Below are 72,089 nucleotides of genomic sequence, written 5' to 3'. Positions count from 1 at the left end.
AGCGTAGGGCCCCCCAGTCAGGTGCTGCTCGTGTTTAAAAGGCAGGGACGCTCTGCACTCTGGTACGGCCAGGTGGACGGGGGAAGCTGGGGGGGGGGGGGGGATTAAAACCAGCAAATGACAAAATGGCCGCTTCCTGCCTCCTTTCTCTTTGCCCGAGAAACACGAGACGCATCGCTAAGACTGGTGATGCTTGGATCTGGGAGAGAGGAGTGCGAAGGGACTGGGAGACGGCCTGAAGCTAAAATGCAGACATGCTGTGTTTGCGTCTCCCCCCCCACCACCCCCCCACTTGTTGGGCCTTTTAAACGAGCTGGAAGAGGATCCCACCTCCGGAATACCGGATCCATTATCTGACCTCTATTCCTGCGGCTCAGGCTTAATGCTGCATGTTAGCGGAGAGATAATGGATGTAATTGCAAATAGCAGCGTAATAATTTGCCAAATAGTCTCTCTGCTGTTAAGTCCTGAGCTGATCTGAAGCACTTTAATTGGGATTTAAGGAAACCATGTTAAATCAGATTGCATTCAGTATCGACATTTGGTTAGTTTATTCTGTAAAGCAGGGTACCCCAGTCCTGATCATGGATACTGTGTCACCGACTGGCCCTCCAGGACCGAATGGTCCTTTTGGAAAGCTGTCACACTGTCCCCTACTGGGCAGTGTCGCCATGGGCTGTACCCAGTGGCATCATGGGAAATGTGACCAGTAGTGCTAAGGGGTATTAATGCAGCGTTAGACCGGCGTCAGTCTGCTTGAGAGAAACGAGCTCACTCTTCATCTGAAGTTCAGCTAAGGATTTCTCACCCTCTGATTTTCTGCAGCCGGGAACATTCAGCGTTCAAGAACAAGGCCCTGAGCGAAGGAACCGGCACAACTCCCGAGTCCAGCTGGTCTGAGCTTTTTATTAAGCATATACATTTTTTCCGTAATGCCAGTACCTGCTGTTTATCGCCTCTGTCAGTCACAGGACCGGATCCGGGCAAACAAGAGAGCCGCTCGGGGCCTAGATAAGATCAAAGTCATGAAGAAAAAATATGTATATTAATATCTATATATATATATGGCAGCTATAGGCAGAATAGGCTGTTGCCTTGGGCCCCCAAATTACCCAAGGAAGTGAAGTGATAATCAGTGTTTTTGGTGGGAGGGCATCCGAGGGAAGCTCGTGTGTGAGTGTGACAGCACTTCGTTGTGCTCATCTTTCTGTCTCACTTCTTCCTCACTTCCTGCTCTCGTTTTCCATGCTAACGTAAGTACGTCAGCAGTCCCACAATACATACTCGTAATAGTGCTATATTATTCATGGTTTCTAGACTGGATGTCTGCTTAGTAAAGCCAGGAGCTGAGTGTGAGCAGAATTCCTACTGTCTGATTCCTTGCATGTGATTCGCTCGTGGGAGTTTTACCCTCACAAAAATGTTCTGAGGGCAGAAGGAAAAATGATTGGTTCAGAGAGATAACCAATTAGATTGTAGAGGAGGTGGGTCTAAGGAACTAGAGGAGGCAGGAACAAGACATCTGATTGGTTGACCCCCCCCCCTCCTCTAGTTGCCTGTATCCACCACTTCTACAGTCTGATTGGTTATCTCTCTGAACCAATGAACCTTGTGCCCTCAGAACATTTTTGCGCAAGTAAAACTCCCATAAACATGTGGCTTATATCATGTTTAGAGACGGTTTTGTTTCTTCCTTCTTTACAGAACAGAACGCGGACTACTACAAAAGAGAGGTAAGCCTGAAAGAATTTAGAGTGAACCTATTTCAGCTGATGGGATGGTTGCCAAGAACAACCAAAGAGGGTGATTAAGTGGGCTCTTAAGAATGCTGTCATAAGAAAATTGCTTCGGAAGGATCTACATCTGTGTTGTCGTTTTCTTTTGTTGGCTCTCAGATATTGACAAATTCTGTTTAAAGGTACAACAGCATGGCTCTTATCAGGGATTGGATGTGTTTTTTCTGACTCTTATATTCCCCGTGTGATTTTTCATGGCTCCCGACACCAGATTGAACACATCAGGAAATCCCTGGGCCGCTCGAGGGTCAAGTCCTCCATCTGCCTGGAAAGGTTGGATAACAGCCTCCCCCACCTACCCCCCCCCAACACCTGTGATTCAGCCTCAGTCCCAGCATAGCTGGGGGACCACTGGTTCGACACCAGTCCACATTAGTCCCTAACTGGGGGATATCTCTGGGTATTCTGTATACTGTGCCTCTGATTGGTGGGGGGGGGGATCTATTTCATGTTAATTCTGACAAAAATGCTGGGGACTGCTCTTTGTGAAAATCTAACCTCGTTATTTCGTTCTTTCGTCCATCTGCCCATCCATCTTTCACCATAAATCTCAGAGTCACACATATCCTGGATTAATGATGCCTAACTAATATTGAAACCGGTTGACTATTAAACTGAATTGAACTGTATTTAACTGCAAATAATTACTTAATATTGATCAGAAGGTCGCCGGTTCAAGCCTGGCTTCAGCACACTTGTGGGTCCTTGAACAAGGCCCTTAACCCCCAGGTTCCTGGGAGCCTCTACGGGCAGCTGCCCTTTGCTACCAAGCTTTCTCTCACCTATGGAGAGCAAGATGGAGGAGATGAAAAGAGAATTTCCTTATAGGGTTCAATGACGTATAATCATTTCGTCACCATTTCGAGCTCCAGTTTGCTGGAATATGCCAGCATTGAACCTGAATATTTGATGACTTGCAAGGATTATAGAAAGTAGGACTAAAACTGGGAATGGCTGGTCTTCTGTGTTCAGCTTCCTTAAGTTCAGCGAGCAGTACCTGAACCATGACCCCATGATGCAAGGCTGCCCCCCCAGCAACCCCTGGATAACAGATGACACGGCACTCTGGACGCTGAATGCCGACATGTGAGTGTGCGTTACCGCGCCCCATCCTGCCTCTTCAGGGCCACACCCCCAGAGGTGACTGTCGTCTCTTCACTTCCACGCCTCCTGGTGCAGGGTGGAGACACCCACCAAGCTGCGGGTGGAACGATGGGGGTTCGGCTTCACGGAGCTCCTTAGGGACCCTCTGGGACGGTGCAAGTTCAGGGAGTACCTGGAGAAGGAGTTCAGTGGTGAGCAGCATGTAGACCCCCCCGCCCAAGTAGATCAGCTTCATGGAGGCATCGTCAGCAAGTAAGAATCATATTCATTATTTGATCACTGCGGGCCTATTTGGGCAGTGTGTGACTCAGCAGATTGGGATTCATTGCAGGAGGTCATCAGCTCAAATCCCAGAGTCAGCTGAGTGACCTCACTATTGGGCCGTCGATCAGTTACTCCAGGGACTGACTGACCCTGCCCTCTCAAAAAAAAAAAAAAATAGGATCTAGCATCTGCTAAATTAATAATCATGATCCCTCTATGAAAGGCAATTCTCCTCCATATTGGCATCGTGATGAGCGCCTCCTGCAGGTAGCTGATGCATGCGCTGTTTCATTCACAGTGGAGAACCTCTGTTTCTGGGAGGCCTGTGAGGACATCCGGCACGGCGAGAGCGCTACGATCCCGCAGAAGGTGGAAGAGGTCTACAAGTGAGTGCGACCTTGTGGCCCAGTGGGACAGTTTGCATCCCAGTTGAATTTAGAGCAGGCCCTGATGTGGCACTTGCTTACTCCCAGTGGGACTGCAAAGCTCAGGCTCATCACTTCCTTCCCCCCAGGCAGTTCCTGGCCCCGGGAGCCAGCAAGTGGGTAAACGTGGACAGCAAGACCATGGAGAAGACCCTGCAGGGCATGAAAAGCCCACATCGTTTTGTCCTGGATGACGCCCAGATGCACATCTATTTCCTGATGAAGAAGGTAGGAGCATTAACTGTGCACAGCCATGAAAGTGGATGACAGCTTCATTAAAACGGGCTCTCGGCCTCTCCTCTCACCCTCAGGACTCCTACGCCCGCTATTTAAAGTCCGATCTCTACAAAAACATGCTGGCTAGAGCCATAGAACCACAAGAGACCAAAAAAAGGTAAAACTATTATCTTCTATAAAAGGGGTCTTTCTGTAATATATTCCATGTATTTTATATAAGGGGATAAGACTCATATTGGTGTGGGATACACACAGGTTCTGTTTCTGGGGTTGTTAACGATTAATTCCAGGGATTTTTGGGCTTAGTGTGAACTGCTGGCTTCAGCTTAGCTTCGTCACTAAGACTACACAGAGTTCTGTAATGTTAATTGCTTTTGCGTCCCCTGTGATGCTCTCCAGTTTCTGTTTGTAATTCCACGGTAGTCAAGGATTTTCCAACATGGCTGACTTAGAAAAGGCAGTGCCACAAGTGTTAGCGGAACGCTAACATGTTCTCCTTCCCATCATGCCCCAGTGTCTTTCCCTTTGTGAGACGCCAGCGGCACTCCAGCCGTAACCCTGCCCTTTTCGCCCAGGCCTTAGAGGACAACGGCAAGACCAAGTCCCTGGGGTCACCAGCAAGTCCCACAGCAGCCTGCTCTTCCTAACACTGCCTCCTGGGGGGGGGGATGCACTCTGAGCTCACTGCTGCCCCACAGAGGCTGTTTGGGGGCGGTGCTCTGCTGCTCTATTTGACGCAGTCTTCCAGGATTTTTAACTTCGGATGTATTTTTATTATAGTGTCATGTTAAATAAGAACAGACTAAATTATGGTTTAGATCAGAAGTGAGAAAAGTCCTGTGTCTCTATATATAGGAAAAGTTTATTTCATTAGTAACAGACAAACCATAGTTGAGCCAAATATTGCCTTATTACTAAGTAATAAACATCTGCATACAACTTTCACTGAAACAATGGTTGTAATAGATAAATAGCCATTTAAAACTTGGCATTTAGCTCAGTGCTTATAATGTGGATTGTGTCCCATATTCCAGATCAAAACTGTGCAGTTTCGAACCTGCATCATGTCTGCTTCAGATTCCAGCAGCTTCTCTCATCCTTTGTTCATTTACTTCTTCAGCATTTCTCAATAAATTAAGCAAGTTTTTAATTCACCTTTAGTGGAATTCTGTCACTTAAATACCAAAATAGAATAACACAGGTGTCGTACTTTTCAACCATTTTTCTTTTGGCTTATAAACGGCATGTGCTACTCTGAGATCACTGACCTGCTGGAGATGTGGTTCGGAACCGCAGGTGACCTCGAGTTCTTTTTTTTTTCCTCCGTGGAGGGAATCAAACAACAAAAGAGATTAGCCAGAGATCCACCCTGCACGGACTTGCTGGTATGATGGGAACGGGACCTAGATTTACTGGAAGCACAAAGAGAGCAAACTAAATTCTGCCCAACAGACAGGCGGAACAAATCGCTACAAAAGGTTTCAGTCACCTGTCTCCCCTGCCAGGACAGCACCTCCCTCCCACAGCGCACCAACAATACATTATACTATTATACCGTGTCTTGGAAAAGTATTGGAATCCTACTTAGTGTTTTAAAAAGCAGCACATTTCTAAATTATCTATATCCCAGTCCCTGAAAGCTATAACTAAAGATTACTGAGGGTAAGATGAATCTCTGCTGCATCTCATAAGTTCATTAAAAATCGAAACTTCCTTTCTTTCAGAACTGAATTTTCTGCCATGTTGGTCTTTAAAATTGTCCATTCGGCTCCAACAAGCTTTCGAACTCCAGTTTGAATGAAATATTGGGCTGCGAATGTGAAGTAGACAGGGTCATGGTGAGGAATGCGTCAGGAATATGGGGCGTGTCTGGAAGTCTGTGTCCATCACCAAAGCCTGTGATATTCATTATTGGCGGTTTGTTTATTGGCTGCTAAGGCTCACAATGGAAGCTCAATACTAAGTGTTTTGAATTACTGAAGTTTGCATGTTGACGGAGCCGGGATGGATGGATGGATGGATAGATAAATGTTTAATAATACATGCAGTACAAGTGTCAAACTAACTTTACCAGACAAGCCCATTAAAACGAGGCTCTCAGTTTCTCTTGAAATTCTTATGTAAAAAAAAAAAATAATAATAATAATAAACTACTTTGCATGTTACTTTTTAATAGATTTCCTTTTTAAAAAATTAAATCTGACTACGCAAATCCTTCAACTCCTACACTACCCATCAAGGCAATCCTCAGGATTCCAGCAGCACAGAGTTAACTGATGTTCTGCGCGGTTCTTAAAAATGCATGAAACTCGCGAGATAAAAATAAAACAACCGCAACAGAGAATACTGAAATTCCGTCTTCATATTACTGAAACATACAGGATTAAGAGACAACATGAAGTTGGGAAAGGGATTGGTGGGGGGTGGGGGGTGGGATTAAAGGCACTGTCAGCATAACATCATAAAGACGGCACCGATGTCCATTTGCCATGGATTATGTTGTATTCTGCGACTAAAAAGGACCCATAATCTGATTAAGTTCACATCAGACTAATGAGTGAATCTTCTCTGACAGCATTACTGACGCATAGCCCGCCATCCAGAGCTGCATTAGTGCGTTATGGGTTTCTAAGGCCCACCTTAACACAGCAGGGAAACACGTGCTGCTTAGTACGCTATTTCTCGGATCTGTAACATCGTAAGGTCACAGTACAACGTCGTGTCTTTCTGCAACTTTATAGCAGGGCTGAACAGCCAGGTGGCATTTTGGGCATTTTCAAGGTGAGCCGATGGGTAGGCGAGCCGGCAAAAATCTTGGGGAACCCCCCCCCCCTTTCCCAGTCAGCAAAATTTATTGCACAGCAAAAGTTATGGAGACCCCAGCTCTGTAAAATTTACTGTGGGAGTCCAAGGAAACTTTAAAAACACAATATCTCAATCTCCGGAGTCCTTTAAACCTAAAAAATATACAAAGAAATCTATGCTGTGATTCTGCTAGAGAATTTGGGCCCCATGAATGCATATCATATTGGGCCACAAACCCACACCAATGCAGTTATGTTCCAAGTTTTTTACTGTCCTAATCTCCCCCCCTTAACTGCGCCCCAGACTTGATGTTCCACGTTACAATTTCAACCAAATGTTGTGTGTTAAAAAAAAAATTAAATTGTGCACCAAAATTTTTTAACATGAAAGCAAGCATTAATAAAACTTAATCAAATGTTGATTTTTTTTTTTTTATATATAGAATTTCTCATTGTTTTGCTGATATCTGGGAAAACTGGGTTCATGGATCGGGATGGAAAGGCATGTTCAACGCACATTTTTTTTTAAATATTGATTTCCAGCAACTAATAAGCAAATCGAGGGAAATCTGCAAGGTACAAATCTGCAAGGTACAACAGAACCGTTCATCTCATTTCTACCCCGTCAAATCGCGTCCCAGGCTTTCTGGACCTCCCACTGAAATGCATTCAGCGACATCCACCTAAACAATTGCATTACCCCGGCAACGGGACTGCAGTAATCTCATTTAGTCTGAGAATTTGTGTGTCAGAAGGTAGAAAATTAGGATACGGACACGTTGCTCAAAGAGTGCCACGGAGTCACCAGCAGTATCATCAAACACGCCATTTAATACAATAATTTTTTTATCATTGTTTGTATAAATACAAATGATTCTTATTAAACAGCATGACTGACTCGTGCAATACAAATAGGCATATGCATCAAAACCTTTATTAGATTTCAGAAATCACAGAAGAAAATCAAGCTTGGCAAAATAAAAATTATGCAAAATTATCCAGTATATTTCAGCCGTTTCTATAAATGTACGCTAAGGTGGTACTTGCCAACGCCGAAACAATTCTCTCATCCAGTCACAGTGCTCTTTAAAATGGAGATACTTTAATTTATTTAAGGTTGAGTTAAAACACGACATTTAATATTCAGAATAAAATCAAAATCTGATAAGGGATTCACATCGTTTACCGTTTAACTGGTATGTCCATTTTCGATAGGCTTGTTGGGTGGGTAAAAACCCTATTTAACTGATCAGGGTCACTTAGGCAAGTTCACCTTAATTAAAAACAAAATAACTAAACAGCACATAACTAGTCAAAGTGTAAACTCTGCTGTTGGCAAAAACTGTACGGCTGGACCCCCAAGGGCACCAGCGACTGTAGGGCCTTGCTTGGCCAGTAGGGGGCCCCCTTGCACGTGACATTGCAAGGATTTGTAAGTTGTAGGGCGCAGATGGGAAACGAGGTGGGGTAAGAAGCATTTAAAGTGCGGAGCCACATACAGCCATGGGGGTGGGTTTGGGTTTCTAGCACAGCCTGCAAAGACCAGAATAAGTTCCTTTCCTCAACACACTAGCGCCCCCTTGGCCAAACACGACCCATGGTCACCTTGCAAATCATTAAGCTGCCCTGAACCCCACTCTGCTTTCAGTAAGTGCCATTTAAAAACAATGATATACACACATTTTCAGGAGAGCACCTGTGAAGTCACCCCCCCACACACACACACACACACTACTGGCATTGTTTGGCACCCGACCCATGTAAACCTGACCCCGATTTGCATAATTTATTCAGGTATATATCAGAAACCAGGGTTTCTGCCACCTAGAGGCTGTACGGCGCAACAAGAGACAAATCGCCATCAAAAACACAGGACCTGGAGAATCACCCGGGGTGGGGGGGATACATACTGTCACATACTGGCGTGGGTGGGGGAGGACGCAGGCAGTGTGGCAGTCAGCCAATGGGCGAATTCACGAGAAAAAACACTGTATGTTAAAAACCGCTAGCATCCAGCATGAGAGAAAAAGGTCAAAGCGAGTCAGGGTTTTTCCGGGGGGGGGGGGGGGGGGGGGCAGGGTTGGTCTTACCTACACTGGCATGGGAGGGGTGGGAGGCATTGGTTAATGGTACAATGTGCAAGACAATTATCTGGGAGAGGAAAATTAACTTCCCCTAAAGTAAAACTAAAGTCACAAGAAAACTGTGGTACCCTCTGTCAATAGACCACACTCAAAAAACTCTGAGTAAAAGAGGAACGTTATTGGCCTGGCTAATCTCTCTCTCTCTCTCTCTCTCTCTCTCTCTCTCTCTCACACACACAGCTTGAAATGCTTTTTACACATTTACACTAATGTATATCACAATGCTACCAAAGCTTTGCAAATGACCACAGAGCGGGACTGACACCCAAGTGTGTGTAGAACCACACACACACACACACACACACACACACACACACACACACACACACACACACACACACACACACACACACACACACACACACACACACACTCACTCTCTCTCTGAAGTGCTTTAAAAACATAACGGATAAATTATTTTATGTGCAAACTGGGAGGGGGCAACAAAAAGTCGCAAAACACACATGGAATCGATCCCCTCCCCCATCACAACCAACCCTCGGTGAACGAAACCAGAAAGTCAGTCATTGGCATCCCGGGTTCCGGACTTTGCTGAAATGCACGACCGGTGCGGGTTCTGGCGGGGGCTGACTGGGGGCAGGGGGGGTTGGCCTGGTGAGCAGCGCGGCAGTCGCCTTCCACGCATCACGTCTGTGCCAGCTGCAGCTCCTCCAGGCCGTCTTTGCCCAGGTGGTAACGGGCCAGGTCCTTCCGCGTCACCAGTCCCACCACCTGGGCACCGGGAAAATGATTGGTACGTAGAACAGGGCATAGATAGCTGGTTATGTTATGAGGGAGGGGTGGGAGTAGCACAGGAAACCAGGGTGATAACCTTGATCTAGATGGATGCCCAACGGCCACTGGCTGAAAACCGATGCAGTAATTTTCGAATTTTACAATGAGAATGGAGATATGTGCTGGAGATGACGAAGGCCTGAGGACCTCGCAAGGCAGACGCACCTGGTTGTCACTGTCCACCACAATGAGGTGCCGCAGACCAAGGGCCCTGAACAGCTTGAAGACACGAGGAAGCGACGTCTCCTGAAAAAGAGGCAGAAGAACACAGTCGCAGAACATGACTGTTTAGTCAAATGTGTCTCTGGTTCTCAAGGACCAAGACCAAGGCTGAGACTGAGACTAGTACCTGCGTGACAGTGTAGGGGGTGGGATTCATGAACTCCGTCAGGTCCATCATGCACTCCCTCTCGTCTTGGGACACATGGATGGACTGGATCGGAGGGAAGCGAGGGTAGGCATCCCGGAAGTCCTTCAGCTGCAGTTTGCGCAGATTGAGACGAGAACGAGCCCGTTCCACAAACACCTGGTTGAAAAGAGTACACCGGTCACAACGTGGATGAGCACACTTCTCATTGGCTTGCTGCACTGACATTCGCAACCGTGTACGCAGTAAACAGACCCCTCATTGGTCAATCGCACTGCCAGTCACATCCAGGTATTCAATAATCAAACCCCTCATTGGTCAGCTGCACTGTCATTCACAGGCATGCATATACACCAAGCACCCTGATAGGTGTTAGTGTGGACAGACATGCTCCTTATTCAGCTGACCTCTGCAGGAACCTTAGGTCACACTCACCTTGTGTTTCAGGAGCACGATAAGCTGGGAACGCAGGATTAAGCCACAGATTTTCCCTGGCTAAGAGCACAAAATTCAGATTAGCAAAGCCCCAAAGTACATCATGTGACAAATCTCCAGGAAAACAAAATCACCCCTAGTGGGAGGGACATACCTCACAGCCATCACTCAACCCGGAGACTACAGGGAACCCGTTGTGATTGGTCGAGGTGTTGCTGAGCACATCCACAATAGTGCCCACTTTCTCCACCAGGTTGAAGCAGGTTACTGGAGAGCTCATAACCTCCCTGAATGGACAGACACACCAAACCTGAATATACAGTGAGAATGAAGCACCAATGTCTTGCTAAAGGCGTGTACTGGGCTCATTGAAGCATTAGCAGGGAAAATCCTGTAGGGGGCAATATACCTGGCAGTCAGGGAGTGGGAGGTGGCTGGGGCATCCCAGTGCAGGAAGGGCACACTCTGCAGCTTGATGTGGATGTCGTATAGCCCCTGTGGGAAAATTCGAGTCACTCAGAAGAGCTTAGGATCACATCTGCACAACATTCACAAGCTGCCACCCCTTGAAGTTTTACTTCCTCTAAGCAGATTTGCTGGCACATTGAGGAACAGAGAAGCGAAACGAGCTGTCACAGCATGATGTGCCACCTTAAGTTAGACAGCTGTGCAAAAACAACGGAAGGGTTCTCAAAATCAGTCACTGGAAGGACAGATGAAAAAAAGATGGCGTCAGACTGGTGGCTAGCTGCACCACCCACACCAAAAGCAAACATGAGACCGGAGCAGTTAACGAAACACGACTGGCCCGATTCCAAGTTCTGCACGGTCTGAAAGGCGATGAGCTCATCACTCACTGACAGGCTCACACATAATGCCAAATGGACCAACCCGCTCCAACCCGAAACGTCAACACTGACCTCCACGAAATAATCGCCCACGATCTTCGCCGTCATCAGAACCAGCATTATGGGTAGGCCGTAGGTGACATTTCCGGTGGCTTCCACCATGATGACAGTCAGGCTGAGGGTCATCCTCACGATCCCACCTGGCAAAGACCTTCGTAAACAGACGCAAACCCGAAGCCTCATGTGCCTCCATGCACCTCTAGACGAGCTCTGAAAAGCAGGCTGACCGCGGACGGACACTCACCAAGCTGGGCGGCGGCTCCAATCAGAGCGTACTTCCCAGGGTCGGCCAAGGTCTGTCAAACGAAACGCCACAAATCATAAAACATGCTCATTCAAAAACTTCGAGGGGGCTTTACTTCCAACAAACATTATGTTAAACTACATCTATGCCGACATGACGCTGGGCGGCCCAGGAAATCGATACAGCACTAACCAATAGGGCACCTTCAAAGAGTCACGTGACTGCTTAAAGAGTAAATCTGATTGGACAACAAAGAGGAAATCAATCTAAAGCGGGTGTTGAAGGAGGCCCTCTGACTTCTAAAGACCCCGTTCAATTTCCTTAATATATCAAAACCTGCAGCGTTTCCATTAAAGTTCTGCACAAACAAGCAAATTTGTTGACAAAGTGAAATTGCATAAAGGGTGTTTCCATTAAGTAACATCATGGAAACAACACCTGCAATTTATGATTCCGTGCCTCAACATGGATTGAGCTTTTCATGAGATACGAGCTCTAGAACCAAGTCATCGTGTCCTACACAGCAACAAGTTCGCAAAATCGGCTTCCATTTCAGTTTTGCGAATCGCCACAAAAACCACTTCAATCAAACTGAAAGCGTTTGAGGGCTTGTCCTCCTGAAATATAATCGTACCCATTAACGGATTTTCAGTTTTGCTTCTTCAAAATGTGCAAAAAAATCAAGGTCAGTGGAAAACGTCGCCACTGTGAGGTTTCTCTCTGCTGAGGGAAGAGTTCTGCTATCGTGACGGCCCCTCCTCCGCCAGCGGACCACGCCGCCTCACCGGCTATACGGCGCTTCCCCAGGAACGGCGACCCGTCCTGATGTACCTGTATGGAATTGTGCGGCGTAATGGAGGCCAGCAAAATGCCAAAGAGCCGCCCCCAGGCGGCGCCGATGAGCAGCGAGGGGATGAAGACCCCGGCGGACACAGTCAGGCCGTATGTCCAGCAGGCCAGGAAGAAGTAGGTGATGGTGAAGATTCCCAGGGTCACGGGATTGTAGGAACCTGCCGGGGGGGGGGGGGGGGGTGGTGGTGGTGGAATTCATCACCTAAGTCAGTGTTTCCCACGTTTTTGCTAAAATGTTGATCATGTAGTTGATCCCCAAGAACGCTAATCTAGCGAAACCAGCTAGTTTTACTTGATTCACCCTTGTAATGAGGATACAGGTGTACAGAAATTATTTCATGATGAATGGCATTTTTCATATGATCATTTCCATTTTTCTACCTGGTGTAAAGTGCAATTTGGAGCCGATCAAGACCAAGCCATGTTACTTTGGTATGTCTTTCATCCACTAGAGGGCATGGATGAACACAGTTTAGTGCCGTTCGAACTTGCCTACGGTGGCATTCGTCAGGGCACTTGAGAAGCGCTCCTGTTCTCCCCAGGCAGGGTGACAGTCCCCCCATCCCAAATGAGGGAAGCCTTGAATAATTGAGGAGGATTGTGTGTATGGGTTTAGCTGTCTGTCTGGGAAAACAATCAGCCAGAAGCGGCCCGTAAACAAACCTACGACACGACAGAGGTGGCAGACGAGTCTGACTGTTCAAACAGCTGCCCCGGACCTAGCCAGCCTGTCACCAATATCAAACACAGGTGTTCATTCTAAAGATGGACAACGGACTGTAATTATAATCTCTTCCAGAAGAAGGGCACAACAGGGGCGACCAATCCGGCTTCAGGTCACGACCCATCCTGCCCTGAAACACGTGCTGGAAACTCCACGGACCTGCGGGGCTGTGGAACAGGCTGCGGACACTCCTCTCCGGGGTGTTGAAGACGATCGTGGCCATGGAATTGTACTCGCCATCAGCACAGAACAGCTGTGAGAGGGATAAGTGGAGGTTCAGGCCTGAGGACAGGATACACACCCTCTCAGCTGTTCAGCCAATGAAATCACAGAGAGCCCACCTCCAGCTGCCTTACCTGCAAGGGGTATTCCTCCAGCTGATCCTCCCCCAGGGGCTGGCAGTCGTTGGAGAAGTAGATCATAGTGAAGAACACAGTGGCCGTCACGGCAGCAACCAGTATGGCCTCGATCACCTGCAGGCAGGGCCGGTGGATATACCTGGGGATGGGGGGGGGGGGCATGGTGGCTCAGCTAATGATTTTGTTGTGGGACAACTTTCATTTGCATCAAACCAGTGTGGGGCAGTTTCAAGGTCAGCCCCACAGTCTCGGGATATATTTATTTAATTATTTAATTTCAAGTGTTAAGATGCCTAAGTTTCAGACAGGCGTGACACAGTAAAAACCAAACAGGCCTCACTTACGTGCACACACACAGGCAGAGGTACGCACACACACACACACACACAGGCACACATGCGCACAGAAGTACGCACACACACACACACACACAGGCACACACACGCACACAGGCACACGCACACAGGCACACCTGATCCTGAGGATGGTGAGCCAGTAGTTCAGGACGTTGAACAGTGCTCCCAGCAATCCACCTGCGGGGGGGAAAGAGACATGGGCCCGGCATGAGAAAACCAGAAACAGAACCAGTCCGTTAAGATGTAAAAGAGCAAGGTTTGGGTTTCCACAATAAGACGCTCCCTCTCTCTCTCTCTCTCTCACCGAAGGCTCCCATGACGATAAACAGAGGAATCTCATACAGGTAGTACTCCGTGCTCTGAAGGGGGGGGGTAAAAAAAAAGAAAAAAAAATCAATACCCAGAATCCTCCAGTCAAACATGCAAATGACAACATCACACCCTACAGGACTACACACATGGGGGCACCTCTTGTTTGCCTCTTTTTTTTTTATTTAATTTTATTTTATATATATATATATATATATATATATATATATATATATATATATATATATATATATATTATATATATATATATATATATATATAGAGTAATTTCTTCTATTTTCTAAAAAGTTACTGATATCTAGTTGGATGGCTAGATGAACACCGCTTCAGTTCCCAAACTTCTCCTCAGGGGCACCTCAGCCGTTCCATGATTTTGTTAAATTTCACCAACAGCTGAATTAAAAAAAGTTAAATATACTGGCTTAAAAAGTCAGTGAGAGACTGACTAGCTGTATGAGGTGTGCTGGTGGCCAAGTCAAAAAAAACACATGGCTGCATTGGACGGTCGCTGCAAATACTAGGATGATTTTAGCAGAGGTTCTGAAATGGCGAAGTTGACACACTTTCACAGGCATAATATCATAGTTTTACACCAACACGAGGATAATCTAAATATCATTTTCTTTGCCTGCCTAAGACTTTTGCACAGTAGTGTATAATTTTTAAAAAAATGGTGAACGTGTTGTGATCCTACAGGAAGCATACAGTGGGCATCCGGGGCAAACGTTTCAAAAACTTCAGGCACCGAAGGCGGGAAAAATTCTGCTGCGTTTAAAAAAAATAAAATAAACAACCGTATCTGCATACCATGTAAACTGCTACAGGTGCCTCTCTTGTAACGAGAAACATCCACAACCATGGCTAACATGCCTACCTAAACCAGGAGGCCCAACTAAAACAGCGCGGTACTCATGTCCACCGAGGTGATGACTATATTTCCAGCCCAGGGGGCCTCCCAGGAAAGTCATGCGCTGCGGGGTGGGGGCTGTGTCCAAGTCCCCCAACAAACGTTTCATGGTTTCCTTTCCAACCCATGTGACCAGAAGGCAGAAAAATACATCACTGCTCATGTGACAGGGTACCGAGTCGAGCCCTTTCTGGAAATAACAGCTCATCCTTTTCTCTCTCACCCTTGTTTCCCCATAAAGTTCACAGATCAGCCCCTTCTTGAACGGCACGGACAGGAAAGACCAAAACATGTTCGGGAACAGTGTGAACTTGGTCTCATTCTGGATTTTGGTCAAAATTATACCGTCTTCTTTCGCCTTTCCCAAACGAGGTAATGATTATAAAATGCTCTCCACTCTAAGTTGTCCAGACATCCATAAACATCACATTTTCCCCACTGACTAACGGGAGGCAGGAAACCAATGTCAGAGGGTAACGGCCGACATCTCCCAAGAGCTACTTGACTTGCGGACAGCATACCATTGGCCAAGACAACCAGATCAATTACCGATGCCCAATATTTTGATTTTCAAGATTCCATCTACAGACTTTTAAAAAGGACAATCTACATCACAACACCGACAGAAATGGGAAACTTACATCGTTGTCAAAGCGTCCAAAGTTGATGAGACCTGGGTTACTAAAATCTCCCGGCTTGTTGTGGTAGATACTCATGAAGAAGTTCAAGGTGAAGGTCGAGATCATGGAAGCGAAGAACTGAAAGATACGGGTCACTGAATAGTTACATTTCACCAGAGCCCCGTGGCGGGGCAAGGAGATCAGGTATGCTAATCGGAAACGTCACTCACGATTCTCCAGGTCAACATCTGGTTCCAGAAGGAGGCTCCCTCCTCCAAGCTGAAAAGGACACCACCTGCAAAACCGGAAACCATCAGAAACTGCTGCATAACTGCATTACTCACAGATCAGCTCCACTAAACTGGAAATATTCAGCAAAGGTCATACAGGGGTCTTTATTGCAAGGATAAGACTCCACTGGTGTGACTCCATGCCTTTGTGGCATTTTTTTCCTGGATTATTCATCAACACAGAGCCACCTTGTACTTTCCATCCTGAAACCGAAAAATCAATGGCGGAGGCCGAAGAAGCCCAACGCTGACAGGACACTCTAATAACCTTTTTTTTACTCATCATAGCTTCCCTTCTTCCTTGAGGGTAACATTAGATTCTGGAGGCATGGAACTGATCTGAGATCAGAGCTTCGGGTGTGTATATGGGTGTGTCGAGACTAGATGGTCAGTATGGATAACTAAGGTGCACTAAAATTGGGTGAGCAGGCAAGGCATGTCACCCAGGTTGTGTGACAATTATTTTATATATATGTATATATATATTCCATCCACCATCCCTCCTTTACGGAGAACTGCGTTATTTTTATTGTCCATTACGAAGAAAAAAAAAACTATATATATATATATATATATATATATATATATATATATGGGTGTATCGAGACTAGATGGTCATTATGGATAACTAAGGTGCACTAAAATTGGGTGAGCAGGCAAGGCATGTCACCCAGGTTGTGTGACAATTATTTTATATATATGTATATATATATTCCATCCACCATCCCTCTTTTATGGAGAACTGCGTTATTTTTATTGTCTATTGCAAAAAAAAAAAAAAAAAAACAATACATATATACATATATATTTATGGGTGTATCGAGACTAGATGGTCATTATGAATAACTAAGGTGCACTAAAATTGGGTGAGCAGGCAAGGCATGTCACCCCGGTTGTGTGACAATTATTTTATATGTATGTATATATATATTCCATCCACCATCCCTCCTTTACGGAGAACTGCGTTATTTTTATTGTCCATTGCGAAAAAAAAAAACTATATATATATACATATATATTTATGGGTGTATCGAGACTAGATGGTCATTATGGATAACTAAGGTGCATTCAAATTGGGTGAGCAGGCAAGGCATGTCACCCAGGTTGTGTGACATTAATTATTTTATATATATGTATATATATATTCCATCCACCATCCCTCCTTTATGGAGAACTGCGTTATTTTTATTGTCTATTGCAAAAAAATAACACAAAAAAACTATATATATATATACACACATATATATTTATGGGTGTATCGAGACTAGTTGGTCATTATGGATAACTAAGTTGCACTAAAATTGGGTGAGCAGGCAAGGCATGTCACCCAGGTTGTGTGACAATTATTTTATATAAATGTATATATATATTCCCTCCACCACCCCTCCTTTACGGAGGACTGCTTTATTATTAATATCCATTGCGAAAAAAAAACACAAGAAAAAGAAAAAATATCTATATATATACATATATATATATATATATATATATATATATATATATATATATGGGTGTGTCGAGACTAGATGGTCAGTATGGATAACTAAGGTGCACTAAAATTGGGTGAGCAGGCAAGGCATGTCACCCAGGTTGTGTGACAATTATTTTATATATATGTATATATATATTCCATCCACCATCCCTCCTTTATGGAGAACTGCGTTATTTTTATTGTCTATTGCAAAAAAAAAAAAAAACTATATATATATATATATATATATATACATATATATTTATGGGTGTATCGAGACTAGATGGTCATTATGGATAACTAAGGTGCACTAAAATTGGGTGAGCAGGCAAGGCATGTCACCCCAGTTGTGTGACAATTATTTTATATAAATGTATATATATATTCCCTCCACCACCCCTCCTTTACGGAGGACTGCTTTATTATTAATATCCATTGCGAAAAAAAAAACACAAGAAAAAGAAAAAATATCTATATATATATACATATATATATATATATATATATGGGTGTGTCGAGACTAGATGGTCAGTATGGATAACTAAGGTGCACTAAAATTGGGTGAGCAGGCAAGGCATGTCACCCAGGTTGTGTGACAATTATTTTATATATATATATGTATATATATATTCCATCCACCATCCCTCCTTTACGGAGAACTGCGTTATTTTTATTGTCTATTGCAAAAAAAAAACAGAAAAACTATATATATATATATATATATATATATATATACATATATATTCATGGGTGTATCGAGACTAGATGGTCATTATGAATAACTAAGGTGCACTAAAACTGGGTGAGCAGGCAAGGCATGTCACCCAGGTTGTGTGACAATTATTTTATATATATGTATATATATATTCCATCCACCATCCCTCCTTTATGGAGAACTGCTTTATTTTTATTTCCATTGCAAAAATAAAACATTTTAAAACACAAAAAAAAAAAAAAACGAAAATAATAATAATAAAAATTATTTCGAATGTGTATTCAAATAAGTTTGAATGTGTGTGAACTATATATAAATATATATATACACATGCATATACAGAAATATATACACACACACACACATATATATATATATAAACACACACACAGACACACACTCACATAAACACATACACACACTGTGTACAGTCTTATGCAAAGGTTTGGCACCCCTTGACAAATAACATCTTTTCAATTACAAAAGCAACAATATCAGTTAATACAGTCTCTTTAGGAACTGGGGGGAAAATACACAATATTTTCAGCAAACATTGATGAATAGTTACTTTTTATGCCATAAATTGAACAAAATTACAAAATAAAAACATTATTATGGCACTCTGCAAAAGTTTGGGCACCCTACGTAATCAGTACTTAGTAACACCTCCTCTGCCAGATATCACAGCTTACAAGCGCTTCTTATAGCCAGCTGAAAGGCTTTCAGTTCTTGTACTTGGGATTTTCTCACATTCTTCCTTGCAAAAGGCTTCTAGTTCTGTAATATTCTAATATATCAAGGGCTGTATTGTCAAATAGGAGATCGGCAGCATTCTCCCACCTGAGAAAACTGTACTACAATGCCCTTGATAGTGTGTAGAAACACACTCGTCAGCTCTAGTCCTCCTGTAACAACGCAAAAGGACTGGCAACCCTCAGGTATTTATGCGTGCGATTGTATGATAAATTCACCCTGACAGTCTCACACTTCTCTTGGTACCAACAGGTCTCATGGAATATATAAAAGGCAACTGCAACAATTATACTCGGCACTAAACATCGAGGCACGGAAATGCAGCAGAGCTTGTGTATTTCTCAGGATGCATTCTAGTAAAATGCCCGGAAAATGAGCTAAAGACATATTTCAAGGGGCACTATATAAAACCGATGGAAATTTTACTGATTAAATAAAAGGAAAAGCATCGTTTGAAAAATCACAAATGTTTCTAAGATTCAATGCATCGCTTTTTGACCACATCATAGCGATGAACACATCATTGTTCCTGACAATGTCCTAATACAGAAATAAAACTTTATGTTGGTAAACTCAAAAAGCCTTCAGCTGTCACACTGGCTAACGATCTCAAACGATTATAAAGCAGCATTTTGAAAAGCGCTGTTTTAAAATAACAGGTACAACACTTACCTTGTCTTCTGGCCAAATGCTTTTCACGGCTTGGCACTCCAACGGTGCTGAAACGAAATTTGTATTTCCTCCTACCTCGTTGGCCCTTCAGTTCTTCTTTTCTCCCTTTGGATGTTTTTTTCCTTCTTCTTTGGATATTGTTTTTTATTTTTGTTTGTTTTTTTTTACTTTGCATGTTTTTCCTTCTTCGGATATTATTTTTTTGGCTTATTTTTTTAGACGATGTTTTTTTCGTCTTCTTTAAAAATTGATTTTTTTCGTCTTCTTTAAATATTGTTTTTTTTTTCATCCTTTTGATGTTGTTTTACGGAACAAGAGCCGTACAGTGCTACTCTATCAGGAGGTAGCGCCAACTGAACGCCTTGAAGCAGTACCCAGCTCTTTTATAGGGAGCGTCAACCCGAAGTCAAGTTCTAGAACGTTGCACTCACTTTTCATTGGTTTCCCAGCTATGCTGTCAGAATAATGTTTGCTGATTGGTCGAAAATTTTAAAACGTACCCGAGTACTGTAAAAAAACTCAAGATCTTGCTACCCTACGGAGCACCCATAAGGTGATTTTTTTAATACGTTATATGCAGCTATTTGTAGCAGGCCGTAATTAGACTAATCCACCCTTTGTCAATAAAGCCAACAAGAGAACAGGTTGCCCAAAGTTTGCTCAGGTACACGCCACAGCACAACCTTAAAAACACATCCAGCACAAATCACACTAGTGAATGACACAGCAAATCACAGCAATAAAAAAGACCCCTATGGGCAATCCAGCACCCAGACTACAGGTGCCAAAAGGCCCAGCCTGCCTAATAATGAACCCAAAATATACATACAACAAAGAAAAAGACACAAACAAAAAAGAAAATAAAACTAGCCAGCTGCTCCCACTAAACCCCGCTCCCGAGGCCACTAAGCCGGCTGGCTTGATAATACACGATACAACCTCAGATAAAACATATTAAAGCAACACCAGGGAGGTTTACAACCTGATCCTTAAAATTATCGACCCGTAATTCCACCTTGAAAACCCCTAAAGAACAGTAGTTTACCCCATGACTCACTGCCCCATTCAAACAAAAAAAAAACAGGTTTTTGGGGTAACCTTTAGGTCAGCTCTTCAAAACCAGGTATGAGGACTCTTCAGCTAATCAGTCCTCTAATTAGAAATCTAATTAGGGAGTTGCAGCGAAAACCTGCATACACACCGGCCCTTTGCGGATAAGATTGTTCACCCCTGAAACAAGCAAACAGAAAGGCTGCTACACTGCAAATTCAATATGCCCGCCGATGCTCCACCAAATCTATCAGGACCCTGCCTGTCTTTCCCGTGCCTGCTCCTTTGCCAATATGCCCTACCATCGGAACATGCACAGCCATCTCGCCCCGGCTATGCCTCCAGTCCGAACTGCAGTTCCTATACCTGCCTATAATTGCCTGGCTACAATCCATCCCCCAAAATGAAATTGATGACCCAACGATCACAGCTAAGAATTCTATCCCCAAACCACTGGTCTTCCTCCCCAACCGAACGATCATTCACTGACCGTGGTAACTTATAAGGGTTGGTATGATGACCAGTGGTGGACCTCACCGAACGTTTAACTGGTCTCTACACCTCGGGGGGGACATAACCTCCTCCATTATACGAGGCCTACTTGTGGATGCTCTATTGCGACCCCTCCCACCAGCCCTGTCCCCGTAAAATCACAGAGTCCTCATCCGATTCCATTTCTGTTGCCCCTGTGGGCAACCCAGACTCAGGAGACATTACCAGAACATCTTCCCCTGACATAACAACCCCCTGTGGTACTGGACGCAACTCTGTTCGGTGAACTTGACGGACAACCCCGTCCCCCTCCATTGGAGTTGCAGAGTAAACTGCACCCTGATCTTGGGGACACTTGTAACATGCACCCATGATTTGGAACAGCAGCATACCTGTCAAGGTTTGGATTTGAAAATAAAGGAAATTTTCCGGCACCCGCCGTGAGCCATCCCACCACCGCAACCAGGCTCCAGTATCCCTTACATTTTAAGACAGGAAATATAAAATAATATAAATTATATAAAATATAATATAAATATAAATATATAAAATATATAAAATATAAAATAACCATTTGTCATTTATTTTCTATTAATTTTTCATGTTCACTCATGCGGCTCTGTCATTCACTAATGACTTGGATTTTTCATGCCGACTGACATCGTTCCTTCCCCGTGGGAGACAAATCTTACAGAACGCGTGACCCATCCTGCTCCTCTTCAGGAAAGTAAATTCGTCATCTTCGTCATCACCCCTTAAAACAATTACTGAAGCGAGACGGCGCACGCGTTACGGCGACAGATTTAAATTGTGAGTGCACTATATCTCGTCGCAAATGGTGCTTAACCACGGCGGGTCTCAAGCACAGGAGACTCCCAATTTCTAAATGACACACACTTGGCTCACAGCGCAAAGTTGTGTTAAACTTGCTTTGTCTAAAGCAGGCACACACATACGAGTATGATCCTGATAGGTAACTAAGCTATCGGTCTTATGTCCAAGCGCAACATAATTTAGGTTAGAACCTCATAACAAGTATTCCCGTTCGCTAATAGAGAGATCTCTCCCAGGATATATAGAAACGGAGACACTCGTCCGAATTGAACCTGGAAACAAAGCGCTACATCTGAGAATCTCGTCAGACATAGGGTTAAAGTTTACTGCAGTTTAATACGAAAGAACTACAATGAAATCACCGAAAATAAAACAAAATAATATAACTACTAATAATAGAAATAAAAATAACTATAATAAGCCCATATGATCCCGCTTAAATGCCTTCAGATTGCCATGAGTGCGACTTTTGCAACCAGTTGACAGTAGCGCTTCTTCACTGCACGTTCGGTCATAAAAAGTTTAAATTGTGTGCTCAGAATAAGTTTAAACCTTGTGCCTTGTGATTATTAACCAATTTTTATGCTGAATGGTCGGCTCAAACTCAATTGCGAAACACCGTGAGTCTGTTAATGTGTGACTTAAATGGAACTCATTAATAACCAGTATCACGTAATAACCTGGGTTAGAATAGAAGGCTTGTCCAACGAGCTGCGTCACCAGGTAATGTAAACGATCGGTAGCGAAGCTCCCCTCACGGCCAATGAGAGAGAGTCTCGCGATATTTCAGGCGAATTTGAGGTTTCAGAGCGTAGATCGCACAGGCAGGGATTCTTGTGAGCACTCAATGAACGGAGGCTGAAGTTGTGTAAAAGACATGCATTTATTCCTATAACTAACATAAGACAGACATTACACCTAACAAACAATAAACACGAAATAACGGAGTGGACACAAACAATGTAATCATGAAAATGCAATGACCAGATTTAAAATGAGTAACCTTAAAAGGGAAAATACTGTTCTGCAAAGCAAGCAATTTGTGGAAATACTGTCCTAAAGTAATATAGCAGGTGAATAGGAGTTTAGGTTGTTATAAATGAAAGGAAGTTTGTTTACTTGGTTGCAGAGTGGGGGGGGGGGGGGTCTTGGCAGTTGGTTGCGGAGGCTGATGAGCTGATGGGTGATGGCACTCAGGGAGGCGCGGTGTTTGCAGCGGTTGTTGGAGTGGAGCCCCTCTGATTCCCTCTCCTGGTGAAGCTTGGGCTTGGTTGCAGTTCTCTGTCCAGCTGGGTCTTCACTGATAGGCTTCAGGAGGGCTTCTTGTGGGCTTCTCTTCTCTTGGGCTGATGTTCTCTGCCTCTCTTCGTGCTGATGGTCTTTTGTTTTCTCCTCCCTTCTGTTTCTCCTCTCCTGGCTTTGTTCTGAGGTGCCAGGTTTTATAGTGTAAAGTTCGTGAATAGGAGTGACCAGGAATTCGACTCCTGGACCAATGGCTGACCATCCATTTGGCGGGCTTTCGGAAGGGGGTCTGTATCAGTCCTTTTGAGATTTATGACCAGAGTGATTTCCCTTGTATTGATGATTTTCGTTAGGCTGGTGTAACTTTTGATATATTCACTTTCGTGGTAACCACTGACCAGATTTGGAAACTGGAGTGATTTTCCATCGGTTTGATACCAAACATGCCATAGCAGCCTAGCGGTTCACACCTCATACCATCTGTAATGATTAATTAATGATTACTTATATTATGTCGTTATGTTATATTACTCACACCTTATTTTATGCCTCACAATCTATATAATTGTAAATATACTGTGTAGCTGCTGGCGCGTTCCAAACTAAATCTCATTGTACTTACAATGTCAATAAAAACATCCATCCATCCATCTAGGCAGGCCAGTGTCGCCTCCATCCTTCCTGAAGTCAGTGATTCCTTTGTCTTTGTGCTGTTTAGTGCCAAATTGTTTGCTGAACTCCAACCTATCAGTTTCTGGACCTCATCTCTGTAAGCTGACTCATAAGAACCAAAGAGATTTACAAATGAGAGGAGGCCATTCGGCCCATCAAGCTCCTTTGAGGAGAACTTAGCTAATAGCTCAAAAATCTTATCTAGCTCTGATTTAAAAGAACCCAGGGTTTTAGCTTGTGTTACAATAACAGGAAGACTATTCCATACTCTAACTACACGCTGTGTACAGAAATGCTTCATCAAATTCGTTTTAAAATGTTCTCCAGCTAATTTCCACTTATGGCCACGAGTTCTGGTATTTAAACTAACATTGAAATAGCCATTTGGCTGAACAGCATCCAGACCTGTTAGAATCTTAAACACCTGGATTATGTCCCCCCTTAGTCTCCTTTGCTCGAGGCTAAACAGATTCAGCTCAGCTAACCTCTCCTCATTAGACATTCCTCTAAGACCAGGAATCATTCTCGTTGCCCTACGTTGCACCTTTTCCAAGGCAGCAATGTCCTTCTTAAGGTATGGTAACCAAACCCGCACACAATATTCTAGGTGGGGTCTTACCAAGGAATTATATTATCGTAGCATCACTTGCCTTGTCTTAAACTCCACACACCTAGAGATGCAATGTGCCTTCTCTCGCGTGGTGTTCCTGCAGAGGGAGTCTGTGAGTGCTGGAGATTGGGGGAGGGGGCAGTGTGGCTATGTCTGCTCTGTGTTCCTCCAGACGAGCAAAGAAGCTGTTTAGCTCCTTTGCTAAAAGGGCGTTGCTGTTAACAGTGACGGTGTTGTTGCCTTTGAAGTTTGTAATGTGTTGTATTCCCTGCCACACCCACTGTGGGTTGTTGTATGTGAAGTAGACCTCTATTTTCTGTTTCTCTGCCTGCCTGGCAACCTTGATGCCCCTATTCAGGTTAGCTCTGGCTGCACTCTGTGTTCTTGACTGCGCTGTCTTGTCCTGTAGTATTGTATTGTTGCTCTTGTGTTTATCTTGCACTTTCTCCCTCTGTTTGTGCTCCTTTCACTCTGTATAGTTCTATCTTGCCCGCACTTGTGTCATCTTGTGTTGTTTCTGTTTTTCTTCTTTGTGTTGCACCGTGGTCCAGGAGGAACAATGTTTCCTTTCACTGTGTACTGTGTATATTGCTGAAATAACAATAAACCCACTTGACCACCTGCCTCAATTCATCCTGAAGAGTTTTCCAATGTTGTTCAAAGGTCTGTTTGTTTCGAGTGAAGGACACGCCCCTGGACGTGCTGGATAAGGGGACCACAGATCAGTGTCCTCAGTCCTGCTTCTCCCTTCAAAGCTGAGAGGAAGATGACCCGCCTGCTGCTTCTGGTTTTGGCTTATGGAGCTCTGCTTATCTCCACAGAGGCCCAGCAAGATTACCACAGTCTCCCTGCACTCACAAGACGGCCATTAAACTCGCAGTCGAAAATGCTCATCAAGGAACCCGTCAGCACATGAATTTCTATAACATCCAGGGCCGTCCGAAGGTAACTGCTGAGAAAGTGTTTACAAAAGTGTGAAACTTTCATCATCTGCAAGCTGAACTAATGAGTATCACATTGATTTTGATGTTTTAATTTCAATGCATATGATGCTTAATGTCTCTTCACAATGAAAGTGATGGTTGTATATCTCAGCCCTGGTCAATTTTACCTTCTCACAGTTTCTCTCTGAATCTGCTGCAGTCAAGTCTGTGACAGTTTGCCATTTTTTGGGTGATTATTGTTTGTTATATTGCCTTTAAAACAGTTGTAGGCAATTTTGTATATAACGTGTTTATGTGATTTAGATCAGCAGTGAATACATTGACATTGAGATTCTCTTGAGAGCAACAAAATGTCCAAAGTCAACTGCAACAGACCATCGGGCTGACTGTATTTTCATGGACAAGAGGGTAAGTAAAGAGTCACTGTGACTGTGAGCATTGGACATATCAGTTAGCAAATTAATTTAGGTTCATGTTAACTTTTTTGATGCCCTGCGGGGGAAAGTTAGCCAACAATAAAGTAACAAATACATAGGTGGCCTCAAAGAGCCAGTTCCTTCACCTTATTCTCAAATTTTAGTAGGTTTACAGGCTTAAAGGCTGGATTACCAGGCAGAAGCAAATGCTAATCATCTGAGGGGTGACCTGTAGATTATGCTTCGAGCTATGAACCCTAGCTGGCCTTATTTAAAGACCTGTGGGCTGTACTACAAAGCGGGTTTTACATACCCAGAGTTAACTCAATCGAGCCAGGTTAACTAAAACTCATTGTTGAAATCAGCCTTAAATGGCAGTGTGGTGTTTTGTGGTGAAAGGGCAGGACTTAACTCTTGTTTTAATTAGAAAGCCAGTAATTAAACCTGGTCAGAGCAGGGTAGATGTGCAGTGTGAATTACCCTTTAAATTTACCTCTTTAAATAGTGAACTACAGGACCACTTAGCTTGATCGGAGGACAGTATTTTAATACAGAGCAGTGTTCAGTTAAACGGGATTTGTTGTTCATACTTTTAGATGAACTTGCTTTGTATAATATAGCCTTATGGTGACCCTGCTTTGGAAGCTCTTTCCTCTAAAATTGTTCTGTGTCATTAAACCCTGCACTCCAGCAGCTCTGCCTTAAATCATTAGATATATCTTTACTACACCTTCTCTCACTGTATTTATTGCCCACCACTCTTTAAATACTGTTTTTGTGTGTCTGTGTGTTTTTGCAGCCATTCATTAACTGTAGAGTTTGCAGCAGACGGTCTGGTAATGATCTTACACATCCATCAAATGACTGTGTACCAAACAAGAAAGTGGATGAAGTAAGTGTAGAGAGTCTTAGCATTATGGAAATGTAACAGGTGTGTGAATTGTGTCTAAACATGTGGTTAAACTTTGATTGTGTTTGTACATGCAAAAATTTGATCAGAGTACTGTTTATTAATGACAATGTTACTTTTAATCTGAACAACAGTGGCAGCACCAAGGAAAAGCTTGGGGGGGGGGGCTCTAGCTCCTCCTCCAATGACCATAGTACCCCCACAGCACCCCCAAAATATTGGTTTCATTTTTTCTTTAACTATCTGTAAAATCTGTATATTGTGTAAGACATTTTTGCGGTTTTTACAGCATACTTGTAGTGTATTTTTTCTTCAAAGTACACATAGAGGCTCTGTGAGCTAGACGTTAGAATTTTATATTTTATCCTATTTTATCCATGCTGTAGCTTATCGTGCTGTGTGCTTCTATACACCATCTACATAAGCTGAAAAGCTAAAGCACCCGGTCTAAATAATCTCACTCCCCTATAGCACCTGTAGCATTAAGTCACTGGCGCTGCCACTGCTGAATAAACGACTCCAATCTGACTAAACCGCTTAACTTTTCCTCCCCATGTTACATTTCAGGACAAACGACGTAATATGTGTCCTTCTGATAAACCTCTTCTCAGACCTAAAACTGCCTTGGCTTCCAAGGACACTAAAGAAGCTGAAGGAGACCGTCTGGCTGTTTCTGATGGCTGATGGTCCTGCAATGTGGACCAGAGGAGGAAACTGGGAGGGAAAATGCTTTGCTTTATATCATGCCCACCCAAAGCCCCCAGTGAGTAAGCCATAGGCGCCGATAGCATGGAAAAACTCCCAAGAAGGAAGAAACCTTGGGAGGGACCAAACTCAAAGGGGGAGCCCATCCTCCTGGGGCCGGCAAAGTGTAGGTGCAGGATCACAAAAAAACTTGACGAGAGAAACGAGAGAATTCGACTGTCCCTCACAAAAACTGTAAAGTTTTAGTGGCTAAATTGCTTTTTCTATGCCTTTTCAAACAGGAGGAGATTTGTTTGGCTATACGTAGAAATTTTCTATACAATTTAGACAGCACAGAATCATTAACCTACTTTAATGCATTTATTAATACAACCACATATTTCACACATTTTGACATCAGTCATGCAGTGAAGATACAGTCTCTTTATTTCTTGACGCCAACCCTCCCCATTAATCCGGGCTTGGGACCGACACCTAGTTGAGCTGGCTTTCTCCCTTAAGTGGCTGGGTTAGGCTAAACTATGTACATATTTATGAAGACTACTATAAATTTATAAAGACCTCCCTAAATATGTAGTCTAACAAAACGCAGTTTAAAGAAGGTAGCCTACCTGGTAAACAAAGAAATTAAAAGGCCCACAGCATATAATCGGGCTATATCCAAGCAGTTTTTAAGAACGTAACCTACATGGCGAAATTGAATTACTTTCTGGACCAACAAACGCAACCAGACATGAACATTATGCACCTTCCTAGTCTTGATGTATGTCGTCATACAGATGAGGACGTTAAGGCAGCCTTTAGGTCCGACCCATCATGCACTGCAGTTTTTTGCAAATTCCTCAGATGGAAAACCATTAAATACCTCTTCTATTACCTTATATTACCTTATATTCATGTAATAAATATACAAATATCAATTAGTTGGAAATCAGCCAGACAGACGTAATTACTACAAATGGTTTCCACTGTATTTGTGACTCTGAGTGCCGCAGGCTTGGATGCAGTGCCGCACCATTTTGTAAGGCATGCACTGGCCAATCATGTAGCACTTCTCTCATAAATATTAATGAGACATCACCTACCACCCTGCAAAAAAGAAATTTGCCGCTCGTCCCCCTGCACATGAACCAACATGGCTGTGTCAACCAGCGGAGCTCCGGAGCCTCTGGAGAAACACGCGGCAAAAAAGGCTCGCATACGGTCTTCCAGAGTTTGGGAATACTTCAGTCATGACACCTTTTCTGCGCCTCTACTGTAGCTGGCGTTAATGACGCTGTTTCAGCCATTTTATATTTTCTGTTTACTTATTCTGTCATGTAAGACTGAGACAAATTATCGTTTACGACTATTCTTACACACTGTAGCCTGACTTGCTGACTTAAGTAAGCTTAACTATAAGCTACCTTTGCTAGTGTTTGTGAATAACATGTTTCTCTAGTTATGAAATTATTCCATGTTTTAGCATCTGTTTCAACATTAAAGTCAAATTGGTATATTGAAATATGTAAAAACTATTGAACTATTAGCTTAAGTCTAACATAGAAAATCCTACTGAATCTCTTAAGATTTTCCTTTTTTGTTAATGCACTAATGTTTAAGAAGTGTCTTAAATTGAATTTCAGATTTGTGTGTGGGTGGGAGTGGGTGAATTGTATTAAATTCATACATTCATTCTTTTGGCTCAGACATTACTGACCTAAAACAAATTGAGGCATTGGGTAAGTGCTTAAATTAGCTACTAAATGGCAAAAAATATTCTAAATATCACATTTTCCATTCTTCGGTATAATTTTAATGAATCACCTATGCTGCCAAACATTAACGCATAGATTGTCACAACACTCTATGTTTTAGTTCTTCTTTATGTGTATAGGACGGTGTGATGGTTCTGGTGGTGGGTGTGGCCGACGCTGCTCGCGATGTTTGGCTATGCTGCAGTCCCAGGGACCAAGTTGGAACACATTTCCACCTTCAAGCTTAGGTGGAAAAACGGCACCGAGACCCAGCAGCAGGACAACTTCTTGTCCAGACAACCAGCCCTGCTTCATCATTGAAGTAAGCCCTGTGAACAGGAGCGAGATGTACTTCTGCAGTGGATGTTATAGCGGAAAGAACATCCCCATCCTCACGTCTGCCGGAGTGCCCCCTCAAGTGGGTGTGTGACTTAACTCGATGGATGAATTGGACAGAATGTACTGTTACTAGAGGTCGACCGATATGGGTTTTTCAAGTCAAGGGTCAGGCGATGGCCGATATATGCTGCTGATTTTTTTTGGCCGATAATTGGACGTTTTCCCCTCTATTTGCATGGTAAAATATCACACTAATAATAACAAACGATACACAAAATTTCTCAATTTAGCATTTATTGAATACTCAACTTGGAAACAATAACACATTTATAAACAATAAAAATAGCAGCATCAGAATCTCTGTTAGTGCACAATATAGCAGCAAACTCCTCATGTTTGACGGAAGGAAATTTGTAAACAATACAAAAAGGAATAAGCATGTTATCTTTAGTTGTAATCCCACTTCCAGTCCCTGAGTCTTACTCACCACACTCATACTTCACAGCAAACAGACAGCAGTTAATTAACCAGAAGAGAAAAATGCAAAAACACAACAGAACTTGTAAATAATAACAAACTAATAGACAATAAAAATAGCAGCATCAGAATCTCTATTAGTGCCAAATATAGCAGCAAACTCCTCATGTCTGACGGAAGGAAAATTTGTAAATACACAAAGGAATGAGCACATCTTCAGTTTTAATCCCATTTCCAGTCCCTGAGTCTTCCTCATCCCACAAGCAGGCAAGGCATGTCACCCCGGTTGTGTGACACTTATTTTATATAATAAAATAAGTGCCCCCTGCGGCCCCAGAGCCCGAGCAGCCGTCTCCGCTGCCTGCAGCTACCGCGCCCACGTCCGAGGCGCTTTCCCTGCCTGCAGCTCCCGGGCAGGCGCCCCCTCTGCAGCCTGCAGCTCCAGTCCCTGGCCCCACTCCAGTCCCTTCTCCCCCTGTGACTCTGGTACCCTCACCCCGACGAGCCCGACCCCGGCCGCAGGTCCTTATGTCTGTGTCCCATAAGGGGAGAGGACACAGACGCACGGCTGGGGTCCCACCCGCCCAGCCCCCTGGCTCGCCCTCCCTCGCCGGCGCTAGGGCTTGGTCGGCACCTGCGGGTCCTGGCCCTCCGGGTCGGCTGTCGTCTGCGGGTCCCCCTCAGCGGCCTCGTCGCCCTGCCTCGGTCCCTCCTCCGGCGTCTTATCGGTTGCCTGCGGGCCCCCCGACGGCGGCTCCTCATTCGCCTGCTGGTCCTCCCGCTCTGGCGTGTCGGAGGACGTCGCCGTCTGCTGCGGCTCCCCCTCTCTCCTTGCCCTCGCCAGGGTCCCTTCCAGCTCCTTCGTCCCCTTCCCTGGTCTCCCCTCCGACTCCCTCCTTCGTCCCTGCGTCTGTCCCTCACCCCGTCTCCTCGGCCCCTCCGGCTCCGGCCTCCCGGCCGCCTGCAGCCCTTCCGGCTGCCTCCCGTCGCCCGCTGGGTCTCCCTCGGGCTCCTCTTGGTTCCCCCTCCTTCTCTCCCTGGCCTCCCGTCTTTGTCCCTCCTGCCTCTGCTCCCCCTCGCTTTGTTCCTCCTGTCTCTGTCCCTCCTCTCTTTGTCCCTCGTCCCTCTGGCTTCTGCTCCTCTTTCCCCGATGTTCCCTTCGTTCACTCCCGGTCCTTTTGTCCTGCCTGTTCCCTCCGTGTCCCCCTTTCTGATCTGTTTCTCTGCCTTTCCTGTCTTATGTCAAGTCTTGTCCTGGCTCCTTCCCCTGTGCCAGTTCTGTCTGTCCGTTCTGTTCCCTGTCCCTCATTAATGAGGTTTTATATAGATATACATATATGCCCGGCTTGTCCGCTCCTCGTGTGTGCCACGCCCCCTGATTACCCACGTGTGCTTCCCTGATCGTCTCCTGCTTTGCCCGATTACTTTGATTAGTCATGACCTATTTTAAGTCCTGGTCTTACCTGTTTGCCCTGTCCGTCATTGTAGTTTGTCAATGCCTGCGTTCCGTCCTGCTCTACCCGCTCCGTTTCCCCGATTAAAGACCCGTTTTCACAAACACAAAAAAAACTATATGTATACATATACATACACTGAACAATAATATAAACGCAACACTTTTGTTTTTGCTCCCATTTTTCATGAGATGGACTTAAAGATCTACAATTCATTCCAGATACACAATATTACCATTTCTCTCAAACATTTCTCACAAATCAGTCTAAATGTGTGATAGTGAGCACTTCTGCTTTGCTGAGATAATCCATCCCACCTCACAGGTGTGCCACATCAAGATGCTGATCTGACATCATGGGTAGTGCACAGGTGTACCTTATACTGCCCACAATAAAAGGCCACCCTGGAATGTGCAGTTTTGTCTCACAGCAAAATGCCACAGATGCCACAAGCATTGAGGGAGCGTGCAATTGGCATGCTGACAGCAGGAATGTCAACCAGATCTGTTGCTCGTGCATTGAATGTTCATTTCTCAACCATAAGCCGTCTCCAAAGGCGTTTCAGAGAATATGGCAGTACATCCAACCGGCCTCACAACCGCAGACCACGTGTAACCACACCAGCCCAGGACCTCCACATCCAGCAGGTTCACCTCCAAGATCGTCTGAGACCAGCCACTCAGACAGATGATGCACGGCCCCATGTTGCAAGGATCTGTACACAGTTCTTGGAAGCTGAAAATGTCCCAGTTCTTGCATGGCCAGCATACTCACCGGACATGTCACCCGTTGAGCATGTTTGGGATGTGCTTGACCGGCGTATACGACAGCGTGTACCAGTTCCCACTAATATCCAACAACTTCGCACAGCCATTGAAGAGGAGTGGACCAACATTCCACAGGCCACAATTGACAATCTGATAAACTCTATGCGAAGAAGATGTGTTGCATTGTATGAGGCAAATGGTGGTCACACCAGATACTGACCGGTTCTGAGTCCCCAGACCCCCAATAAAGCAAAAAACTGCACATTCCAGGGTGGCCTTTTATTGTGGGCAGTATAAGGTACACCTGTGCACTACCCATGATGTCAGATCAGCATCTTGATGTGGCACACCTGTGAGGTGGGATGGATTATCTCAGCAAAGCAGAAGTGCTCACTATCACACATTTAGACTGATTTGTGAGAAATGTTTGAGAGAAATGGTAATATTGTGTATCTGGAATGAATTGTAGGTCTTTAAGTCCATCTCATGAAAAATGGGAGCAGAAACAAGAGTGTTGCGTTTATATTTTTGTTCAGTATATATATTTATGGGTGTATCGAGACTAGATGGTCAGTATGGATAACTAAGGTGCACTAAAACTGGGTGAGCAGGCAAGGCATGTCACCCAGGTTGTGTGACAATTATTTTATATAAATGTATATATGTATATATATATTCCATCCACCATCCCTCCTTTACGGAGAACTGCGTTATTTTTATTGTCCATTACGAAAAAAATAAAAAAACTATATATATATATATATATATATACATATATATTTATGGGTGTATCGAGACTAGATGGTCATTATGGATAACTAAGGTGCACTAAAACTGGGTGAGCAGGCAAGGCATGTCACCCAGGTTGTGTGACAATTATTTTATATAAATGTATATATATATATATATATTCCATCCACCATCCCTCCTTTACGGAGAACTGCGTTATTTTTCTTTTCTATTGCTAATAAAAAAACTATATATATGTACATATATATATATATATATAAATATATATATATATATATATATATATATATATATGGGTGTATCGAGACTAGATGGTCAGTATGGATAACTTAGGTGCACTAAAATTGGGTGAGCAGGCAAGGCATGTCACCCAGGTTGTGTGACAATTATTTTATATATATGCATATACATATTCCATCCACCATCCCTCCTTTATGGAGAACTGCGTTATTTTTATTGTCTATTGCAAAAAAAAAACAGAAAAACTATATATATATATATATATATATATATATATATATATATATATACATATATATTCATGGGTGTATCGAGACTAGATGGTCATTCTGGATAACTAAAGTGCACTAAAATTGGGTGAGCAGGCAAGGCATGTCACCCAGGTTGTGTGACAATTATTTTATATAAATGTATATATATATATATATATATATATATATATATATATATATATATATATATTCCATCCACCATCCCTCCTTTACGGAGAACTGCGTTATTTTTCTTTTTTATTGCTAATAAAAAAACTATATATATATACATATATATTTATGGGTGTATCGAGACTAGATGGTCATTATGAATAACTAAGGTGCACTAAAATTGGGTGAGCAGGCAAGGCATGTCACCCCGGTTGTGTGACAATTATTTTATATATATATTCCATCCACCATCCCTCCTTTACGGAGGACTGCTTTATTTTTAATATCCATTGCGAAAAAAAAACACAAGAAAAAGAAAAAATATCTATATATATACATATATATATATATATATATATATATATATATATGGGTGTGTCGAGACTAGATGGTCAGTATGGATAACTAAAGTGCACTAAAATTGGGTGAGCAGGCAAGGCATGTCACCCAGGTTGTGTGACAATTATTTTATATAAATGTATATATATATATATATATATATATATATATATATATATATATATATTCCATCCACCATCCCTCCTTTACGGAGAACTGTGTTATTTTTCTTTTCTATTGCTAATAAAAAAACTATATATATGTACATATATATATATATATATATATGGGTGTATCGAGACTAGTTGGTCATTATGGATAACTAAGTTGCACTAAAATTGGGTGAGCAGGCAAGGCATGTCACCCAGGTTGTGTGACAATTATTTTATATATATGTATATATATATTCCATCCACCATCCCTCCTTTATGGAGAACTGCGCTATTTTTATTGTCTATTGCAAAAAAAAAAAAAAAAAAAAAACAATACATATATATACATATATATTTATGGGTGTATCGAGACTAGATGGTCATTATGAATAACTAAGGTGCACTAAAATTGGGTGAGCAGGCAAGGCATGTCACCCCGGTTGTGTGACAATTATTTTATATATATATTCCATCCACCATCCCTCCTTTACGGAGAACTGCGTTATTTTTATTGTCCATTGCGAAAAAAAAAAAACTATATATATACATATATATTTATGGGTGTATCGAGACTAGTTGGTCATTATGGATAACTAAGTTGCACTAAAATTGGGTGAGCAGGCAAGGCATGTCACCCAGGTTGTGTGACAATTATTTTATATATATGTATGTATATATTCCATCCACCATCCCTCCTTTACGGAGAACTGCGTTATTTTTCTTTTCTATTGCTAATAAAAAAACTATATATATGTACATATATATATATATATTTATGGGTGTATCGAGACTAGTTGGTCATTATGGATAACTAAGGTGCACTAAAATTGGGTGAGCAGGCAAGGCATGTCACCCCAGTTGTGTGACAATTATTTTATATAAATGTATATATATATTCCCTCCACCACCCCTCCTTTACGGAGGACTGCTTTATTTTTAATATCCATTGCGAAAAAAAAACACAAGAAAAAGAAAAAATATCTATATATATACATATATATATATATATATATATATATATATATATATGGGTGTGTCGAGACTAGATGGTCAGTATGGATAACTGAGGTGCACTAAAATTGGGTGAGCAGGCAAGGCATGTCACCCAGGTTGTGTGACAATTATTTTATATATATGCATATACATATTCCATCCACCATCCCTCCTTTACGGAGAACTGCGTTATTTTTATTGTCTATTGCAAAAAAAAAACAGAAAAACTATATATATATATATATATATATATACATATATATTCATGGGTGTATCGAGACTAGATGGTCATTATGGATAACTAAAGTGCACTAAAATTGGGTGAGCAGGCAAGGCATGTCACCCAGGTTGTGTGACAATTATTTTATATAAATGTATATATATATATATATATTCCATCCACCATCCCTCCTTTACGGAGAACTGCGTTATTTTTCTTTTCTATTGCTAATAAAAAAACTATATATATATACATATATATTTATGGGTGTATCGAGACTAGATGGTCATTATGAATAACTAAGGTGCACTAAAATTGGGTGAGCAGGCAAGGCATGTCACCCCGGTTGTGTGACAATTATTTTATATATATATTCCATCCACCATCCCTCCTTTACGGAGGACTGCTTTATTTTTAATATCCATTGCGAAAAAAAAACACAAGAAAAAGAAAAAATATCTATATATATACATATATATATATATATATATATATATATATATATATATATATATATATATATATGGGTGTGTCGAGACTAGATGGTCAGTATGGATAACTAAAGTGCACTAAAATTGGGTGAGCAGGCAAGGCATGTCACCCAGGTTGTGTGACAATTATTTTATATAAATGTATATATATATATATATATATATATATATATATATATATATTCCATCCACCATCCCTCCTTTACGGAGAACTGCGTTATTTTTCTTTTCTATTGCTAATAAAAAAACTATATATATGTACATATATATATATATATATGGGTGTATCGAGACTAGTTGGTCATTATGGATAACTAAGTTGCACTAAAATTGGGTGAGCAGGCAAGGCATGTCACCCAGGTTGTGTGACAATTATTTTATATATATATGTATATATATATTCCCTCCACCACCCCTCCTTTACGGAGGACTGCTTTATTTTTAATATCCATTGCGAAAAAAAAACACAAGAAAAAGAAAAAATATCTATATATATACATATATATATATATATATATATATATATATATATGGGTGTGTCGAGACTAGATGGTCAGTATGGATAACTAAAGTGCACTAAAATTGGGTGAGCAGGCAAGGCATGTCACCCAGGTTGTGTGACAATTATTTTATATAAATGTATATATATATATATATATATATATATATATATATATATATATATATATATATATATTCCATCCACCATCCCTCCTTTACGGAGAACTGCGTTATTTTTCTTTTCTATTGCTAATAAAAAAACTATATATATGTACATATATATATATATATATGGGTGTATCGAGACTAGTTGGTCATTATGGATAACTAAGTTGCACTCTAAAATTGGGTGAGCAGGCAAGGCATGTCACCCAGGTTGTGTGACAATTATTTTATATATATATGTATATATATATTCCCTCCACCACCCCTCCTTTACGGAGGACTGCTTTATTTTTAATATCCATTGCGAAAAAAAAACACAAGAAAAAGAAAAAATATCTATATATATACATATATATATATATATATATATATATATATATATGGGTGTGTCGAGACTAGATGGTCAGTATGGATAACTAAGGTGCACTAAAATTGGGTGAGCAGGCAAGGCATGTCACCCAAGTTGTGTGACAATTATTTTATATATATGTATATATATATTCCATCCACCATCCCTCCTTTATGGAGAACTGCGTTATTTTTATTGTCTATTGCAAAAAAAAAAACAAAAAAAACTATATATATATACATATATATTTATGGGTGTATCGAGACTAGATGGTCATTATGAATAACTAAGGTGCACTAAAACTGGGTGAGCAGGCAAGGCATGTCACCCAGGTTGTGTGACAATTATTTTATATATATGTATATATATATTCCATCCACCATCCCTCCTTTACGGAGAACTGCGTTATTTTTATTGTCTATTGCAAAAAAAAAAACAAAAAAAACTATATATATATATACATATATATATATGGGTGTATCGAGACTAGAAGGTCATTATGCATAACTAAAGTGCACTAAAATTGGGTGAGCAGGAAAGGCATGTCACCCCAGTTGTGTGACAATTATTTTATATATATGTATATATATATATATATTCCCTCCACCACCCCTCCTCTACGGAGGACTGCTTTATTTTTATTTCCATTGCAAAAATAAAAAATTTTAAAACACAAAAAAAAAAAAAACGAAAATAATAATAATAAAAATAATTTTGAATGTGTATTCAAATAAGTTTGAATGTGTGTGAACTATATATAAATATATATATACACATGCATATACAGAAATATATACACACACACACATATATATATATACACACACACACACAGACACACACTCACATAAACACATACACACACTGTGTACAGTCTTATGCAAAGGTTTGGCACCCCTTGACAAATAACATCTTTTCAATTACAAAAGCAACAATATCAGTTAATACAGTCTCTTTAGGAACTGGGGGAAAAATACACAATATTTTCAGCAAACATTGATGAATAGTTACTTTTTATGCCATAAATTGAACAAAATTACAAAATAAAAACATTATTATGGCACTCTGCAAAAGTTTGGGCACCCTACGTAATCAGTACTTAGTAACACCTCCTCTGCCAGATATCACAGCTTACAAGCGCTTCTTATAGCCAGCTGAAAGGCTTTCAGTTCTTGTACTTGGGATTTTCTCACATTCTTCCTTGCAAAAGGCTTCTAGTTCTGTAATATTCTAATATATCAAGGGCTGTATTGTCAAATAGGAGATCGGCAGCATTCTCCCACCTGAGAAAACTGTACTACAATGCCCTTGATAGTGTGTAGAAACACACTCGTCAGCTCTAGTCCTCCTGTAACAACGCAAAAGGACTGGCAACCCTCAGGTATTTATGCGTGCGATTGTATGATAAATTCACCCTGACAGTCTCACACTTCTCTTGGTACCAACAGGTCTCATGGAATATATAAAAGGCAACTGCAACAATTATACTCGGCACTAAACATCGAGGCATGGAAATGCAGCAGAGCTTGTGTATTTCTCAGGATGCATTCTAGTAAAATGCCCGGAAAATGAGCTAAAGACATATTTCAAGGGGCACTATATAAAACCGATGGAAATTTTACTGATTAAATAAAAGGAAAAGCATCGTTTGAAAAATCACAAATGTTTCTAAGATTCAATGCATCGCTTTTTGACCACATCATAGCGATGAACACATCATTGTTCCTGACAATGTCCTAATACAGAAATAAAACTTTATGTTGGTAAACTCAAAAAGCCTTCAGCTGTCACACTGGCTAACGATCTCAAACGATTATAAAGCAGCATTTTGAAAAGCGCTGTTTTAAAATAACAGATACAACACTTACCTTGTCTTCTGGCCAAATGCTTTTCACGGCTTGGCACTCCAACGGTGCTGAAACGAAATTTGTATTTCCTCCTACCTCGTTGGCCCTTCAGTTCTTCTTTTCTCCCTTTGGATGTTTTTTTCCTTCTTCTTTGGATATTGTTTTTTATTTTTGTTTGTTTTTTTTTACTTTGCATGTTTTTCCTTCTTCGGATATTATTTTTTTGGCTTATTTTTTTAGACGATGTTTTTTTCGTCTTCTTTAAAAATTGATTTTTTTCGTCTTCTTTAAATATTGTTTTTTTTTTCATCCTTTTGATGTTGTTTTACGGAACAAGAGCCGTACAGTGCTACTCTATCAGGAGGTAGCGCCAACTGAACGCCTTGAAGCAGTACCCAGCTCTTTTATAGGGAGCGTCAACCCGAAGTCAAGTTCTAGAACGTTGCACTCACTTTTCATTGGTTTCCCAGCTATGCTGTCAGAATAATGTTTGCTGATTGGTCGAAAATTTTAAAACGTACCCGAGTACTGTAAAAAAAACTCAAGATCTTGCTACCCTACGGAGCACCCATAAGGTGATTTTTTTTATACGTTATATGCAGCTATTTGTAGCAGGCCGTAATTAGACTAATCCACCCTTTGTCAATAAAGCCAACAAGAGAACAGGTTGCCCAAAGTTTGCTCAGGTACACGCCACAGCACAACCTTAAAAACACATCCAGCACAAATCACACTAGTGAATGACACAGCAAATCACAGCAATAAAAAAGACCCCTATGGGCAATCCAGCACCCAGACTACAGGTGCCAAAAGGCCCAGCCTGCCTAATAATGAACCCAAAATATACATACAACAAAGAAAAAGACACAAACAAAAAAGAAAATAAAACTAGCCAGCTGCTCCCACTAAACCCCGCTCCCGAGGCCACTAAGCCGGCTGGCTTGATAATACACGATACAACCTCAGATAAAACATATTAAAGCAACACCAGGGAGGTTTACAACCTGATCCTTAAAATTATCGACCCGTAATTCCACCTTGAAAACCCCTAAAGAACAGTAGTTTACCCCATGACTCACTGCCCCATTCAAACAAAAAAAAAACAGGTTTTTGGGGTAACCTTTAGGTCAGCTCTTCAAAACCAGGTATGAGGACTCTTCAGCTAATCAGTCCTCTAATTAGAAATCTAATTAGGGAGTTGCAGCGAAAACCTGCATACACACCGGCCCTTTGCGGATAAGATTGTTCACCCCTGAAACAAGCAAACAGAAAGGCTGCTACACTGCAAATTCAATATGCCCGCCGATGCTCCACCAAATCTATCAGGACCCTGCCTGTCTTTCCCGTGCCTGCTCCTTTGCCAATATGCCCTACCATCGGAACATGCACAGCCATCTCGCCCCGGCTATGCCTCCAGTCCGAACTGCAGTTCCTATACCTGCCTATAATTGCCTGGCTACAATCCATCCCCCAAAATGAAATTGATGACCCAACGATCACAGCTAAGAATTCTATCCCCAAACCACTGGTCTTCCTCCCCAACCGAACGATCATTCACTGACCGTGGTAACTTATAAGGGTTGGTATGATGACCAGTGGTGGACCTCACCGAACGTTTAACTGGTCTCTACACCTCGGGGGGGACATAACCTCCTCCATTATACGAGGCCTACTTGTGGATGCTCTATTGCGACCCCTCCCACCAGCCCTGTCCCCGTAAAATCACAGAGTCCTCATCCGATTCCATTTCTGTTGCCCCTGTGGGCAACCCAGACTCAGGAGACATTACCAGAACATCTTCCCCTGACATAACAACCCCCTGTGGTACTGGACGCAACTCTGTTCGGTGAACTTGACGGACAACCCCGTCCCCCTCCATTGGAGTTGCAGAGTAAACTGCACCCTGATCTTGGGGACACCGAACTACCATATACAAACAGGCATCCCAATGATCCTGTATTTTACCTCGAACATGGTTCCGCAAACACACCAGCTGACCTTCATCAAACCCCTAATCATTAACCAACTCATTGTGTTTCCGATTTCGTGGTGTGGCTTGTTCCTCCAACTAAGCCTTCACATACTCTTGAAGCACCTGCAAACTTTCCTGATGGTTTTGTACCCATTCCTCCAAAGGTCCACCATACTGACTGATCCCGGCAGGAGCCTGAAGATAGTGTATCGGTAATCGAGGCTCACAGCCAGACCTTAAATAAAAAGGCATCATCCAGTCATTTGGTGGGGTGTAGTATTGTAAGCTTCTCTGCTGGAGGAAGTGTGTGAAGCAAATTGTGCAAAAAAAATATTAAAGCAACACCAGGGAGGTTTACATCTAGATCCTTAAAATGATCGACCTGCAATTCCACCTTGAAAATCCAATTACCATATAAAGGATACAAGATGTAAAGATGACAAATGACATGGCACACATTTGTTGTTTAGACTGTTGTGTCAGGTTAATTGAAAGCTGAAGGATCTTAGTGTTTACTAGTCTAAGTAACAGAATGTCTAAACACTGTGCTTGCCTTTATGGGTTTTTAAGCAGAACATATAGGTATAGAAACATATTAACATTACGTTTCACGATTCACTGACTGGAGAATAGGAGAATATACACATCAATATTACTACTTAAGTTAACTAACCCTAATCCCAACCCCTATTGGCACGGAGCCCGCCAGGGTTCAGGTGAGATATAAATCTGTAATCTGTATCAATGGTTTTGCTATCCATACCCACCCTATTAATGTTAGCTTCCCAGGGTTTCTTGTTAGACAAGCTCTGTGTCTCTCTATACCCCCATTTACTGCACGACTGATTGTCCATTTATAAAGAATCAAATAGGGTGAAGATGGTTTTAGTTTACAATTACTCTGGAAGGTGACCAGATTAAAAAAAACTAAATACCATGCCTACGTGTATGTAATCTCCATCACAGTCCCCATTTTCCCCATAATCCTCGTTTTGATAGTGCCAATTTGTGTAATGTGAGTTTTTTTTTTTTTTAAAAACTGTTATAGAAGAACATACTGGATGCCACATGTGTACAATTACCCCTTTCTAATTAGTGGGGTCCGTTGTGTCAGCTACAGCCTTTACTAACATACACATAAGTATACAGTCTTACAGCACTTTTGTTTTCCTTTTGTATTTAATGGTTTTCCATTTAGGGGGCAGCATGGTGGTGCAGTGGTTAGCACTGTTGCCTCACACCTCTAGGGCCCGGGTTCGAGTCTCCACCTGGGTCACATGTGTGTGGAGTTTGCATGTTCTACCCATGTCATCGTGGGGTTTCCTCCGGGTACTCTGGTTTCCCCCACAGTCCAAAAACATGCTGAGGCTAATTGGAGTTGCTAAATTGCCCATAGGAGTGTATGCGTGAGTGAATAGTGTGTGAGTGTGCCCTGCGATGGGCTGGCCCGCCATCCTGAGTTGTTCCCTGTCTCGTGCCCATTGCTTCCGGGATAGGCTCCAGACCCCCCGCGATCCAGTAGGATAAGCGGTTTGGAAAATGGATGGATGGATGGATGGACAGTTTTCCATTTGAGGAATTAGCAAAAAACTGCAGTGCATGATGGGTAGGATCTAAAGGCTGCCTAACGCCCTTAATTTGTTTGCAATTTCGCCAGGTAGGCTACCTTCTTTAAACTGCGTTTTGCTAGACTACACATTTCGAGATGTTTTATTGTAGTCTTGGTAAATATATATATATAGTTTAGCCTAACCCAGCCACTTAAGGGAGCAAGCCAGCTCAGGTAGGTGCCAGTCCCAAGCCCGGATTAATGGAGAGGGTTGGCGTCAAGAAATAAAGAGAAATAAAGACAACTAATACTCCTAGTTTGCGAGATCTGACTGCAATGGCAGCACTGCTACAAGGGTGTGGATAAATCTATACAAATATCACCTGCATGCACATTACTTCTTTTACAATAACCAACTCCTGATCCATACTGTTAGTCGTGAAAAAAAAAACTATCGTGTACATAGAGGCCCTGTGTAAAAAGATAACTGCCAAGGAAAAGATCAAAAACATTTATTTCAAGGATACAAAGTTTTTATGGTCATGTACAGTGTACAGTGCAATTCTTATTTGATTAACTTGAATGTCTCCACAGACTAGACGATTAAACAAATAAAGCAGCGCAACATTACAATAACTAATAACAAATAAACAAAGCTCACGAGTACTATTACAGTATTTATATCATTTATTTAAACTTAATTTTACCAGGTAAATTAACTACAAAGCAGTTACCACTGCTTTACCTGCTTCTCGGGAGAAATAGCAGATATACGTCATGTATGTGACTAAATTCTTAAGCCAATAAGGGCAAAGTTGTGTCGTAATGGAGGCGGATCCAGTTTGTGCAGCCGGTTAAAGACACTACGGGCATGTAAATGGAGAACGAAATTATAGTTATACCGAATCTCCTACACACAATACCAAGGTTACCAACTTTGGTCAGCTGACCGGAGTGAGACGTTCAATTCCCGTAAGATTTCTTTGCGCCAGCCTGAGAGTCTGAAAACACGTCACACCAGATGCATGAGAGATGGAAACCTGGGATATTCAGTCGAATCAGATCAAATATGATGCTAAGTTAGTACTAAGTTAAAATATGTTCCGGACTTGTAACATGCACCCATGATTTGGAACAGTCAGCAGGCTGTCTCTGGCCACGCCCCCTACACTCGGTCCGGCCCCTGGCTTTTCCTGAATTCTGATTCCTTTAGATAAACATTGACTTCATTGATATTGTTATTGATTTATCGACAGACCATCATACGTTTTAGACGTTATAATAACAACACTCTATTGATCCCCAAAGAGAGAAATTCTCTCCTTGCCTGCCCCCTCTTACTGTCCATGATACACAAGCACATATGTAGAAAAACGTCAGCTTGGAAGCCAAGGCTGGACTTAACCTACTCCTTAGGGTTCAACTGGAAACTGCCCCATGGCCGAGCGGTCTAAAGCCTCCTGCGCAGCGAAAATGGCCTTTCAAAGTAAGGGGTATTCTGTTCTCCGAAGTAAGGCGTGGGTTCGAATCCAACTTCCGACAAAAGTTCTTCAATCGCTACAGCAGAATTTGAGCCACTGATCGGCTTTAATTGCTTTGTTTTATTTTTGCGTTTCAGGCAAAACTACATAACACTTAAGAGGTGCAGGATGATCTGTCTTGCTCTCGCGAGGTTTTTGTACGACGTGACATGGTGACATAATGCAGCGGACGATAAAAATCTAACCACAATGCATTGCGTCAGGACCAGAATGTATTGCTTTAAGCCAGCGCTGTATGTGGGTACATGAAGTGGAAAGCACCCAATAACAAACATAACATTTAAAAAAAATCTACAAACTAGTGGGAATATAAAATAAAATAAATGTGTCTGGGCAAATTGGTAAGTTAAATTAAATCGTTTTAAGCAGTGTTAAGCAGTGTGTGGTTTTAAACACGAGTAGCATGTACCGTGTTGACGGCGCATGAACGTATCTTGGCAGCACATGTAAAACTTAGATTTGCAAGCGGGATGTGAAACAGCATTTAGGTGTTTAAAACAGCAATAGAGTGCGTGTTTGTTCACGCAGTTACAATGTTTAGTTGTTATTTCTGTGGAACATCAGTGCAAACCCTTAGGGAACATGTTTTACATGTCAAACTTCACCGTCATGAACCACGATGCGTGTTCAAGTGTGGCGCTACAGATTGCCACAATACGTTTCGTTCATATGGGGAATTTAAGGCTCATTTTTACCGTAAACATAACACAGATTCATATATTGATACTACAAATGCCCTTACGGTGTTTACGTGTAATATGTCTATGTGCCAGCGCCAATGTCGCGATGTCAGATCACTAACAGCTCACTTAAAGGAACATATAGCCGAAGGACGTGTTGTGACATGTCCGGTGACAGGATGCGACCATACGTTCACTGTGAGATCGTCGTTTACAGCCTACATGTCCAGGAAACACAGACAATGTTCTGTGGACAGTATAAGAGATCTTTATAAGGAGACAGTTTCTCAGTTTCTTGAAACTGAACCGTTAGTTACAGGCCCTACAGAGAGATTTAGTGAGACTGATGAAGGTGAAGTCCATCTTACAGAAAATTTCAGTGACCTTTTTCTTAGAAATATTTCTCTTTTCTACTTGAAATTACATGGGCAGTTTCTTCTGCCAGCATCAACTATACAAAATATTATTGAAGAGATGCTAAGCATACATGAACTAGGACAGACATATACTTTGAATAAATTAAGTGCATTCCTGAAAAGTGACTTAACTGAATTAACAGATGAGGTTATTGGTAGTGGGGGCGGCATGGTGGTGCAGTGGTTAGCACTGTCGCCTCACACCTCTGGGACCCGGGTTCGAGTCTCCGCCTGGGTCACATGTGTGTGGAGTTTGCATGTTCTCCCCGTGTCGTCGTGGGGTTTCCTCCGGGTACTCCGGTTTCTCCCCACAGTCCAAAAACATGCTGAGGCTAATTGGAGTTGCTGAATTGCCCGTAGGTGTGCATGTGTGAGTGCATGGTGTGTGAGTGTGCCCTGCGATGGGCTGGCCCCCCATCCTGGGTTGTTCCCTGCCTCGTGCCCATTGATTCCGGGATAGGCTCCGGACCCCCCGCGACCCAATAGGATAAGCGGTTTGGAAAATGGATGGATGGATGGGTTATTGGTAGTATATGTGATGTTGTGAAGGAATCTGACCTTTTCACCATTAGTCATGAAGGACCAATGAGAACCAATTTTTCAAGAACTAGGGCTTTTAAACAGATGTTTAGATACACAGAACCTGTAAAGTTGTACTTAGGAAGGGATGAAACAAGGTCACAGAGGTTTGCCTACTATGTTCCATTGAAAGACACTTTGAGACATTTACTGGAGTCAGACTTATGGCAGAATTGTGCTGCACAGGGTACATACGTACCATACACTGATGTGCTTTGTGATGTCAGTGATGGTCAGGTATATAAAAACAATGAGTTCTTTTCTCAAAACCCATCATGTCTAAAACTAATTCTATATCAAGATTCTTTTGAGGCGGTGAACCCATTAGGTTCAGCAAAAAGCAGCACAAAGTAGTAGCTGTATATTTGTCTCTGGCTAATTTACCACCTCATCAAGTACAGACCACATGTCACTTGTAATGCTGTGTCAGGAAAAAGACTTCAAACACTTTGGCCATGACAAAGTTTTCTCAAGGCTCATTGCAGACTTAAAAGACCTGGAAGACAATGGAATAACGGTGGCAGAGGAAAAAGTTAAAGGGACTGTTTTGTGCATTGCAGGGGACAATTTGGGGTCTCATAATATCGGTGGATTTACAGAAAATTTTTGTTTTTCTGAATATTTCTGCAGGTATTGCCGAACAACCCGAACAGATTTTCAAACAGATCCAAATGCATTTTACAGTCTGAGGAACAACAAAACGTTGAAGGTATAATATCTGAGTTTTAATTCATTGAATTACTTCGATGTTTGTATGCCTGGCCTGCCACCTTGTTTAGGCCATGACATTTTTGAGGGTATCCTTTCCTATGATTTAGCCCTTTACCTGAAGTACTTCATCAAGCAGAAAAAGTGGTTCACTTATTCAATTCTGAATAGACGCATTAAGAAATTTAAGTACAGTGGCTCTGATGTGTTGAGTAAGCCATGTGCAGTAAACTCCAATGGAGTAAAGCTTTATGGTCAGGCTGTTCAGAACTGGAATTTTCTAAGACTTCTTCCTGTGATCATGTGTGACAAGGTGAAAGAGCCCACAGATGATGATTGGCAGTTGACCCTTCAGCTAAAAGACATTGTGGAGCTGATTTGTGCACAGAAAATTTTATTGCCAGAGGTTGCATACCTTGACGTTCTTATCCAAGAATATCTTGCTTGTAGATTTTCTTTCTTTCCAGGACATAGGTTAAAGCCTAAGCATCACTACTTGCGACACTACCCTGCACTGATTTTAAAGTTTGGTCCTTTGATCAGGTTGTGGACAATGCGATTTGAAAGTAAATAAGGCACCATGGCAACAACAGTCAGAACAGCATCCAGTTCACAGCTAGTTTTAAAAATTGCTTTAACGCAGAGTGATTACAGGAAATAGGTGTACTGCTTAATATTAATTAAATTATTAAAATGTGCTAATAATAGACATATTTGTCAGTCAGACATTGTGCTTTTTAAAGAGCAGAAGGGATACATTAAATTACGATTATATTGTCCTTACTGTATATATTTTTACATTTTTCCCCTCAATGATATAAATATTTTCCCCCCTGACATATAATCAGTGTAAGCACACAAACACATTGGCCGGTTATCCTATTCATTCAGTTCCACGGACAGTGACCTGTGTTACTGTGCTGTGACATCTGGTTCCTTCATTGGCTCTGTATATTTCTATAAATGACTAAATGGCTCTGTTGTAGAAATTTCCAGCCAGAGACTTGGTTCCTATATAACGAGAAGATTTTATTTTTACTCGGACTGAGAAGCTACAGAAAATCATCTCTGCATGTGATCTCCCCTTTACTGCTCAAGCAGAGCACACGCACATCAGCAAGTGTCAAGGCAGCAAGTGCATACAAACAACTTCTCAGGGCCTTCAGGAAGAGTCAGACTGCGGTGTCATTCAGAGATACCATTGTCTAAGACTTTCACTAAAACATTCTATGCACTTGGGCATATTTAAACAAAGTAGTATGGTACCTATGTCAGAATCCATCCCTGCCTTGTCCTGTTCACATGTCACTGGCCATCCTATTCTCTCCTCTGTCTTGTACCCCTTAGCCCATAGTGTGTTTGCCTGCTCATCGGGCCACCATGTGGCTTAACGGGCCAAGTGGTTGGCCACCGTGCCTGACTCCCCTTTTGATTGTGGGTTTTGAGGATATCAGTGGGTCTGTGTTTTCATGATTGTCCCCCAGGCCACCATGCAGCTCAGCCCTTGATTCCAACTACAGTAGCAATCAGGTGGTTCTCGGTCTACTAGGACTGTATAACAGGATTCTTCACCCATTCTATCTTTACTCCTTCAGCCGCATACATGAGTCAGACCTATAGGTTATTCAAATTCCGTCCTGCCAAATTTACTGGACAGGAAGTGGACACTGCAAATGAATGTGTGAATACGCCAATACCTACATCTTTACAAGTTACATTAAGGGGTTTGGTACAGTAAATGGCTGTGAGGTGGGATTTCTTCTTGATGTCTGTTTGTAGCCCGTCCACCAGCAGCTGCTGCTGTATTTATCACACCAAGCAGGGAAAGTATATTGCTAAATTTTCCTTAGTTCAATTACGCTTGATTAAGCTAATTAAGCCGGCTATGTTATTTACATTCAGAAGGATGCCGCCATATTGGGTTATACACAGATGCCACGATAGCTCACACTCACATTCCCTCTTCATTATTTTTCTAAACACACTCTATCCTGCCTTGTCACCTGCAACAAGATCTCACTCCCTGTAGCAATAAAAGTCTTTCTTATGATTGAGCAGATTTCTGCTTCTCTCCTAACCATGGGCATCCAAAGTAAGATGAAGCAAAATGTTAGGAAATTTGATAACACATGGTTACTCTTTTGGTAACAGTGACTTTGGTTTTATTTTGATAGATGTAAACTACATAATATGGTCTTAACCTTGTTTTCTGTCCTAAAAGCAAACTTTTATGTTACAGGAGAAAAGTGCACAGCTGCTTGGATCAACCCCAGCTAATCAGCGCATATGGGAATCTTTTCAAAATACCATGTGAGTCTTATGCAATTTACCCAATTAATATAAGCTCTTTAGATGACGCTTAAATAATCAATTCCCATCAACTTAGTGTCAAAACACAAACTCAGTGGCAAAAAAGTGAAGGGCAACAGACTAAGTTGTGAAAATGAAATCTGCATGTGATGAAAGGGCATGTGACTGTATCGCGATGATTATAATCATCAGATCAAACGGACCACGGAGTTGGCGGTATGGTCACACTGCTGGTCCCATGTCAGTAGGGTATAGCACACCCCTGGGCCCGGATACTACTAGGATGTCACTGGTGTACCACTGTGCCGTCAGAGTGTGGTGTGTCACTCCACAGCATTGGCAGGATTGCTCCTCTCCCTGCAGCGCCACCATACGCACATGACGGTCATCTGTGGTACTGCAGAACTGAGATGTATCGCTGAACATGGTAGGACGCCAGTCGTCATCAGTCCATCAGTCCATGCCTCCCAGTGACTACACCACTCCAAACGCAACCGTTTCTGTGCTATTGTGAACGGCAGCCTATGCATGGGACGGTGAACCCGTAGTCCAGCTGATGCCAGTCATCGCGACACGATGATATAGGGTGTTGTAGAGAGTCCAGTAGCTGTGTCCATATATCAGGCGCAGGTGTCATGGGGATCTGTGATGCTTGGAGCACAATCCGACGATCCTTCCTTGGCGTGGTCTGTCTTGGATGACCAGAAACTTCACGACGTGTGTGGATGCCTCACGTGCCCATTGGTTTCAATATCAGGCCACTGTGATATCCGCATGGCCCACATGCAATTGCAGCACATGACCACCTGGCTTCATGTAAACCCGCAATGCAACCCTATCAAACTCCGTCAAGTGCCGTTAACACTGTCTAATGTGACTACGAGGCATCCTGTGTCTGGTGATTAAACATGCCAACTCCTTGCAATTTGAATCATTTACATATCCATCACTGGTCTGCACATGTACCAGATTACATCTTTAATCGGATAGTTACTTCTGGGTTCTCAACTTTTTTTTTCATAATACCCCTTAAGTGTATATGCCCTTCACTGATGAGAAATTCATCAACATCTAAGTCCTACATTCATGTACAATGCATATTAAATGAATATTTTGTCACTATTAGTTTTGATGTATCATTCTTTGAATGCACTCAATTGAATCATGGACAGTGGTTCCACATGGAAAAAAATGAATATTCCGAAAAGGAAAAATCCTTCTTCGGTTGATACATTCACTTTGTGTTCTGAGAATTTTTCCCTTGAGTGCCTTGTACAGTATGTCTAGTGTGTTTTTGGTGTGAATGTGGCCATAATCATACAAGGAAAAAACCACTGACTTGTAGTGAACATGTAAAACCGCAACATGCAGTGTCATACGTAACTGAAATAAGAAATGCTGGATTGCCTGAGTTGCATGCGTGCATGTTTTTTAATATGGGCAACATGGTTCCCTGAGATGCCTCAGTGTTGCTCACCGCCATCTCTAACACACAACCTCACAAACCATCTTAAAACTACTGAAAGAAATAATTGGCTACACTGCAGCTCCACTGTTTTGTTTGGCACCCCTGCATGTCCTGCATTGTGTGGGGAAAAAAGCTGAAGGCTGAGGAATGTTACATAACACAGCTAGAATGTAAAAACTCTCTCTGGTGTAATTCACTGCGTAAAACCAATGGTCCTAAGTGTGGTGTCTTCTTCATAACACTCCCTGATGTTTGTGTCCGTGACCATGAGATAGGGTGGCTGCTTTTCTTCCTTGCTTTCCTTGTATTCCTACGTTTCCTCCCCAGCCTTGGTTGGTAGGTCAGGCAGCATCACCTTGTTTTAATAGACCCAGGTGCAATTTATCTTGAAATTAGACTCAAGTGCAGAAAATGTTCTATCAGAAGTCTTTGACAATCTCTGAATTACACAGAAATCTGACTTCTTCTGAAGCTGTGAAATTGTTCATCTGTATTTGCTGCATTGGTACTTGTTGATGTGCGTGTGCCCTGCTTAAGGAGTAAAGGGGAGATGACATGCAGAGCTAGTTTTCTGTAGTTTATTTTCTTTGTCTGAATAATAATATTCTCTTCATATAGGAACCCAGTCTCTGGCTGGAAATTTCTACAATAGAGCCATTTAGTTATTTCTAGAAAAATATTTAGAGCCAATGACCTGATGTCATAGTAACACAGGTCACTGTCCGTGGTGCTGAATTCTCTACTTGATGGGCTGGTGCTGAATGAATAGGCCAGGTGTCTGTGTGCTTCCACTGACTGGCACCCAGACATATAATGACTTTTAACAATGAAGGGGGAAAAGTCCAGACAGGAAATTAGTCAACAGTAATTAGTAATCAAATATAGTTCTCATTTATCATTATGTAAATTTCAAAAACCTTTTCTGACTATTAATCTGCACGTTGCAATAATTTAATATTAACTAACTTGCTGTAACGTAAAGTGAAAAACAAGTTTTAAAACTAGCTGTGAAATTTTTGATGCTGTTGACCTGAATGTTGTTGCCAGAGCCTTAGGATACGTCTCTACACATAAGTGAGGGGATGGATGCACTATTCTATGGAGGCTTCTGAAGAGAATTATTATCCCAAATTTAAATTGAGAGAGATGATTAATTCCTTTTTAATGCAGTCTGCCTTAAGAGCCCCTGTTCTGCCGTTGATCTTTTGCATGGATGCTATCATGTATTAGTTTACTCTATGAAATTTAGTTTGAATTTTGATCACATGTCAAACTAAAGCATTTTGGACTGGATTCCTGAGTTCTTTTTAACGCTGTTAAGTTACATTTTTATTTCAGCATAATTACAAGTTCCCGCAGGGAAGAAATAAGTCAGTTACTTAATAAATGACTATAAAGTAGTTGCTGCAGTATATATTCCATAAATTTACTGAACTGGAGTTTTATGCATCCTTACAAAGTAATAACTGTATGTGTTCTTTAAGTATGAAAGAGTTTAGGACATTGTCACCTGCAGTGGACGGCCACGTGTCCCCATAATTATAACTTTAGATTATATTTCTGCATGACTGAGTATTCACTGAGTACCTGGTAGTGTTGGATGATATTTACGTCTCATATTTACCATTTATGTCAGTCTTCAAAGTGTGTGGATTATTAAGGTTGGTCTTGGTTGTTTTCTTCCCTGGAGAAACAGAAGTTTAATGCCATGATGCCACAGCAGCTCGCCGTTCCTGTCAGTACGGTGGAGGTAAGAGTTTGAAACATTCATCAGCCTGTCAGCTACGCATCTCGCCTGGACATGGGACTCAGCTTTTATTCTTCCATAATACCGCTTAAGTACCTCACTCTACTCAATCTCAGTACTGTTTAAGGGTAAATAACTTTTGTCACTGACTGCCAGAGATTATGGCAATTAAATGGAAAATATGAAGCAGACATATGAAATACAGTGGGCTGTTTGCAGTAAGTTGGGCTTAGGGTTAGTAATGGGGCTTTTTCCACTGACTTCTGCTTCTGTGCCCTTTCTTCACACTGCTGTTCAACTGTCCTCTTTATAGGAGGGAGGAGCAGCGCAAATGCAGCCGACAGATATAAAGCCATGTGCTGGCAGCAGACGCTTCGCACCCCTTAATAGCATATCTGTTGCTGGTAAGACTGTCTGTGCTGCCGGTCATCTCAGTAACCAGGTGAAACTCCCCAGGCAAGATCAGGACAATGTTGTGTTGAGTTTCAGTGAGTTTCCTGTGTGTAAAGCCAGTTTTGGGGTCAATGTGGAGCCTGGTCCAGTCATGAGCTGGGGAGACGTGACCAAGGCTGCACTGTTACTCTTGTGTGTCTTTTCATTCAAAACTCTTTTTTTTTTTATTTCCCCATAGTGTCCATCATCTTGAGCAGCACCGGCTGTCATTTAGCACAAAAGATGCCTGTTCAGTTTTCCATCTGAACAAGGGCCCTCTGGACCCAGGTGTGCACTACATGAGCACTTTGTTCCTGACTCCTTATCAGCGTTTACATTTACACTCTCAGCCAGTCTTTAATCTGCAAAGTTACGCTTGGTGAGATTTATACAGACACGAGTAAAGAGGATTTTTTCACTTTTCCCAAATTCCCTCTAAGTCTGTATTTTCACCTCTTGAATGCTGGGATTTGTAGGCCCAGCTCTTCACCATGTATAACAACATCACCCTCAACGCTAGAGAAACCAAGGAGCTGATCCTGGACTTTCGCAAACGGATGACTCCCCAAAGTCCTATCTACATCGCAGAGGATGCTGTAGAGGCTTCAACAGCTTCCAGTTCCTCGGGCACACAGCTTCTGGCGGTCAAAGGCATCGTCTTCAGGTGCTGCCTCAGAAAAGCAAGCAGCACCTTGAGAGACTCTAGCCACCCAGCACTGTCACTTTTCACCTTCCATCCATCCATCTGCACAAGCATTTCCAGATTTAGAGACAAGTTTCCTCCCCATTGCTGTTAACCAGCCAGTGACGCTGACATTTCCTCACACTGCCACTGTTACCTCATTCTGTACTGTTACTGTGTCTGTCTATGCTGGTGCCATTACTTTAATTTTATTTATATAGTATTATCACTGGTTATACTGTTGAGGTGCAACTACAGACAATTTTTCTTTGAATTAATCTAGCGACTATTTTCCCAAGCTGTTGATTCATCAAAACTATTATTTTTCCTCCAGAAAATCAGATTGACCGTTTAAGTTAATATTATTTTAAGAACAACACAAACTACGTCATTGCGGGGTTTTAGATAATGGACACTATACAGATATTTTTTTCGCCCACCATTCAATAAGCAGATAAGTAACTTGTCTAAAATATTTAGATTTGTATTGTGATCCCCAAAAGTTAGTAATCTGTATAAAATCAGTGTATCTTTGTTTTTTAAATTTGATTCTGTAAATCAATGTACACTGAACAAAAATATAAACGCAACACTTTTGTTTTTGCTCCCATTTTTCATGAGATGGACTTAAAGATCTACAATTCATTCCAGATACACAATATTACCATTTCTCTCAAACATTTCTCACAAATCAGTCTAAATGAGTGATAGTGAGCACTTCTGCTTTGCTGAGATAATCCATCCCACCTCACAGGTGTGCCACATCAAGATGCTGATCTGACATCATGGGTAGTGCACAGGTGTACCTTATACTGCCCACAATAAAAGGCCACCCTGGAATGTGCAGTTTTGTCTCACAGCAAAATGCCACAGATGCCACAAGCATTGAGGGAGCGTGCAATTGGCATGCTGACAGCAGGAATGTCAACCAGATCTGTTGCTCGTGCATTGAATGTTCATTTCTCAACCATAAGCCGTCTCCAAAGGCGTTTCAGAGAATATGGCAGTACATCCAACCGGCCTCACAACCGCAGACCACGTGTAACCACACCAGCCCAGGACCTCCACATCCAGCAGGTTCACCTCCAAGATCGTCTGAGACCAGCCACTCAGACAGATAATGCACGGCCCCATGTTGCAAGGATCTGTACACAGTTCTTGGAAGCTGAAAATGTCCCAGTTCTTGCATGGCCAGCATACTCACCGGACATGTCACCCGTTGAGCATGTTTGGGATGTGCTTGACCGGCGTATACGACAGCGTGTACCAGTTCCCACTAATATCCAACAACTTCGCACAGCCATTGAAGAGGAGTGGACCAACATTCCACAGGCCACAATTGACAATCTGATAAACTCTATGCGAAGAAGATGTGTTGCATTGCATGAGGCAAATGGTGGTCACACCAGATACTGACCGGTTCTGAGTCCCCAGACCCCCAATAAAGCAAAAAACTGCACATTCCAGGGTGGCCTTTTATTGTGGGCAGTATAAGGTACACCTGTGCACTACCCATGATGTCAGATCAGCATCTTGATGTGGCACACCTGTGAGGTGGGATGGATTATCTCAGCAAAGCAGAAGTGCTCACTATCACACATTTAGACTGATTTGTGAGAAATGTTTGAGAGAAATGGTAATATTGTGTATCTGGAATGAATTGTAGGTCTTTAAGTCCATCTCATGAAAAATGGGAGCAGAAACAAGAGTGTTGCGTTTATATTTTTGTTCAGTATAGAATAAGCCCAGATTTTAACCTAAAAATTTTCCTCAAATGTTTATTCAGTGGAGATAAGTACAACCTCTAAAGATAGGCATACACCCGTTTTGGCAGTGTCTCCGGATCCCATGACAAATAATGCCTTCAGTACATCCTCCTCAACCCACACTGAAAGCAGAAGTGCTATGGGCTTTGCAAACGGTTTGCCGACATCACTCCTATACGTCCAATGATGACATTCACACCGTCTCCAGGGTGATGTTCCCTGACTCGCAGGGTCACTTGTGGTAAAGATAAAACCGCTTTTCTTGCGCGATTTGGACTCGCTCCATATATTAAAAGGGAGCTTCGTTGTCATGTTTGACGTAAGTATGAACAGGACCATCAAAAGAAAACAACTGGATGTGCATGTCAGGTATTGGGTGAATTATGAGAATGGCTCTCGAGTGCAGTCCTGGTTCTGGGATCACAGTACATGAGCCACTCCACCGCTGAAGACTTACTGGAGAAGTTTAAGGTAAGCCATTCAATAACATTTAAACTCATTAACGAACCCATGATTTTTAAATATCCATGGTTTATCTTTACATGTGTTTAAATGGGAGAACCATATTTATTGGTAAGCATATTTTAAAGATTTTATTGCTGCTTCATGGCTTTTGCTGCAAAAAAAATAGTTCATTGAGGAAATAGAATGTTTAAGTGTTGTGTAGCAACATGTACAGCTGTTGTACAGGCAAAAACTCTGGCTCAGTCCAAAGGAGGTGGATATAGGAATGGCTGTCATCAAGGTGGGACTTCTGTGAATTCACTGGTATCTTTACATACAAATGTATCAAACAATTGTGAAGTAAAAAATATGTGAATAACATGGAGTTTGAGCTGGTTTGATATGTACAGCTGAGGTAGTGTTAACCTTGGGCTGAGTGTGCAGAAAGATTCTGGAAATTTGACAAACCATCTTTTTGTCAGAGACAGTCAGGAGCCAAAGGCAGTGGAAGTGACCTTGGTGTCCTTCAGATTAAAAAAAATTGCCAGATTGTGCTCTCAAAAATGTGCAAAAAGGCCTTGGATAAATGCCCTCTGAAGTACTCGATTGTACATGAGATGACGTGCTTGGACCCAAACAAAATGCACACCAGCCAGATAACTGCCAGCAGAAAAGGAGAAATCTCATGCAGAAGTTTGCGCAGGAGAATCGGTTGGCAGGCAGGATATCTGCTGGTAAATCATAGGATAAGAATAGGATAGTTCAGAATATTATTTTTAAATTATGCTTTTCTTTTTTCACATCTAACTGAATCAGGGACGGATTACAAACCGGGTTAGCGGGGCCGCTGCCCAGGGGCCCTTGGGGTGCAGGGGGCCCGTGGGCCCCAAGCCCAAAACAATTTGCAACGCTTATCAGCAATGTATTTTCGTTTGTCTATTTTAGAGGGCCTACATTCTTTGATCCTCTGCCTACAAGGTCCCCTGACCCTATAGGGAGGGTGTTTGGCTGCCAAGGGCCCTTGACTTGTGGTGGTTGTGGTGGTGGTGCAGGTGGTGGTGGTGGGGGGGGGCCTCGCGAACGTTTTACCCAGGGGCCCACACAACCCATAATCCGTCCCTGAACTGAATAGTGTTAACACGTAGATTTTAGCAGTATTTAGAAGACCGACTCTTGGTGTTTGAAAAGAAGCATCAGCCCAGTTATATTTTCTTTGATGAGCCTAGAGATATCTCAAGATTAAATTAAAATGATTGCACATTTATGGTATCATAGGAAAATTGGGTTATAAATCACTTTCCTATTCTACATGTGATTCTGTGTATTGACATTGTTGATCTGCATCTAATCTACTGTAATTAATGTAATTACAGGTGATGCAATATCCCAGCAGTCTGATAATCACCTGCACAATGAGGCAAAAGGCTTGGATTTTATATCCTTCATTCCTTCAGCACCATCCAAAGTTGATGTCTTTTTACATCAAAAAGTTAGTGGGCCTTATCCTGACCTCTGGATGTTCTGCAAGAACTTGCTGCTGCTGTCCTATGGGCAAGCCGAAGTGGAACGAATAGAGGTGGAGACCTGCAACTTATCAGAGGAAACAGTTGTTGCACAGAGGCTTATATGCGACCATGTCAGAGTGTGTGGGGGAGCAACCAAAGCGCCTCTGACCAAAGGTGAAAGATGAGCGAAAAGCAAAAAAGAAAACTTGAGGAACTCAAGAGGAAGAGAGTCTCACTGGAAAGTGTATGTGAGAGTTTACAAAAGGATGCTGAGCACATGGCAGAGGAAGCAGAGAGTGCTGCTGGAACCAAAAGGGCAACATTACTTACCAAGTCCAATACTCTGAGCCGACGAGCGAAGGAGGAGAAAGAGCAGTTGGTGGTCTTAAATGCAGATACTGAAGAATAGGCTACTGAACTGTGACTCCTAACACATCAAGAGTGAATCGGTGGAAACAAAAATATTTAGGTTCTTTGCATTTTTGGAGTATTTTACTTTCTGTGCCTGTTTGTACATTGTTCACAGCCATAATACTTTATAATTACAAGGTAGTTTTATGTTAGAGCTCTTGCTCCAATAAATATGTGCCTTGTAATTAACTAAATTCTAGGCTATTCAGTTTTTTTTGCCCTCGTGATGGTCGTGGGTTGTGAAAAAAGCCTTCTTCTTAGGGGTACCGCTGGGGCCAGCCGGGCGTATGTCGTGGCTTCAGTGAGTACTTATGTTTGTCATGCTGCCTGTGTACTTTATAGCGGCACAACATATTTCTGCAAATTGCATGCGTCAAATTGTCTGTCTCTCTTAAAAAATATGAAGTGTCACCAAAATTTTAAACGGGGAATCAATCTCAATGAAAAATATTCGTCAAGTAACGTTTCTAAAATAATATAGACATACTAATAATTATATATTAATAAATCGGATGAACGATGCATCCCAAATTGTATCCGCTGCGCACTTCTTAATCAGGGCAATCGCATCGTGGAGGTTTCTGCAGACGCCCAAAAAGACTTACTTAAGAAAACTGTTGCATGATAATTTGTACCATTTTCAAGGGTGGGGGGCGTGCAGTAGATGCCCCCTTTATTTTTGTGCTTCTGCCGTTCAAACCGAGCAGCACTGAGTTTGTCATGGCACCTGACGCCAAATCTACTGCTTAGCTGCTACAGACAGAACTATCTTCAAATCACCACTAGGGGGTGTCAATGCTGCAGCTTCGTTCTATGGTTGATCTTTTTCAAAGACAGTTTTTTTTCTCTCTCTCCACATAATCAACTTAACTGATTAGCGTGCTTTCATAGTAATGGTTTTTAATCCGTGTTAATCTTCTGAACAATGACTAGTAAAGGTTCTATGAGGTTGTCCTACTTACTATGGATTTTAAGTTTTTTATCAAGGTGTTAAAACGTACCACAGTTGCCAGTCCTGTGTTTTATGTCTAGCAATTTGTACAGTTTCTTCAGTATAAACACATGCCATGATCTGTGAGAATCTCCTCCAGAACTCTGCATTTCCTCAAGATCTTTTTGTAATATTGCATCATGGCACTGCTCAGAACAACACAGATGGTGCATAACAACACAAGGGAGTACAAGACAACATGGTGCAGAAACAGTGCGATACAAAGCAGGACAAAACTGGATGATACGTGGTCAGTGGTGGATAAAGTGCAGTAACAGCTGTACAGTGCAGCTGCCGTGGAAATGACTGTTACAGGGGATGCAAAAGCTGCAGGTTTGAATTGTTTGGCGAATGAAGCTGTTCATGAATCTGCTAGTCAGTGTTTGTGGATGGTGGTCAGAGTCCTGGATTATAGACTGAACCTTGTTACTGTGGCAGTTAAAGTACAGCTGGTCAATGGAGGGCAGTTCAGTGCGAATGATGTTCTTAACAGACTTCGCAATGTACTGCCTTCCTGTCATGTGGCTCCACCATACCATAGTACTACTGTAAGAACTAGGGATGTAACGATACATTCAACTCACCATTTGATACGATTCACGATTCTGAGTTCACGATACAATTTTCTAATTTTTTGCAGAATGAGCTGCAGACAAATATATTCAAAAATATTCTTATATTTATCTTTCTGAACTGTTGACACTGTTGTGAACAGTGCAACTGAATTTGAATAAAATACTGTTGAAAAAAATCCCAAATCAAAATAAGTAAATAAAAAAAAAATAAATCAAATAAATAAGCTAAGGTTTGCATGTGCAGCTTTTTAGCGTGCTTTGCCCTTTTAATAATCTTCACTCAGCTCACGGTGGTGCCAGTGGACCTGTTTGTGTATGTTATCAGTCTATTACAATGTTTGCATGCAGTTTATGTCTTGTCTGTGCTTTTCTCGCTGTTTCCTCCTCGTTTGTGATTACCGGAAAGCTAATATGCTGCCACACCGCCAATTGAAGATCGGGGGGTGCGTCCATCCATCCATTTTCTGAAACCACTTAATCCCAACTGGGATCGCGGGGGAGACCGGAGCCTATCCCGGGAACAAGGGGCGCAGACAGGAACCAAGCCCAGGCAGTCACCTACACACCGCAGGTCGCACACACTCACACAACTACAGGGCCAATTTAGACTCACCAGTCAACCTATCCTGCATGCTTTTGGACCGTGGGAGGAACCTGGAGTCCCCGGCGAAAACGGGGAGAGCATGCGAACTCCACACAGAAAGGGCCCTGGACCGAAGCCAGCACTAACCACTGTGCCGTCCTCAGTTTCAAATTCATTCATCATCTCGCGTTCGCTCAAAACCAAAAACTGACGTACGATGTCGACGCGATACGCAGTGACATCTGACGTCAAACTCACATTGTGAAATCAAATGTAATATTACACCAGTTTTTCTGTTAAAGTACTGTGAAGTACTCCTACAATAGTGATTCATTTTCCACATCAGCCGGTTTAAATCTTCATGCATTTGCACCGATTTTTAACTGATTTGTGATTCATCATTACATGCCAGGGCCAGCAGCTCTGCATGGCTCGACCCTCATAAACATTCTCCACACATGCTGTTCAGGCAGTGGCCACAGAAATTCCCCCAGTGAACTTTATGCTTTCTGTCGGAGAGTATGCTGTGTTCTGGCCTTAAACCCTGCATACTACTTTGCAGACTTTGATCCTCTTAACAACAATTGGCATTTCTGGTGGCTGAATATCCATCCATCCGTCATCCAACTGCATGCTTAAAAGCTGTGAATAATAGTAATAATTCTTAAAATTGCAACTATCTAGAATTTCAGCCTAGTTACTCAGCTAAATTACTATTTAAACCTAGAATAATTTCTATAAGGGGCGGCATGGTGGTGCAGTGGTTAGCACTGTCGCCTCACACCTCTGGGACCCGGGTTCGTGTCTCCGCCTGGGTCACATGTGTGTGGAGTTTGCATGTTCTCCCCATGTCGTTGTGGGGTTTCCTCTGGGTACTCCGGTTTCCCCCCACAGTCCAAAAACATGCTGGGGCTAATTGGAGTTGCTGAATTGCCCGTAGGTGTGTGTGTGTGAGTGGATGGTGTGTGAGTGTGCCCTGCGATGGGCTGGCCCCCCATCCTGGGTTGTTCCCTGCCTCGTGCCCATTGATTCTGGGATAGGCTCCGGACCCCCCGCGACCCAATAGGATAAGCGGTTTGGAAAATGGATGGATGGATAATTTCTATATGTGTGATAGAATCAAAAAATATTTTGTTTTACATATAAATCTTCACAAGGTGTATTACACATGGTATTCCCCAGACACCGCCACCCCAACAGATGCTTTGTTTGTTAAGACAATAGCTCAGAAAGTGGTTGATCGATCTTTTGCAGCTTTTACCAAGGTTTGTACAAGCCAAAATTAAATTTTGAAACGGATCCCTGCCACACCCTGCCCTCCTGAACCTCCCGTTTCCTCCCTAGTGTGGTATAACGTGCCATGCCTGTTCCGCGTTTGTTTTACCTCTCCTTCCTGCCCTTGTGTTACTCATTTCAGGTGCCTCTAGTTTGCTCCCTGCTTAGCCTTGTATAAATGTGCTTCTCAGTCCTGCCTTTAATGTTGCTGCTGCTGTTTGCCTGTGTGTTCTTCCCTGCTTATGATTCCCCCGTGATCCAGTTGTGATCCAGTTGTCTTCATATCATGTATTCAACTCTACTGCCTCAGTCCAGTATTATCTCTGACCATCATCTTATTGCGTTCAATATTTCCCTTGCTCAAAATATTAGCCCCCCGACTCGCTTCTATATGCCAAACGTACAATCACGTCAAATACAGCAAGTAACTTTATCGATAACCTCCCTGAGCTATCGTTTTCAACCAAACTAATGTCGAATTCTGCTGAACTTGATAGCATTACGGATTATTTAGCATCTATGCTTAATTCCACTAGAGAAAATTGCTCAGTTAAAAATAAAAAAGGTTGTACGAGGTTTACTTTGGGCCTCCGCCGATGCCACCCATTGTCTTACCATGTGAGCGTCTCAGGGACTATGCCCGGTGCCTAGGAACATAGTGTGTACGCCCCTCAGAGGGTAGACCGGTACCTGTCATCAGCGTGTGCGAACTCCAGAGGTGTAGTTTTGGTATCCACCTAACTTAACTTGGGCAGTCAAGTTTGGGACCCGGATAAATAAATGGGATTTAACCCAGAGGCTGCAAGATAGTATTTACCACCATAGTCCTAATAAGGATAGAAGTCCAATCTGGAAAGTTTATGAAGAAGTTAGCAAATCAGACAGTCATAAAGTAATCGAAACAACATTTATTAAAAATACTACAATATACAATTATTGACATGTGGACACATACTTGTAAATACATTTGGACAAATACAATATTAAACAATCACATTCCTCAGCTGAGAGTGAACAAAGTTCTGTGGAAAGTATCTGACTACAGATAGACTTTCACCCAGTTCTCTGCGGGAGCTCTGATTACAGAGTGACTCCCCGACTACTTCTGAAGCCCTTCCTTAAGTATCCAGACCAGGTGATGGCATGTTTCTGAAGACTGACTAATTTCGGTCAATGGTTAATTTTAGGGGCATTGCTGACCTTGGTTCTCAAGTCCCCAGCCAATCAGATCACTTTAGGGGGTGGTTGTAATTCCCTTGTTCTACCATGAGAGAATCTCTCTCAGTTTGGTGGGTTGAGCCGAAGTTTCTGTATTTCTCTTAGGAAAAGCTATACTGCCTTAAATCTGAGAGTATAATACTCCTCGTCTCATGCCTATTCAAACGAGACCAAACATGCGTGTATTTGTCCCTAACATCTATGTGTGCTGAGTTATCCTGTTTATAGTGGAAAAGGTGTCTGTGTCTGGAGGCTGACAGCTGTTGTTGCTGTGGATTGATTGTGGAACTCTGGTCACTCCGGGGGTGAAAGGTCTTGCTTTTTCTGTGCTGCTCCAGTTATTCCTATCCAGTCTCTCAGGAGCCGGCAGGCCTTTGCCTTCCTTAAAAGGGGTGGTTTGACGAGTTGAGTCCAGTCTTGCCTGGGCCAGCGGAGCTCTGAAATAGACTGATGCAGGCTGATCAGAGTTGGGGCCTGCAGGACCTATAAGTTTTATGTCCTTACAGAATGTAAGTGGCATCATACTAAACTAGTGGTGTTCGAACTAGCATGGAAAGAGGCTATGGGTAGCTACAAAAAGGCTCTTAGTGCCGCCAAATCATCTAGTATCTATCAGAACTAATTGAAATAAACAAAAATAATCCTAGATTCCTATTTACTATGGTGTCCAAGCTGACTAATAACCAGACCACTGGTTATTTTCCAGTGACGACTTTATGAAACTTTTTGACCAAAAATATGCTCAATTAAACAGAACATTTTGAATATTGAATATTGGTTAACCAGTCAGAACTGATGTACTTAATTTTATCTTCAAATTCATCTACTTGTATGCTAGACCCTGTTCCATCAAAATTATTCAGCGATGCTCCCAGCATTGATTGAACCGCTACTAGCAATAGTTAAACTAAAACATATAATCATATTACCCCAATTTTATCTTCACTGCACTGGCTGCCAGTTAGATTTCGTGTTGACTACAAAACACTGCTCTTAACCTATAAAGCTGTAAATGGTCTTGCACCGCAGTATGTGAGTGACCTCATTTGCGTTCCGAATCATACACTTAGATGACGAGATGGAGGTATTCTATCCGTACCCAGAATAAAGAACATTACCTTTGGGGGAAGAGCATTTGCTCATAAAGCACCACAGCTATGGAATAAACTTCCTATTAGTGTTCGGAACTCAGACACAATCTCTGCTTTTAAGTCAAGGCTTAAGATGTACCTCTTTCGCCAGTCTTTTGGATAGTTAAATCTTCTTTTCTAAGGTGAATGGGAAATCTGGAGGTTCATAGTTATTTGAGATTGAAGGGGAAAGGGGGGATTGGTGCTGTCGTCCTGCCACTCTCGCCGATCACTTAAGCTGTGGATGGGAGGTGGCTTGACGCCAAAACCTCTGTAAACCCTCATGCCTGTGCTTCCTTCCAGGTCACTCTTTTAGGCAGGCTGTCATAGTTGCTTTAGTCCTGCCGGTTAGGTGTAGGGCAATAACTCTTCTCCATCTTCTCTTTTTCGAGCTGATACCGAGCCGACTACACCGTGTGAACCCGCACCTGGACTCCTGGATATAACTACATGAAACCAACTGGGACTTTATAACTATATGAACTCTAATGAATGTCAATGTAAATGCAGTTTCATGCTCCTTGGTCGCCCAGAGGAGGATGGGGTCCCCTTCTGAGTCTAGGTTCCACTCAAGGTTTCTTCCTGCTAGAGGGAGTTTCCTTGCCACTGTCGCCTCAGGCTTGCTTGGTGGGGTTCTGGCCGGTTAAATGTAAAGTGCTTTGTGACAATGCATGTCGTTAAAAGCGCTATATAAATAAAATTGAATTGAATTGAAGTGCTTCCTCAGATTCATTTTTAAATGTTCTCCAGCTAATTTCCACTATGGCCACGAGTTCTAGTATTTTAAATTAATATTGAAATGGTCATTTGGCTGAACAGCATCCCGACCTGTTAGAATCTTATATACCTGGATCATGTCCCCCCATAGTCTCCTTTGCTTGAGGCTAAACAGATTCAGCTCAGCGAACCTCTCCTCATAAGACATTCCTCTAAGTGCAGGAATCATTCTAGTCATCCTACGTTGCACCTTTTCCAAGGCAGCAATGTCCTTCTGAAGGTATGGTGACCAAACCTGCACACAGTATTCTAGGTGGGATCTTACCAAGGAATTATATAATCGTAGCATCACTTCTCTTGACTTACATCTCTAGGTGTGTGGAGTTTAATCCAACATCCTTTTGCCTTTTTTTAATGCTTCCCCACACTGGCAAGAGTGGGACATGGAAGTATCAACATACACACCGAGATCTTTCTCGTAATCAGCTACCTTTATTTCAGTGGAACCCATAAAATATCTGTACTTTACTATATTTACTATATTTCTGCTCCCTGCATGGATTACCTTATATTTATCTATGTTAAATTTCATCTGCCACGTATGAGCCCAGTCGCTAATTAAATCCAGATCCTGTTGTAGCCTCTCTGGACATGAGACATGATCTAACATCAATCAGAAGATACCACACCAGCAGATAATGATTTCTGGAATAGTAAAGTTAAAGGTTGGCTAATAATACCCCTCATCTCTTTTAAAACTATAGATAAGATGCCATCAGGGCCTTGCGATTTATTTATTTTGAGCTTAGCTAGGCTTTGTACCACATCAGCCTCAGTTATACATATATTGGTCATAGACATCGTTGTATTTGTACTAAATGGTGGTAAGCTATTCTACTGTGAACAGCCATTGTAAAATAATCATTAAACTCATTTATATCAATTTCATTTTCAATTATAAGGCCCTTACTATCCTGCAAATGAGTGATTTTCAGCTTTTAGAGCTCTTTCGGAGTTAAAATATTGGAAGAAACTTTTAACGTCATCCTTATAACTGTTATTAACTAAACCTGTAGACGTAGATACTCCTGCTTTATTTTGAAATCATTAGTTAATTTCCATTTGTGGAAGAAAGCCCTTTTGCTCCTGACTTTATTCTTAATTTTCGTAGTAAACCACCTGTGACATCGCGTGCTGGACGAACAGGCAGGAAGCGAGGAATCAAGGATCCGGGAAACGGAGAGTCGGGAATGAGGGTTTATTGATGAAAACAGGTACCAACAGCGAGAGATTTCAATGACAGGACTGGGGAAACAGACTTGAATGTGGACTAAATACACAGGACTACTCAAACTGACAGAAAACAGCTGGTTACAATCGGGGCAGCACACATGGTTAATGAGGGGGCGTGGCACACACGAGGATCGTACAAGCAGGTCATGACACCAGCTTGGTTGCAGTTTCCTAGATTTAGTTTTTCTGGAAACGGGTATGAAGTTCTTTTGCACTTGCAACAATGTGCTTTTAAAAAATTCCCATGCCTCTTCCACAGTATTGCTATTTAACTCCATCCGATTTACAGTTTCTAGTTTCAGTCTCATACCATTGAATTACCCTTCCTAACATTGTATACTTTTGTTTTGGACTTGGTTGAAGACTCAGGCAGCAGGAGTTGCCCCAACGTTGGTATGTCCTTATCCATAAGGGGGAGTAAACGTTCTGGTTTCCCGACCTTATAGATGAAGGAGTTGGGGGATGTTGCCAGTGACCTGCCGGATTCCAGGCAGAACAGGCCTCGCTATGCCACAGCCCTTCAGAGACTGGGCCTTCCGTGCAGAACCTCTGCATCCAAATTAGACCAGTTGTTTAACAAAACCCTAAAATGGGGTTATTTTTCACATGGAACGGGACTTTGATTCAACAACCCATTACTTAGTTGCGGCAAGTACCCAATATCAAGTATAGCTGCAAAGAATCTGCCAGAGATTTTCAGAGAAGTTCCCCAGATGCATGGACTGGACTAAGGTGCGTCAGATTAAACAGGAGCCTGGTAAATTCTGTGAGCCCCACGCCAAGTGACTGATGGAAACATACTCCAGCTACAGTGAGATGGACCCTCCAGCGGACCGAGAGTGGGATTCCCTCTGGGAGCGACAACTCGTGCAGTTGCTGGTGGATGAGCTGCAAACAGACATCAAGAAGGACTTCCAACCTCACAATCATTTACCAAACCACTTCAGGTAACTTGTAAAGATGTAGGTATTGGAGTATTCACACATTCATTTGCAGTGTCCACCTCCTGTCCGGTAAATTTGGCAGGACAAAATTTGAATAACCTATAGGCCAGACTCATGAATGCGGCTGAACGAGTAAAGGTAGAACAGGTGGCCAATCCTGTTATACAGTCCTAGTAGATTGAGAACCACCTGATTGCAACTGTAGTTGGAATCAAGGGCTGAGCAGCATGGTGGCCTGGGGGACAATTATGAAAACACAGACCCACTGATATCCTTAAAACCCACAATCAAAAGAGGAGTCAGGATGGCCAGTGACATGTGCTGGCTAAATGGGGACAACAAAGAGAGAACAGAACAAGGCAGGGAGGGATTCTGACACAGGTGCCATGCTACTTTGTTTAAATATGCTGTAATGTTTTAGTGCAAGCCTTAGACAATGGAATCTCTGAATGACGCCGCAGTCTGGCTCTTTCTGAAGGTCCTATACTGTAACCGTCCTGAGAAGTTGTTTGCATGCACTTGCTGCCTTGACACTTGTTGATGTGCGTGTGCCCTGCTCGAGCAGTAAAGGGGAGATCACATGCAGAGCTGATTTTCTGTAGTTCCTTAGAATAAAAATAGAATATTCTCTTCAAATAGGAACACATGCTGCGTTTGATTATTTCACTCCAACTCGGACAAAAACGTCACGAAAAACATCACTTCCCATTAGAAACGCCTCTTTTATGACGTTAATGTCTGACAGAATCTTCTTGTCCGAGTTGCCCCTGTGACGTAATTTCAACATGGCGGCTTACACACTCAACATTAATTCTATTTTACAAATCCTTAAAAATGTTTATTTTGTTAAATTTATTATTATCCCATCCATCCATTTTCCAAACTGCTTATCCTACTGGGTCACGGGGGGTCCGGAGCCTATCCCGGAAGCAATGGGCACGAGGCTGGGAACAACCCAGGATGGGGGGCCAGCCCATCGCAGGGCACACTCACACACACCATGCACTCTCACATGCATTCCTACGGGCAATTTAGCAAGTCCAATTAGCCTCAGCATGTTTTTGGACTGTGGGGGGGAACCGGAGTACCCGGAGGAAACCCCACGACGACATGGGGAGAACATGCAAACTCCACACACATGTGACCCAGGCGGAGATTTGAACCTGGGTCCCAGAGGTGTGAGGCAACAGTGCTAACCAGTGCACGACCATACCGCCCATTTATTATTATTATTATTTATAATTATTAGTAACTATTAATGTAATTGCACGTGTTCGATTTAGAGAATACCATATTGTGACCGTAAACAGTATCCTAACATGCAATATCAGATTTTTACCAGACTTGTTAGTGTTTTTGGTTTGTTTGTAGTTTGTTTGCCTCTCGAAAAAAGAATATCGCTATGAATGTACTAAAATACTTTATAAAGCTTTTAATGTGGTTTGACTAGTTCCTGTTTCTTGTTTATTTGTCTGAAATAATAATCTTACTCCATAACTGCTAAAATATAAAGCAACAACACAGCAGCGTATTCATGGAGGCAGCCATGTTTGTTCCGAGTTGTGCTAGCTTGAACGGGAGATTGTTGGATGTGATGTCACCCAATTTGGAATTTCCAAGTTCCGAGAGAAAAACGAACGCACCACAAGACTCTGGCTGGAAATTTCTACAATAGAGCCATTTAGTTATTTCTAGAAAAATATTTAGAGCCAATGACCTGATGTCATTGTAACACAGGTCACTGTCCGTGGTGCTGAATTCTCTACTTGATGGGCTGGTGCTGAATGAATATGACAGCTGGCCAACATGTCTGTGTGCTTCCACTGACTGGCACCCAGACATATAATGACTTTTAACAATGAGGAGGGAAACGTCCAGACAGGAAATTAGTCAACAGTAATTAGTAATCACATATAGTTCTCATTTATCATGATGTAAAATTCAAAAACCTTTTTTTTATTATTAAGGGATAAATGTAATTGAGTTTTAATGTATCCTTTCCGCTCTTAAAATCGCAAATTATTTCTGACTATTAATCTGCACATTTTAATAATTTCATTAATATTACCTAATTGGTTTGTCTTTTTTATTAAATTTTAAAACTAGCTGTACAATTGTTGATGTTGTTGCTGTTCTGAATGTCATTGGCCTGTTGCCTTACGTCTGTCTAAACATGAGTGAGGGGATGGATGCACTATTCTATGGGGGCCTCTGTAGAGAATAAATGATCCTAATTTTATATTGAGAGAGATGGTTAATTCCTTTTTAATCCATACTGCGTTCAGAGCCCCTGTTCTGCCGTTGATCACTGCTGCATATCATCCCCAAACCAATGGCCTGGATGAGAAAACGAATGATGACATAAAATGGTAAGTCTGTTTTTGAGGTTGTTTTAGAACTGTGTGAGACAGGCTCTATTCTTTTAACATTACATCAGGAATTACTGATATTATTGACAATCAATCCCTTAATATACAGTATCTCACAAAAGTGAGTACACCCCACACATTTTTGTAAATATTTTATTATATCTTTTCAAGGGACAACGTTAAAGATATGAAACTCTGATAGAATGTAAAGTAATCAGTGTACAGCTTGTATAATGGTGTAAATTTGATGTCCCCTCAAAATAACTCAACACACAGCCATTAATGTCTGAACTGCTGGCAACAAAAGTGAGATTAAAAATGATTTGTGGCAAGATCGGATCATGTGTGTTGAAGAGTTTCTTATGACTGACAAGTAGTTATTTAAAAACATATCTTGAAACAGCAAATTACATTGTTCTTAATGCTTTTAGAAAATGACTCTTTATAATGATCTGTGAATAATAATAATTTGCTATGAATGTTTTTCCACTTCAGCTTTCCACAATTATTCTTCCCGATGAGAAAAGCTACGGCACGTTTTTTGATGAAAAAAATAAAGTAGTTGAGACAATAAGCAACAACAGCTGAAAACATCTCCTAGTCACAGGAAAAACAGAAGCAGGCATGTGGTAAACGAATACAAAAGAGGTACCAAAGCACAGTTTATCATGTTGGAGATGAGGCGCTTCTGTTCAACATGAGGAAGCGGGGACGGAAAGGAGGAAGAACGGAACCGGATTTTACCGGACCTTATGTCATCCAGGCAATATGTGGCAAGCTGGTTACACTGTCTAATTCTGAAGGGGCAACTTTAAAGAACAAATACAATGTAAACCACATACAGAAGGAGCCAAACTGATGTCCCAAGTCAGGAATCACACAAGGTGCCAGAAGAGTATAAGACCAGTAAACCTCCCTCTAGCGCAGAGCTTCTGACAATCGAGAAGGATGCTGACAGTTGAAAAAAAACTCATGTCTGTGTGTTATGAAAGAATATCAATAAATGTTTCCGAAAGGGGATGACTCATTTGGTAATTATTTACGGCTTATGTTATGGCTGCCAATTTACAGTCTTTACTGAAGTCTGACTTCTTTTGAGTCACCTTTAATATAGATTGGACACTCTCTATGCAATGTGCAATACTTACATAGATGGTAAATGTTTACCTGCTTGCACAGATGGATGATTAGGTAATTAGTGTAAGTGTGTGTGTGTGTTCAATCGCATGTATGTCCAAGGTCCATAGTAAATAATATACACTGATCAAGAGATGCCCGAAAGTGGATAAAAGAGGACATTAGTGGGTGTATCACTTAGTGTAACGCGTGCAGGAAAATGAGCAGGACTGCAAGCCATATAATGACCCTTGTCTAGCTCTTAATACAGTATGCATACAGTGATGTATCTACAATGGACAGCTACTATGAGCAGATAGCACAGTACAGGTGCTTATAAGATCTGTATGCTATTTCCATCCATCCATCCATTGTCCAAACCGCTTATCCTACTGGGTCGTGGGGGGTCTGGAGCCTATCCCGGAAGCAATGGGCACGAGGCAGGGAACAACCCAGGATGGGGAGCCAGCCCATCACAGGGCACACTCACACACTATTCACTCATACATGCATACCTACGGGCAATTTAGTAACTCCAGTTAGCCTCAGCATATTCTCAGCATATTCTTGGACTGCGGGAGGAAACCCCACGACGACATGGGGAGAACATGCAAACTCCACACCCATGTGACCCAGGCAGAGACTCGAACCCGGGTCCCAGAGGTGTGAGGCAACAGTGCTAACCACTGCACCACCATGCCGCCCCCTGTATGCTATTTCATTCTATAAAAAGAAACTTACTGTACTGTACAATAAAGTATTTCACCACTGCTTCTTCCTCAGCTCCCACTGTTTGCTAGCACATGCATCTTTTGATTTCTTAGTGCAATCTGTGCTTTATTTTTTTTTTGTGAAATGTAAGTGCAGTATCTGTTTATTAAGTGCTGTGGTTTAATATGTACATTATTATTTCAGTACTGTGTATACTGTCCTTAATGTCTTGCCTCTCTCGTATAACTTGAGATATGCCCAAATTGACTTGCAACAAGTGGTCCTGGTTCCAAATGCGGAAGGCGATGGATACCTGTATTTTATATGCTGTAGTGTGCTGGGTGTCAGACATTGCAATGCACCTTGCTTTGATCTTGACCTGTTAGATCAGAGGGAGGTAATCTTATCCAGAAAGGGCCACTGTGTATGATGGTTTTCACTGCAACTCTCTGAACAGCGAACCTAACAGTTATCCCAATACCTTGATCTTGCTAGCATATTTAAATGTGTACCTATTCAGGAATAGAGTGGTGAAGGCATTCAGAGGAGGACTGATGATTATCAGAGGGAACAAAGGGGCTGGGTACTTGTCAGTATCCAGTAGAACCACCAGACTCCTACACTGAATGGTTCTGGATGTGGCACAGACGTTAATCCCTCTGTATTAGGGGATCCGTCTCCAGTTTGTACTCTTCTAGTTAATAGGTAGATTATCAGGCAGTTTTTCACCCTAGTCCAGTACTCATTGACAGCCTAATACACCGTGTTTCAGTTTGTCTTGATAGTCAATACATGTCACAGGATGTACATTACTCTGATGGGCAGGCCCTCTTACATATGATGGAAATTGCAATACCTACTTTTGAAAGAAAATAGAAAAATTATTTTCCCACGGTCTACTAGCAGCTTTTAGATGTTAATTCTTCATAAAAATAATTTGACTTGATCCAATGTGTTTTTAATACAAACAATTACCACACAAAGCTGCTAGTTTCCTCCGGTTTCCCCCCACAGTCCAAAAACATGCTGAGGCTAATTGGAGTAGCTAAATTTACCGTAGGTGTGCATGTGTGAGTGAATGGTGTGTGAGTGTGAGCTGTGATGGGCTGGCCCCCCATCCTGGGTTCTTCCCTGCCTCGTGCCCATTGATTCCGGGATAGACTCCGGACCCCCTGTGACCCAGTAGGATAAGCGGTTTGGACAATGGATGGATGGAAATAGCATACAGATTAAGCACCTGTACTGTGCTATCTGCTTATAGTAGCTGTCCATTGTAGATACATCACTGTATGCATACTGTATTAAGAGCTAGATAAGGACAGTGGGTCATTATATGGCTTGCAGTCCTGCTCATTTTCCTGCACCCGTTACACTAAGTGATACACCCACTAATGTCCTCTTTCATCCACTTTCAGGCATCTCTTGATCAGTGTATATTACTTACTATGGACCTTGGACATACATGCGATTGGACACACACACACACACACACACACACACTTACACTAATTACCTAATCAACCATCTGTGCAAGCAAGTAAACATGTACCATCTATATAAGTATTGTACATAGCATAGAGAGTGTCCAATCTATATTAAAGGTGACTCGAAAGAAGTCAGACTTTAGTAAAGACTGTAAATTTCTCAGCCATAACATAAGCCGTAAATAATTACCAAATGAGTCATCCCCTTTCGGAAACATTTATTGATATTCTTTCATAACACACAGACATGAGTTTTTTTTCAACTGTCAGCATCCGATCCAAACGGGATTCCCATTTCCTTTCTGTGGGATCCAACAGAACACGGGCTGACCATCAGTCAACATGTCTTCAACCGTGCAGGACAGGACCCAGTCCAGGCCAAACCTCACGGTGCTGGTGTTAATAAAAAAAATGTAAGGAACATGCAGCTGCAGCTCACACACAAACACAGTCCACAGCATCCAGAAAAAGGTCAGGCCTTTTTCTTCTTTAGCTGACTCCGCCCAGACCTCGCCCCCTTTCTGGGCGCCTCGCACTATGCCTTTGAACTGGCCCTGCAGCTTGGCCCGTTTCCTGTTTCCCAATGCAAGTCATAAGATTCACCCGTAAATGATATTTTGAATCGGAACGATATTTATTACTATTGTTTAGATTAAATATATAACGGTTTAATGATTGAATATAACTTGATATTGTTGTTTGTGTTGTTTAGTTTGAGGTTCTAGTTTCTGTCTTTATCCGCTTTCGTTTCAGTAGGCAGCTGGTTCATCCCAGGCTCAGGGTC

Source organism: Brienomyrus brachyistius, unplaced genomic scaffold, assembly GCF_023856365.1.
Source record: "Brienomyrus brachyistius isolate T26 unplaced genomic scaffold, BBRACH_0.4 scaffold179, whole genome shotgun sequence".
In the NCBI taxonomy this organism is placed as follows: Eukaryota; Metazoa; Chordata; class Actinopteri; order Osteoglossiformes; family Mormyridae; genus Brienomyrus; species Brienomyrus brachyistius.
Note: the sequence above shows the minus strand (reverse complement) of the source record.